General features: G+C 39.6%; 2 protein-coding genes and 1 pseudogene across 4 annotated transcripts; 1 reads left to right on the top strand and 2 right to left on the bottom strand.

The window, feature by feature from the left end:
* Positions 1-3,845: 3,845 nt before the first annotated feature.
* LOC129779563 (sodium-coupled monocarboxylate transporter 1-like) lies at positions 3,846-6,435 on the bottom strand. Of its 3 annotated transcripts, XM_055787118.1 has the most exons (8): positions 6,327-6,435; positions 6,001-6,251; positions 5,717-5,942; positions 5,605-5,656; positions 5,469-5,536; positions 5,017-5,171; positions 4,340-4,967; positions 3,846-4,279 (listed from the first exon to the last, which is right to left on the bottom strand). In XM_055787118.1, the coding sequence occupies exons 2-8, from the start codon at positions 6,162-6,164 to the stop codon at positions 3,866-3,868; spliced, it is 1,707 nt and encodes a 568-aa protein (XP_055643093.1). In that variant the 5' UTR covers positions 6,165-6,251; positions 6,327-6,435; the 3' UTR covers positions 3,846-3,865. The 3 variants fall into 3 exon arrangements, with proteins under 3 accessions (XP_055643093.1, XP_055643092.1, XP_055643091.1); XM_055787117.1 differs by lacking the exon at positions 6,327-6,435 and having other exon boundaries at positions 4,340-4,961; positions 6,001-6,313; XM_055787116.1 differs by lacking the exon at positions 6,327-6,435 and having other exon boundaries at positions 6,001-6,313.
* Positions 6,436-11,447: 5,012 nt separating this feature from the next.
* Positions 11,448-27,751, bottom strand: LOC129773909 (putative nuclease HARBI1; annotated as a pseudogene).
* A 12,463-nt stretch (positions 27,752-40,214) lies between these two features.
* On the top strand, positions 40,215-42,068 carry LOC129774658 (probable cytochrome P450 28a5). The gene is made up of 3 exons (XM_055778475.1): positions 40,215-40,448; positions 40,520-40,766; positions 40,828-42,068. Exons 1-3 carry the CDS (start codon positions 40,264-40,266, stop codon positions 41,893-41,895), a joined length of 1,500 nt encoding a protein of 499 aa, XP_055634450.1. The 5' UTR covers positions 40,215-40,263; the 3' UTR covers positions 41,896-42,068.
* Positions 42,069-72,089: the final 30,021 nt, after the last annotated feature.

Genomic DNA, 72,089 nt, shown 5'->3' on the forward strand with positions numbered 1-72,089 from the left:
TCCACCAAGCAAGAAATTCGCCATATTTTACGTTTTTACTACCTGCGAGGTAAAACTGCAACGAAGGCGGCCGAAAAAAATTCGTGTAGTTTATGGACCCGATACTACAACGATTCGCGCAGCACAGCGTTGGTTTGATCAATTTCTTTCTGGTGTAGTGGCTGTCGAAGATACACCCCGTACTGGTAGGCCAATCGTCGTGGAAACCGATAAAACCGTTGAAATCATCCAAGTAGACCGGCATGTGAGCACTCGCTCGATTGGCCAGGAACTGGGTATAGACTATAAAACCGTTTGGAATCATTTGCAGATGATTGGATTCCAAAAAAGCTGGATGCACGGGTGCCACACGAGTTGACGCAAAAAAATCTTTTAGACCGAATCAACGCCTGCGATGCACTGCTGAAACGGAACGAACTCGACCCATTTTTGAAAAAGATGGTGACTGGTGATGAAAAGTGGATCACGTACGACAACCTAAATTGAAAAAAGTCGTGGTCGAAGCGCGGTGAGCCGGCCCAAACCATCGCCAAGCCCGGATTGACGGCCAGGAAGGTTTTGCTGTGTGTTTGGTGGGATTGGAAGGGAATCATCCACTATGAGCTGCTCAACTATTGCCAGACCCTCAACTCGGTTCTCTACTGTGAGCAGCTTGACCGTTTGAAGCAGGCGATTGACCAGAAGCGGACAGAAATGATCAATAGGAATGGTGTTGTTTTCCACCAGGACAACGCTGTCCTATTGCATCCACCGTATAGTCCGGAACTGGCTCCAAGTGATTATCATCTCTTCCGGTCCATGCAAAACGCTCTTGGTGATACTAAATTGGCCTCAAAAGACCCTACCCGCTGTGGTAGGGATATATAACTTAAGTTTTACATGAACTTGAAAGGGTTTTTAAAAAACTAACTAATACTAAAGATGGAAGGAGAACGGATTAAATCAACTGCACTGATTGGAGGTCTAAACTATAATGTTAATCTTTATTATTTCCGAAGCCTAACTGCCCTGCCAAAACTGATTACTTAGCACCAGACAACGATGGCACGTTGGCGGTGTGAAATACCGCGGCTGCATTCTTGCTGGTTCCAGTAAATCTCGCTGGCAGTACACGCGTGTCCGATATCGCTGACCACGCTGTTCCGCTGTTAGACTCCCTGGGTGATGTTGGAGTGGTTCCGATAGCGGTTGGGTCCGCTAGGGTGGTTCCGTGTTTAACTTATATACATGAAATATCGGTAGGTTTAGTGTTTAGAACTCTCAAACTATATATTTTTATTCATCGCTCGTATTACACTTAAATTTTTTTCTAACAATTGTTGACCGAGGTTATTTTTGGAATTCTGAGAAGGTTGCCGAGAAACTTCTTTCTATTCCTCGAATAGACGATATATTTTTTAACGGAGAAATTTCTGACTTGGGGTTTATCCATTTCATTCTTTGCATAATAACCATGAATAACAGCTATCACAACCATCCTCCTTAGAGGCTTTGGACCCTCTTCTCATGTTCTTTTCCGAACATGCTACTATAAAGATCCGACATTCACAGGTGGAGTTGTGAAAGAAGCGTTCATGTTTTGAAGCCAACAACGAATCCAGCCATTTTTTGATACCTTGTTCTGAATTGAAGGGTATTCCACTCAATGTGTTCTACATCCGTTGAAACAAATGGTAGTTGGAAGGGGCAAGGTCTGGTCTATAAAGCTGGGGAACCAAAATTTCTCACCCACTATTTTCCAGATAGTTTTTAACATGAACAGCAACATGAGGCCGAGCGTTGTCATTGTGGTGGCCTAATTGATACTTTGTAGACGCACTATCAGCATAAAGCGCAATCCGATATCCGAGAACGGACGATTGCAGCTTATGCTGACAGCAGCGAAAAGTGTCACGTAGGCACCCGCCGCGTGCATAGTCAGTAAGTGAGATATGAAAAATATAAGATATGAATAAAGAGTTCTAATTCGACCACCGACGCGAACGCATCTCACTTCCATGTGATATCACAGTTCCCCCAGGCACATCTCTTCATGATGGAATATTATAGACTCGTGTCTGGTTGCATAATCTGGTCAAGGGATATCGACCACTTTGAGAATACCTGCTTTAAACGGATCCGGCACTTTTTGACTTTAGCACCAAAATCACAACTTTTAAATCTTGTAAACCGCTTCCTACAAAATCTATCCGAGTCACCTTATATGATTTTTTCTTCCAATGGAAACAGAAATTCAAAATTTCCCGCAAAAAAATATCTGTCACAGTCGACTTTTAAAAGCACCCCCAATTTTATTGAGTGAATGAAACCGTGAAAAAACCAAACAATCAAACATTCTTGGAGGTAACAGGTTTGTTCTCTTCAACGAAAGTATATTTAGATAAAGAAGCAACTTCACGAAAGAGAATATGATTTTTGAAAATAAAATATGTAAAATACCAGATGTTCAGTAATTACAACTGGCACGAATCTTTGTTCAACCTTTTTATCTCATTAATTATAATTCATTCAATCATTATCCTCTCATCAAACCAAATGTTTTCATCTATCTGAAGAGGAAGGTATTTACTAATGCTTATTCGAAACAGTTTTAAGAAATTTCACCTTCTATATACCACCTGAATCAGCTAGACTTATTTAACAGTAATTCAAGCAACATTGTCTGAAAAAGGCCAGGTTATGTTTTAAAGGACATTAACGATCTGTGGTGGAAAGTAACCATAGTTTTAGATCCTGGTTTCGAAATCAATCACGTAGTACAACAAGACGTTCTTCTTTTGAATGAAAACAGTAAGGTAATCGGTCAAAAATACTGACAATCCACTCGATAGAAAGTCCAAGAGAAAGGAATAGTGCGTTACCATGCTGAAGCAATTCTGCATAATGTTCAAACACTTCAATGATTCTGCATTGACACACACTTTGCAGACAAACTCTTCCCCTGCGAACACTCTGAACAAAGTTAAAATCCAAATTACAATCAGTTCATTCGAAAGAAAAATAAGAACAGTAATGATAAAGAAAAAATATATATTTTTTATATTCAAAATACGGTACAGATTGGTAAAAAGACGGGACAACCAAAAATGGTCGAAAAACGGTACTGCCCCGTTAAAAACGGTACGTTTGGTCAGCCTGCTTAGAGGACACTAAAGCTGATATATGTCCGGATCTTCCTCTTGTGCCAAGAACGGATGACAATAAGCTGAGATGACAAAAGATTCCTAAGTGGAATCGCGGCCTCACATTCAATGTATGGTCCTCTAATATTTCAACCCGGAAATTCGACTGAATGAAGAAATTTCGACTCTCTCTGGAGTACATGTGATGACAACTTACACTATGGTTCTATGAACTAAAATTCGTTCAAAAATAAATTGTAACGAAATTTCACTGCGACTGGAACTTTGCTGTGCGAATACATACAGTGAAAGCTCTCTATAGCGACATCGCAAGGGACCGTCGTTATAGAGAATTGTCGCTATAGAGAGTTCAAATGTTGCTATAAGGAGAGAAACGCCCGAGCTCACGCAAAACAATAATATTTAATTAGAAACAAAAACAATTGATGTCTAGCCATCTTGAAACAAAAAACATTAAATAATGAATATAAAACTCAGCTCTTTCGTTCGATACACATTTTTTTCTAGATAGAAAAAAAAGTAAATTGTTAATTGATTGTTTTGTTAATCAACCAGCATAGATAATCTGGAAAGCATCTGCTTGCTGGGTGGACTTATAGTTTCATGGTTGAATGCTCCGTCAGGCTCTGATTTAATAAATGATTGATTTTATTTATCCCATCGCCTGATAAAATATACCAATTGAAGTGTGAGGAGGGGACGTTTATTTAAATCATTTATTTTTACAGCTTTGTATCAGGGTTCGTATTTAAATCAAATGAATGAACAACGGGCGTCCTACTGAGTATTTCCTTAGGAAATATGTATTCTCTCAAGAATGGAGCTATAAGCGATGGATCCATAGTCGATAAATCATTTGTGCCAAGATAGAATGAGTACAAAAATCCAGATAACGAAGTAACTGTTGCACCAATTACAGTGTAATAAAGAAAAGATATACGGTGTATTGATTTATCCACTTCAGGGAAATGTTCAGCGCTGATAGCTATTGTGACATTGTCGAACTCATATGTACATCCTGCAACTGAAACTGGTTTGGTGGTATGAACAAATTCCTTGAATGCTATTGAGATTTGTGCCCGTATAACAATATAGAGCATTGCAAGTAACCCGGTGACGGCTCCAGATAAAGCGCACTGTTCAACACAAACCGATTATTAGCTATTCGAATCATTACATAATCCATTAGTACTTACTCTTCCGTTTATCCTTGGTAATAACATACCCATCAAGAACACTCCCAACAATGGACCCAACGAAATAGGAACCAAACTCATCGAAAGCTGGAGAACGGTTCCAAGTTTCTCCACAACCATCACCAGAACGACGGCAACAATACCGAAGAATAGCACTGTTCCTCTCATCAAGTACCGTGTTTGTGTTTCGGTCAGTTGACGGAAGAAGGGTTTGAAAAAATCCTCCAGAATAATTGCGGCTAGCGAATTTAGTCCGGTGGATAGAGAGCTAAGAGAAGCGCTAAAAATTCCCGAAATGAAGAGACCGGCTAATCCTGGATACTCTCCAAACACCTTCATCACCAGGATTGGCAGCAATTGATCCTTGGCTTGCGCCAGTTTTGTTGTCAATGGGTCACAGTCATGGAAGGTCGCGTAAATCAAAAGCCCATTGTAGAAGCAGATCGACATAAGACATATTATACAAATCGTGAAGATCAGCAGTGCCTGTTGAGCGTCGCGGAAATTTGGCAGTGAAAGATATCGCTGAACCATCATTTGGTGAATCGCATTTTTTGCTATCCAAAAAAATCCACCACCTATGAAAATTGCCCAGATACTGGTGCGTTCCGTGGGATCTATGCTGAAACTATGGTAAAATTAGCCGTGGATAATATTTGTCGTATCGTATGTGTTACTTTGGGGGCTCTATTCTACCACTTGCGATGTTTCGTTCAATCAGAACTGCTAGCCCTCCAATATCGGCAGTACCTTTTACAACAATTATGACAAGAGAAGCGACCATCACAACGGTTTGTAGAACATCGGTCCATACCACTGCTTTGATGCCTCCCTGGAACAAGCGAAAACTGATTAGTAAGCCTGTGTATACAATGCACAATTTGTTGCATATAGTTAAAAGTGATTTTTTAAGAGGTTCTTTTTTTATTTTATGCAAATTTTAGCCGCGACTTATAAAATTTACAGAAGGTTAAATTTCGCTTCACTTTTCCGCATATTTCGGCAGGTTTTTCATCAGTGAATGATCAGACGATATAGGCGACCAATTTACTAATCCGAAACGAGAGACACATGTCACGGGAATAGAAGCTTGAAAAACAAACCTCTAAAAAAATCACTTTGTACTTACCACACCAGTATAAAATATGCAAACTATACAGACAACTATGGTGGTAGAATGGACACTGATCCCTGAAACTGAATGAACGACATATCAATAAAAGTTATATTATATTTATGTTACTATTCGGTTATTGTAAATTTACCTTGATTAAATGCTAACGCTGGAACATAAACCACAATAGGCAGATGTAGAAGCTGAATTAAAGCAAGGCCTTATACTTTCAATTTATATTCTATTTTTTTGTCAGTACTTACAGTCGCAAAGGTGAACAATATCGAACCTAGAAGCCGGACTCTTTTATCGAACCTCATTTCGAGATATTCATAAACGGATGTTATTTGCAATCCATGGAATATTGGTAGGAATATGAAGTTCATACTGACAGCCATAGCAATTATCCCCGTGAAAATGTAGGCAAAGTGAATCCCATACAAATACGTCTCGGTCGCAGCTCCCATCAGAGCAATTCCCGATACCCAGCTGAAATAGGAACGCAAAAATAATTGTCTCTTTGCAACTAAGAATCTAGGCATCGAACCTCGCAACTAGTGACATTGCAACTGGAAGAGTTTGCATCCTCCGGCCTCCAACCAGATAATCCAAGGCCTCGGAACCCCGCCGACTTTGGGTCTTGCGCCGTCTTCGCTTCTCATGGTCCTGCCAACCGAAGTAGGCACCAATAATTACACATGCCAGCAGCATTGCAGAGAATATAATATAATCTACAGTTCCGAAACGTTGTAAAGACTTTCCCACATCTTGAACAGTTAGTCCCGACGGAGCTCTAGTCTGCATTTTGAATTGTGTATCAATTGCTCTGAATAATATTACGCGCCCACCCAAGCGCATATGGTAATGACTTACAACTGAGAGTACTCCCCACCAGTTAACTCATAACTGTTCTGTTTCATGATGAATCAAGATTTATGATGGATTAAGCGATACTCGCAGTTGAAAACGTATATAATTTGTATTAGCGACAGTAGTGTAAATAGCTACATGACGAAATTAACAACACTGATGAAATCAGTATGAACGGAAAAGATGCATGGTGTCAGGTAGCTGACCCGGAATCTTTCAGAAGGGGATAAAAAAACTTTTCACACATATGATCGAATCTCAACTTTGACAGATGTATTGAGCTATTCTTGTTTTGGATTCTGTTAGTTTTAACCTTTCTCTAAGAATGAAGGTACGCTACATAGAACGAATATGGTGCTTCCATTTGAAAGATAAGAAAACTTGGACCTGATCAGAGTTGTAAAAAATAACACGTTGAGCGTCATGCTGATTTATAAGGAGGTCCCATCAGGCCACGCGCGCCTCCTAGAAGCACTGGTATTGTGTTTCTTATCGCTGTGAAAGATAGTTTACGTTTAGAAAGTTATCCCTATAGGCATTCATTACATAGTTTGTTTTGCTTTCTTTACCGTTTGACCCGCCAGGTATGGCACACACTTTCAGGCAACGGTGGTCGATGCGGCCTGACAGGAAAATCAACTGTCAGCCACCGATGACTGACCAGCACTAAATGAGGGATTGGGTAACATTTTAGAAGCAAAAAGCTTAAAGCTCCCATATGCATTTTTATCCATTTTCTCTCAAAAATGTATTTGTACCTAGTTGTTTCTGTCCATCAAACTAAACCTCTTCAAGAACTCTGCAATTCGAGATTGAATCTTATTCAAAAAATCGTTTCGCCTAAAACGTTTGCATTTAAAAAATGGGCAAAATTTGCCGATTTTTCATGGGTTTACCTTCACACGCACTGACGAAACTACCCATGCAACATCAATCATAGTAACCCATGAGTCAGCAAAGAAAATTTGACAGTTCTATCAGTCGAACTCTAACCGTAATGGCGAAAACAGTGAAACTACTCCGTTCAGAAACTACTCCGTTCCGGACGGCCGACTACGCTGAGCAACAAGAAGCTCCAAAGGATGCTGAAGTGGAAGATCGAGGGAGAAGAGGCTACATCGCTGCGTGCGCTTGGCCGGAAGGTCGGTGCAACCGGCCAAACAGTGAAAACGTATCTGGCGAACATGGACATACATGTCAGGAAGCGGAAGTTCTATCCACTGGTCTCGGAGCTACAGGCAATGACGCAGCGGCAGCGGCTGAATAAGATGGTCAAGTCGATTTTCCCGGCGAATCGTGACGTGGCGGTGGTGATAGACGAGACCTATCTCACCATGGATGGGAACGACTGGTAGGGCACTTCGTATTTTACTTTCCCCACGAAGGAAGTGAGCTCCGAAGTGAAGTTTATTTCACACACCAAGTTTCCCAAGAAGGTGCTGTTGAGACTGACAATCAGCGAGAAGGTCAAAGCCGCTCTTCTTCAGCTCCGGACTGGCCGTGAACGGGGAAATTTATAATACGAAGTACCTGCCGGCGGTTGCGTTGTTCATCAAGAAATACTACAAGGGCGAAGACACGGTGCTCTGGCCGGATCTGCCGTCGGCCCACTACTCGAAGCGATCGTTAGAGGAGATGAAGCGGCTGAATATCGATGTGGTACCCAAGTTGTCGAACCCGCTCAACGTCTCCCAACTGCGTTCCATTGAGAATTTCTGGGCAAACCTGTAGCGTAAGATCTACTCCAAGAATTTTGTCGCGTAAAAGGAGGGGGATTTGATAAATTAAACGAAAAAAGAACTCGAGAACATGTCTACACGCATGTTTTCGTCCGACATGGCGAAAGTTCCGGTTAACTGCCGGAAGGCCGCTCGTAAGGGCGTATTTTTTTGCAAGTAAGCTAATGGGGCTGATTCTGATGCGCGAATGAGAAGTGACAGCTCGGAAAAATTGTCTCTTTCAATTTCCGAAGGCGACTGTGGTGATATTTTTACCTTCAATGAACTTTCATGAACACTCACTCAATTCTCGTGGGCGATTGCAGAGAAAAAATTAGCCATTTTGTGACATTTCAAGTCGTATCCTCATTTGTTTTCGACTAGTGTGAACAATGGAAGCAAAAAAGTGAGTGCAATTTTTTTGACGTAGGACTACGTCTTTCATTTCTATACCGGGGTGTAAAATCAAAGTTTCGAAAACGAAAGCGTTACACCGGAGACCGAGATTTTGAGCGTTAATAGCTCCTAAACAACCGAACGAAATGGTATAATACACACTTCATTCGACAGATAAAATGTCTACGCGTTATATACTTGTTACTTTTTGATCCAAAAACTTGTTTCAATAGTCTTAAAATTGCTTTCAAAACAGGCTATTGAAATCACCAATCGGTATATAAGCGAGCGCCGCTCGGAAATCCACTCAGTTCTAATTGAACAGCGATTGGAGCATGTTGTCGCTGTTGTGGCGAAGCTCTTCATTTATCATGAAAGCGCGGATGAACGGTGTCACCAAGAGCCTGTTTGTGCACCTTAGGCCAGAAGGGAATCCATCAGGAGGAGAGTGATGCCACAAACGGTTCCCCGGGAAGACATCGCTACACACACACATACACGCGCGGAATTATTTCCGTTTGGATGCCATTCAGCATCAAGAAAGTTCCGGAAAGATCTAATCATTTCTGGAAAATAATCTGCCAGTTCCTCTGGGAATTTAAAAATACATTCATGTGAAAGAGTTTATTTGAATGTTTTCTATTCATGTAACACTGTGACCAAATATTTTTCAATCAAGTACTATTAACAGGTGGTTATCGAGTTAGTATTAACCACTGGTGGGCTTCCAGCATCGAGGAAAATGTGGAAATATCTAATCGTTACTGAAAATAATCTGCCAGTTCCTCTGGGAATTTAAAATTACATTCATGTGAAAGAGTTTATTTTAATGTTTTCTATCCATGTAACACTGTGACCAAATACATTTGGTTTTGTGATTTTTCAATCAATCGCAATTAACAGGATAGCTTCTGAAGATTATTCTTCCCCATCAGTAGGTTCCGTATCCAATATTGTATGCGCCCGCAATCGATTCTTGCTCTGTCGCCGAAATTTCCGAGCTCAGAGAGTTCATTCCCCTCTAGTTTGCCTTCCAAATTGCCATCGTAAACCACACCTTCTCTCGATTCAATCACACACAAAAAGCATACTTAAGCGATATTCTGGTGGTGAGACACATTCATTTTTCGTGAGGACATCGACAAGACAACATCGTTGCCTAACGTGCTGGAGGAGGTGGACGGCGAAGGATCGACACATACACGCGGAGAATTCTTTCCGTTTGGATGCCATTCAGCATCGAGAAAGTTCCGGAAAGATCTAATCATTGCTGGAAAATAATCTGCCAGTTCCTCTGGGAATTTAAAAATACATTCAGGTGAAAGAGTTTATTTGAATGTTTTCTACCCATGTAACACTGTGACCAAATATTTTTCAATCAAGTACTATTAACAGGTGGTTATCGAGTTAGTATTAACCACTGGTGGGCTTCCAGTATCGAGGAAAATGTGGAAATATCTAATCGTTGCTGGAAAATAATCTGCCAGTTCCTCTTGGAATTGAAAATTACATTCAAGCGAAAGAGTTTATTTTAATGTTTTCTATCCATAAAATATCCATATAATACATTTGGTTTTGTGATTTGTCAATCAAGTACAGTTAGCAGGTTAGCTTCTGAAGATTATTCTTCAGAACAAGGTTTTTCGTATCCTATATTGGATGCATAAAACCTTGTGCCTCCAACGTAACGCTCTCGTTTTCGAAGTCTCCCAAATATTCATTTATTCATTCATTCAGAATGGATTTAGATTCAACTTCAAACAAATGATCTCTAAATCAACGATAGTCCTACGTCACCCTTGCGGTTATACCATAGATATAACCCACTTCCTGTTTTTCAATTTCATTTATGATAGGATTTTATATATTTCAGGTTACGTATGACAAATCGGAAGCAGTTTGAAGAGTTGCTAAGGAGGATGGAGGAAAATCCTATTGTGGCCAAGGGCCTCAAATTTTCCGAGACATTAAAAATGTCGAAGTCCACTTTTGCAGCCGTTTGGACAGATACAACAACTGCCCTAAATAGTTTAGGACCGCCAATTAGAAATACATCAGAATGGCAGAAGGTATGAGAATTAAGTTACTTGAAAATTAATAAGTATAGTTTTATACAGTCGTTTATTGATTCCAAACTTGTAAGATTATTCGCGAAATAAATTCCAAAGTTTACATCTCAAATAGAACGCAAGTGTTCAAATATCGAATCTATCGTTAACCAAATCAGTATAGTTGACGTACAATATAAACGTTTTAGGTATTTCATTTCTTTTTGTTGATTCTGAATTACAATACAAGAGTGCAATAATTCATTAGGATCATTTTTCCCATTCGTCATCTACCGTTGAACATGCTGCTGGTTTACTTTAACAATTTATGTTCGCTGTTTTTCTTTTGACTTCAGGGTTTCTCATTCTTTGAATATGTGAAAACCGCAACAAAAATTTCAATTTCTTCTGCTGTTTGTAGCCACGAAACGGTCAATGGAGTTCCTTCAGTGGACTCTGAATCGATTGCAAAAAAATCGTTCAATTGCTTCTGCGTTTAAGTGCGTCGTGCATTTGAAGTTTTCCTTTTCACTGAACATGTTTGGTGTTACCAGCGTATAAAGTTTTTTTTTCTTTTTATTCATTCACACAGGTTTGGGCTGATTTGAAATTAAAAACTAAAAAGAAGATGACATAACAAAAACGAATCCAGAGCTACAGGAGGAGGACCAAATAAAATGCATGCCTTTACGCCATGCGAGGAAGCTGTGGTTAATTTGCTTTGCCTGGATAAAGCAATCAATCACAATGGTAACATACGAAAACACTATTTGAAATATGATTAAACATTTTGATCCGCCCACAGGAACAGTTTTTGGTTTCCCGATGACACCCCCTCCGCGAATAAACAATGAAGAAAATTTATATTATAATAATATTTACGATTTTTTCTTATTATACAATTGATAATTTCTTCTCTTATTCCAGTAACATCAGTGTTATCGTTTACGTTATTGCGATTCTTATTCCTCTATATAATAAATTTCTTCCATGTCATAAGCTACTTTGTATTTTATGCGTAAATTGTGCACAGCACAACACACGTTGCTAATTTTTGTTGCTTTGTCTGGTGTAGAGTGCAATTGTCTTGCACCTGATATGCTATGGAAAACATTTTTGAGGACTCCTATCGACCTTTCCACGGTAATTCTGGTCTTTGATAATAACTCGTTGAATTTTGTCTTATTTGGGGACGTAGAATTGGAGGTGGTTCGGAACGGAGTGATCAAATATGGCTTCAAAGGATAGCCGGCATTACCTGTGATATTAAAAATAGAAATATTATTGAAATTCAAGAATGCTTGGAACAAAATATCGTACCTAAAAGCTAAGTATTTTTTCCCTTGTTGATAATTTGTTAAAAGGTGATTGTCCAATGCACTTGCGTTCCATATGAAACTATCGTGGCTAGATCCTGGATAGTTTGCATCAACGTACCTTATTATTAGTTGATGGTCTCAAACCTGAAAAATAGAAATATTTATTTTTGCTGTTTTGCTTATAATTACTATACTTACTGTTTATTGTTTATTGTCTATTCATCAACAGGCTGTGAAGGCCCCAATGATGTTACTTATATCTAAACATGAATGTTACACTACATAAGGTCGTCACATAGTAAAACTAACATCGAAACTAAAAATCTATGGTAAATTAAACTAGTTCAGAAAAAAAAGAGCTAAACCTCCGGCGAAGAAGCGTTCGGGATAAATGGAAGTCGTACAACAAGGTCACTCTGTTGAATAATCTTTGCAAACCACTAAATCCACCAAACATGCTGTAATTCGTACGTTGTACGGGCAATCTTAACATCGCATTATTCCGGAGAGCTCGAGGTCGGACGTTGATATTGATGTTTTCCAAGAGAACGGGACAGTCGATGCGTCCTTGCAAAACATCAGCTATGAACAGAGCTCTGGCTGTATCTCTACGGACCGTTAAAAGTTCCAGGTTAATCAACTGACAACGACTCTCGTAACTCGGTAATCGGAAGGGGTCCGTCCACGGCAATCTGCGGAGTGCATATCTCACGAACCTTCGTTGAACAGACTCAATTCTTTCGACGCCATTGTTGTAGTGAAGAGTTTGGACTGCAGAACCATACTCTAAAACAGAGCGAGATAGAGAGCAGTAGAGAGATTTGAGGCAGTAGATGTCAGTGAAATTTTTGGCAATTCTGGAGATGAATCCAAGAGTTCTGGTCGTTTTATTGACAATGAACGAGATGTGCGGTTTGAACGAAAGTTGCGTGTCCAATATTACTCCTAGGTCTTTGACTTCACTAACGCGCTCGATTTCTGAGTCACGCAAGACATACGTATACAATATGTTCTTTCTCGTGCGCGATAACGAGATGACGGAGCATTTAGCGGGGTTTACATCCATGCGGTTGAGCATACACCAATCGGCGAAAGCATCCAACTGTCTCTGAAGGAAGTGACAATCTTCAACTGAGCAGACCCGAAGGTAAATTTTCAGATCATCTGCGTATGACAGTCGTGGTCCTTCAATCACCAAATTTACGTCGTTAAAATAGATAAAAAAAATCAGTGGACCCAGATGGCTACCTTGTGGTATGCCAGAAGTAGCAGCAAATAGAGAGGATTGACAGTCGCCAATAACGACGGCTAGTCGGCGGCCAGTGAGGTATGATTGGAACCATTGCAGAAGGTTGCCGTTAATCCCAAGCCTGTCGAGTTTGGCAACAGCTATATGGTGGTTCAATTTATCAAAGGCCGCAGTCAAATCTGTATAAATGGCGTCCGTTTGAGCGTATTGTAACATAGAATTGGTAATGTAGGAGGTGAGACACAGTAAATTTGTGGTGGTGGAGCGACCCGTCGTGAATCCGTGCTGGTCAGTGCTAATGTACGGCTTGCTGAGAGCGTTTAGCGGTTCCATGATAACGAGCTCAAACAATTCAGCCAAAGCGCAAAGCGAAGTAATGCCACGATAATCATTGACGTCCCGTCTATTTCCTTTCTTATGGACTGGGAACATATGCGATAGTTTCCAACAGGTCGGAAAAACGCCAGTAGACACGGGAAGCTGGAATATTTGGAGCAGCGGAGTCAACAAGTCATTCATATGCGTTTTGAGAAAAGCTGATGGGATTCCGTCAGGTCCCGGTTTGAACGACGCTTTGAGTTTCGAGAACGACCTAGAAATCATCTCCAAACTGATAAGATGACTTCATCTGTTGCTTTAGAGGTTTCCAAGACAGAGAAAACCGACTGACAATGTGTCTCAAAGAGCTCGCGTTCTCGTATTCGGTCGGGAGGAATGTACAACGCACCTAGAAATAAAGTACGGTCGCCAAGTGTGATCGCCGTCCACACCTCCAAGCAAATCCATTTTTGATTATCTACAGCTCTCGCTTCGAGTCTGGAGTTCACGGCCACCAGAACACCTCCGCCTCTAGCCTTACGGTTATTATCAGCATTCCTATCACATCGAAAAACTTCATAATCTTCACCGAACATCTGATGCGAGAGCGTACGTGAGTCTAACCAAGTCTCCGTGAGAACAACGATATCGTAGCATTGATTCGATACAGCTAGCCGAAAATCATCGACATTTCTGTTGATGCCGCCAACATTCTGGTAATATACGACGATTTTCTGATAGCGATTGAACGAGAGAACGTTGGATTGCGAGGTAATAGACACAGATGGTGAGGTGATAAATTCGTCATCAAAGCCCGAGCCGTCGTAAAAGTTGGAGTGGCAGAGATACAGCTAGAACTCAAAGCGATATCAGACGACGGAGAGACTGAAATGTAACGATACTTGCCTTCTAAAGCAAGTTGGAAGGCCCCCGGGCTGCAACTGCCGACAGGACCGAGACGGCTATTTATAATGTACGCAGGCTGGAAATTGCACGACTGAGGCAGAGGAGCCGGGGGCTTCCAAAGTGCTTTCCACGATGCGTCCCGGTTCAGATGTACGTCGTTGCGTTTGTCCCAGTTTCCCTTGTCCGTTTATTGGCCCCCAAGCGGGTTTCTTTCTCCTGTAACCCTGATGACATTCCGCTGGTTTTTTGAATTCTGATCAAACTCGCGGAAGTAGACATTCTCCGGTCATGTTCCCCTTGATAAAGCCACATCCTTGAGCGTGTTATTCATTCCAACTTTTTTTTTTTATTCATTCGTTTATTTTTACAGGCTCAGTTACTTAAGTTTAAAGGAGCCGAATTCTTAAATATATTTTTAAAACTATATATATATATAAACAATTTTCTTACATCTATGGTTAGTAAGGTGGAAAACCGATTACTCGCGGTGTACTCGAGTTTAGAAGGGTGACATATTTTTAGGAGAAGTATGGGATATAAGGAAATTGTAGCAATGTTGATGAACACTCAATTCTTAAATCTATTCGTATATCTATAGTTTATTTACATGTCAACTTATTCTACTATTTATAGCAAGGGGACGAATTACCCGCAAAGGAAGGAAAGGAGGGTATAAGGATGTAGGGACAATCACACACGAAGATCTATAGCTTTAAAGAAAACATATATATGGGACATGTAATCAAGGTCTAACCGAGCCAACACATCTCTCACCGGCACATTGGGCTGTCTTCCTCGGGCCCGAAGGGAGTTTTCTAAATTCGATCTGGCGACCAGATACACCTCGCACGACCAAACAACGTGCTCGATGTCGTGATAACCTTGGCCACAAACGCAGAGATTGCTGCTGGCAAGATTGAAACGGAAGAGTAGTGCATCTAACGAACAGTGATTGGACATGAGTCGGGAGAAGGTGCGAATAAAGTCCCGACTCAAATCCAGACTTTTGAACCACGGTTTGAGGCTAACCTTTGGGATAATCGAGTGAAACCACCGGCCCAATTCATCTTCATTCCACTTGCGTTGCCAGTTAGCGATGGTATTTTTGCGAACTAAAGAATAAAATTCATTGAAGGCGATTTGACGCTGATATATATCGCCTTCAATTGCACCTACCTTTGCCAATGAGTCAGCCCTCTCATTACCCGGAATTGAGCAATGTGAAGGGACCCAGACAAAGGTAATGACATAACAGCGTCTGGATAAAGCACTCAAAATTTCTCGTATTCTCTCAAGGAAGTACAATGTAATAGTGTTCAACAGGTCGTGAGGCGACGCTGTCCAGCGCCCAGTATATCGCTGCCAATTCAGCAATATATACCGAGCAAGGATTCTGAAGACTGTGTGAGGTGCTAAAAAATACGTTGAACACTCCAAATCCTGTGGACTCATTCATAGAGGACCCATCAGTAAAGTATATATTATCACAATTGATACGCCCATACTTTGCATTGAAGATTGTAGGAACGAACCCCAATCTAAGATAATCTGGATTTTCATGGATTTTCTCCTTCATGAACAGATCGAAATGTACAGAGGAATTGATGTAGTCAGGAAAACAAACACGGTTGGGAATATACGAAGAAGGAACAACCTGCATAGAGGTGAATTCATGATATGAACTCATGAATCTAGAATGAAAATTTAGCTCGATCAATTGCTCAAAATTTCCGATCACCAATGGATTCATAACTTTACACCGGATGAGGAACCGAAGAGATAATAAATTGAAGCGATCTTTTAGTGGGAGTAGGCCTGCCAAAACCTCGAGACTCATGGTATGCGTTGAGGGCATACATCCCAACGCAATACGGAGACAAAGATACTGAATTCGCTCGAGTTTAATGAGGTGTGTTTTGGCAGCTGATTGAAAACAGAAACTGCCATACTCCATCACTGAGAAAATAGTTATTCGATACAACATAATAAGATCTTCGGGATGGGCTCCCCACCAGGTGCCGGTAATTGTACGGAGAAAGTTTATTCTATGTTGACATTTTTTACTCAGATACCTAATATGGGCCCCCCAAGTACATTTGGAGTCGAACCAGACCCCAAGATACTTGAATGACATAGCATGAGTGATCGGTTTACCCAAAAGTTGAAGCTTTGGTTTTGCTGGTCTATGCTTCCTAGAAAAAACCACCATCTCTGTTTTCTCCGTGGAGAATTCGATCCCTAGCCCAATGGCCCAGGTTGAAAAATTGTTCAAAGTATCTTGTAAGGGTCCTTGCAGGTCGGATTCGTTTGATCCTACGACAGACACCACTCCATCATCTGCAAGTTGTCTTAGGCTGCAATTTTGTGTAAGGAAATTGTCGATGTCGCTTACATAGAAGTTGTACAAAAGGGGGCTTAAACATGAGCCCTGGGGGAGGCCCATGTAAGAGACCCGACTTACTGCCGAATCTCCGTGAGAAAAGTTCGAATGTTTCTCACAAAGCAAGTTATATAACATATTATTCAATAGAGGCGGCAGACCCCGAGAGTGTAATTTGTCTGACAAAACCTCTATTGAAACAGAATCAAAGGCCCCCTTTATGTCCAAGAATACTGAAGCCATTTGTTTTTTTTCGGCGTAAGCCATTTGAATTTCTGAAGAAAGCAACGCAAGACAATCATTCGTCCCCTTGCCCCTGCGGAACCCATATTGTGTATCTGAGAGTAGGCCATTCGTTTCAACCCATCGATCAAGGCGAAACAAGATCATTTTCTCCAACAATTTCCGTATACAAGACAGCATTGCTATTGGGCGGTACGAATTGAAGTCGGACGCGGGTTTTCCGGGTTTTTGAATAGCTATAACTCGTACTTGTCTCCAATCATCTGGAACAATATTATGCTCCAGAAACCGATTGAATAAGTTCAACAAGCGATGTTTCGCCACATCAGGGAGATTTTTCAGCAAGTTGAACTTAATTCTATCCGATCCCGGAGCAGAATTGTTACATGAAAGGAGAGCAAGAGAGAATTCTACCATCGAAAACTCGGAATCAAGATCGCACCTATCTTGTGGTATATCTCGAACAATTTTTTGCACAGGAGCGGAATCAGGACAAACCTTCCGTGCAAAATTCAAAATCCATCGATGTGAATATTCTTCGCTTTCATTCGTTGAAGAGCGATTTCTCATGTTTCGAGCCACTTTCCATAATTTTTTCATTGACGTTTCTCGTGACAAACCTCCCACGAAATTTCGCCAATAAGCACGTTTTTTTCCCTTTGATCAAGTTTTTAAATTGATTTTCAAGGTCCAAATACGTCTGAAAATTTTCAGGGGTTCCACGTTTCCGAAAAGCTTTAAATGCATTCGATTTTTCTACATAAAGCTTGGAACATATGCTATCCCACCATGGATTGGGAGGCCTTCGACGAATAGTGGAACCTGGGATGGGTTTCGTTTGAGCGCGAACCGCGCTGTTATAGATCAAACGAGAAAGGAAGTTATACTCCTCCAATGGAGGTAAACCATCTCTGGAATTGATGGCTAGAGCAATCGCGTCCGAATATTTTTTCCAGTCAATGTGTCTTGTGAGGTCATATGCCATGTTTATAGATTCAGAAGAATTCGACCCAATGATGATGGAAATTTTGATTGGCAAGTGATCACTACCGTTGGGGTCCTGGATTACATTCCACTTGCAATCTAACGATAGTGAATTCGAGCAAAGCGAGAGGTCAAGAGCACTTGGGTTAGCAGGAGGTTTAGGAACACGTGTTGTTTCCCCAGTATTCAAAACGGTCATATTGAAGCTGTTACAAAGGTCATAGATCAACGATGAACGATTGTCGTCGTACTGTTCCCCCCAGGCAGTTCCGTGGGAGTTGAAGTCTCCCAAGATCAATCGTGGCTCAGGAAGGAGTGAGCACATGTCATCAAGTTGTTTGCGGCTAACCGCAGCTCTCGGAGGCCAATACAAGCTGACAATACAGAGGTCTTTGCCTCTGATGTTTGCATGACAAGCAACAGCTTCGATCCCTCCAATAGGTGGAAGGTCAATTCGAAAAAATGAGTGGCACTTATTGATCCCCAATAGTACCCCTCCGTATCTGTCATCGCGGTCCAAGCGTATAATATTAAAATCGTGGAAAGAGATATCATCTCGCGAAGAAAGCCAAGTTTCGGACAGAGCAAAAACATCACAATTGAAGTTATGAATTAAAAATTTGAATGTATCCAATTTAGGGATAAGACTACGACAATTCCACTGAAAAACAGTGATATCTCCGACCTCTCTATCTAAATTAGACATCAAGAGAGATAATCATTGCAAGGATGGGCCATGTTTGCATCAATTGTTGCAAAATTGTCTTTAATACTGGAAGCATTGAAATGACAATGGTTCTGATGGAGTCGGAAACGTTAAAACACTTGAAGATTTGATCCAAAAGGTCAGACAACTTTATAAATCCCGATTGAGAAGTTGAGCTGGACGGAAAAACAGGGACAGTTGGGGTTTTTGATGTCCCCTCGAGTGCTGGGTCGTTCGAAGGTGAACTATTCCCACGGAAGCCAGGAAGAACCTGATTTTGCTTGTCCGCTGCACTCGATTTTTTAGGCAAGCTAACTGGGGGTATCACCGGGGGGACTTGTTCTTGAACTTTGGGAGTGGTCACATTTTTGCGCCGGGGATTCCCTTTGAAAATAAACGGTGTGCCCCCGCTAGCTGTGTCCGCTTCCATTTCATCAACTGGCAACGTGGAAAAGCTATTGTGTGTTGAGATTGGTTGTTGTTGTTGTTGGGCCAGTGGAGAAGCGCCCTTTAAAATTTCCGCAAAAGTGCGCTTCGAGCGTTCCTTTAAAGAGCGCTTCTGTTTCTCCCAGCGACTCTTCAAAGTTTCACAAGCTGAGAGCGCGTGTGGGGATCCTCCGCAATATGGACACTTATGCTCAGTCGCACTGCAGGATTTCCCCTCATGTTACTCTCCGCAAGTGGCACAGCGCTCCTTGTTGGCACAATAATCTGAAGTGTGACCAACTGACTTGCATTTGTTGCAAGTCATGGGCTTTGGCACGAAGAGTCGCACAGGTAGTCTCAATTTGTCCACCATAACGTAGTCAGGGAGGGCGGCACCAGCAAAGGTGACTCGAAACGAGTCTGACGGCGTGAATTTAGTTTGGTCCCCATCATGGGAGAGTTTCCCGAGTTGGCGACAGTCCAAGATCTTTACTTCCATTGAGGGAAGCTTCTTGAACTTGCCTTTTCCTTCTTTTTTTATTTGTTCGCTCGTCAGACCCGTTTCAGTTATCACCCCCTCAATTTCTACGTTATGGGAGGGTATAAATGTTCTATATTCGAGAGTGAAGTGTTGGTCAGCAACAATCTCGTTTGCGTGTTTCCGTTCATTCACGACAACCCGCAATTTATTCGGTCTAACCCTGCGAATTTCAGATACAGAAGTGTATCTGGCCAGATCTTTCATGATCTGAATCACGTTAAGGCTTTTTCCTTTTGGTTTTGGTCGGAGGAAAACAACCCACGGGCCAGTTCCAGGTGCATCTTCTGGATAAACTCTGACACGTGGAGCGGAAACAACAGAGGGAGAAGACGAGGACGAGGACGAGGACGAGGATTGGGTTGGATCGGAAACATCAGAAGGGGGAAGCGAAATCGATGATGGGAGAGGGGGAGTGGAAGTAACAGTCGGTTCAGAAGGGAGGCTTTCTATTTTCTTAGAGGGGGGCTTGGAAGGATGAGCAGATTCGTCCCCAGAAGAATTATCTTTTTTTTGAGGGACTCGTTTATGTTTTTTCCCAGATCTTAAATGGGATTCATTATCGGAGATCTCCATCTCTGGAGATCCTCCACTATCCTCCATTTTACAAAAATTTCTATCTTATTTCTAATATATTATTGATTTTAACAATAATCTCGAAAAAAAAACAAAACAAAAATAAATTATGATAATAATATTAAACAATGAACAAATGAGTTGAATAATAATATTAATATTAAATATGTGTACCTTAAAATAAAAGTTGTTCCGATACTGCGCTCTACTGCCCTAACCAGGGAGAGACAGAGGCTACGCGCTATGGATCAACACAATAGCGCAAGAATAGCTCACACGGTCACGTGATGATAATTCCCGTTAACGACAGCTACACGATGGCGATCCCGTTATGCCGATGTTCAACAGCCGCCAAGGGCTGCAAGCTGCAAGAGCGCTGCTTCCTTTGTTCCACTTCACAAAAGGTCAATTCGAAAGCGGACAGCAATGACCTTCACTCGTACACTATACCAATCGCACAATAGTAAAAGTGGCAACGCACAATAACGACACTGAACTTTACTCGTCAAGAGTTGGATAGCGAATGTTTAAGACATTTGACATTCCAACTTTGAATGTAACAAAACTCAAAGTTGATGGATCTTTATCCTTAGGAACCAATCTTTGGTTCCACGTCGACAGTTAGCTCCATGCAGTTCTTTACCAAGGTAGAGATATCGATATCGGATGTGCTGGGATCAAAAGCAGACAAGTATAGCCAGAACAACTCCTCCGGGGGTGAAACTGTTTTTACTGTTCCGGATGCTGCTTTAGTGCCACGTCTAACAAGCGATTTTTCCTCGTCTTGGCGATCTTCGCGTACACGTTTCGGAGTGTTTCGAATAGGGTTTGAACATATACGAACGAGACCAGACCACGGTGTGCCCATCAATAGAGTGATCGGCTTGACATCAACCTTGGATGCAAGATTACGGACAGTATCTTTCAACTCGGCAATATCGTCTTTGAGAGACTTGATAGAAGCCGCATCTGGCAAATTATCTTCAGTGCAACGCGACGAGATATTCCGAAAATGATCGTTAGTGAACATTTTAGCGCAACCATCGCACATCCAAAAAACATTTTTATCGTGTGCCTTCTGAATGTCGCGGAAAGAATGATCCATTTTAACACAAATCATGTGAAACGAATATCCACGGCAGATTATTTTGTCAGGATCAGCGATCACTTTGTTGCATTTTTTGCATGCCATTATGGTTGAGTTCCGTTTATTTGGGAAGTAAGGTCTGCTTGTCTGTGACGTGAACAGGAGAAATTCGCCTAACAGTATGCTACCAGGAATGCTTAAGCGAGCTTTCGCGGTTCGTTTTGTGGATATTGGTAATGTTTATCTTCGCTTGCGTCACTAGTCTCCAACAATCAAAACAGGAATTTCACAATTAGGGGCTGTCCACATACCACGTGGACAACTTTAGGGGAATAGGGGTTACGAAAATGTCCACGCTTGTCCATGGTGAGGGGGTAGGGGGTTTTGATAATGTCCACGTGGACACATAAAGTATATTGAAAGGGGTGTAAGTGACATCATCGATTTCTTTACTCTTTTGGTCATAACTAAGCTGCAAACACATTCCCAGCTATATTTGACAATGTGTCAGAGCCTCGTCTATCGGATTCTAAAGCAAACTCAAATTGGAACGTTTTTGCAGTTGAGTTATTTACTAAAGAGAAAGTTGTTGAAGAGAAATCGATCAAATCACTTACACCCCTTTCATTCTGAGTCCCTTATTTAAAGTCAAAATTTAATAAGATCTGTTCTATATTTACAAGATATTTTTAAATATACGCCCACCCTGAATACTCTGTATTCAACAATAGAAAGACAGTGTTGCCTGAGAGTGCTGCCCGGTCAGACATCCATATTTTTTCATATGGCTGGACTTCCTCCCGGAGATAAAAGAAACGCGCATGAACTGGCATCGATCAATTTATTCCAATCTGTAATAGAGGATCATGTATTCCGTCAGGATAAAGACACAAAAATGTTGGAATTTTTGTAGTATGAAAAATCACGACTTATGTGCAGGTTTCGATTCAGCTTCTACTCTTGACCACAAAACGGCTTCGTATTTATTTTCCGAAAGCTACCAAGGTTTTCCGAAAATTGAAAGGAACAACAAATTCTTCTATGAGTGGCCGCGGGCCGTATCTGTGGAGATCTGTTTCTTTCAATGATGTTTTTCTTTATTTATATCTGGTAATTTTTGTAATACGCCTCTAGTGGGTTGCAAGTTTGCAACATTTGCACAACCCGTTTGGATTTGACTCGATCAGAAGAATGAACGCAATATTGTGCTAATTTCAAATCCGACCGGATTCCGGAATAAAGGTTTATTTTATCGAAAAACATTTGAAAGAACGCATCTCAATCTACGATTCGTTTCATAAACGCAACGAAAATGCATGACTTGACTTAGATGGCACCCAGTGGAACTTTAGTCTTCTCAACGTAGGTATAACTTGCGTCATTTTTATTAGTAGATAGTATTTAGTTGAAATTTCTATACCGTAGAACACGCCTTGAATGTATTCAGGAGTGTAAAGCCCTAGAATACGCGTGACCTCAGTACAAGTCAAACTCGAACCCCCAGCAAGATAAAGTGTGACGCTAACCACTCGGCCACGGGACATAGTTGTAGCAAATTGTGAAGAGCAAATCATTCACAATAATGTTGAGTTAAAAAAGACGGGTGGGTAATGTCGGGGACATAACCGGAGTGACGTAGGACTATACAAAGGGGACAGCTTTTGTTAAATATATATTTTAAATATATTGTTTTATTTTCTTCTCCTACGTGAATACCTACCTATCTACCTGAAAAATGGATTAGTTTACTGTTTACTCTTTATGAATATGTTGATGGTTCTGAAAAGAACCTTTGGTGTTGTGTTTTTGTTATCACTCGATATTCCTATCTTGTTCGGTTAAACCTTCCTGTTTAGCTATTGCGTTTGCCACTCGCCACAGCTTTCACAGTTGGAAAATTTCTTCCCATCCAGCTTGTGACATACTGTTCAGTAAATTACATTTAATGCGACGTGCCGGAGAAACACTTTGCCACTCACTGAAACTAATTGTTGCCTTGATGAGCGCCGAACCGAAGCTGCTCTGTTCTTTATGCGGGTTTTCTGATTGTCGTGAGCAGCTTTGCAAGCCAACTCGAGCACTCCGACGGCCGAAACTCTATAATCGCTGTTATGTATACTGGTGCTCCGGCACCAATCCGTTCGGCCTAGTTACCCTTGCGGAGCAATCAGTGAATGCGACCAACAGGGAACTGGAGACCTGCACGGTTCGAGTGAGACTTTGCCTTTCCCTTAACTTGTCCTCCTTTGTTACGTCCACGATGCCGATGCCGTACAACCACACGGGTTTACGGTTTGAAAGAAAATAAGATATTTTTTTGGGGTCCGCGTGTTTTATACTCTAGCGGTACACACTCACAGGATAGAGACAAATCGGCAGACTCAGCCAGAGGGGCGAGTCCAACGAGACGAACGAATGAGCGTTAAAAGGAAGCGATGGCAAAAAAATACATTCATTACGATTTGTTCGCTCGTTGGATTCACATGCAAGCTAAAAAGGGTCCTTTTCAGGATCACAAAATTATCTTCAATCTAAAGAGTTTATTGTTTTGTTATCACTCGATATCCCCATCTTGTTCGGCTAAACCTTTCTGTTTAGCGATTGCGTTTGCCACTCGCCACAGCTTTCACAGTTGGAAAATTTCTTCCCATCCAGCTTTGTGACATGTTGTACAGTAAATTACATTCAATGCGACGTGCCGAAGCGCCACTCAGTGTCGCATTGGAGGCGATTTTAACCTGTAATTGAACATTTGCGATGACAGTGGTACAGTGTCGACTTTCAATGTGGGGTCATAATTTGGATCTCTATGTTTACAAAAATGTCCAACTAAATAAGTCGCATTACATGTCCGTCCAATTAGCTAAATGTCGAACTAATTGTAAATTACTTTACTTTCCATCTGGAAACAATTTAAGAATTGGTGAAAATGGAATAATCAGGAAAGTCCCCAACTATCAATAAGCTCAGAACAACTGCCAAATTCACATACTCATCAGATCATGGCAAACAAATTATGAAAAAATCAATTTGTGTTTTATTATTATTTTGGATAATGTTTTAGAAAGGATTGAACTGTATTTCCTAAACTCTTTTTAGGAATGTTTAATGGCCCTGAAAAGCGCCTTGTTTTATGGAATGGTTCCAATTTAGAAAACTTAGTACTCGTGGTTTTGAAAAAAAAAAACATTTCGAACGCCCTCGATGCCGCCTTGTTCTGGATTTGCCACCAAAGCAGTTTGTATAAAGAACAAACTTTTTTCATCTGCTACCTAATGCCGTTTTGCGATTGCGTTTGCCACTCGCCACTCGCTGCAACTGCCTGTTGTCTTGATGTCCACCGAAACGAATGTGTTCTGTTCCGAATGCGGGTTTTCTTATCGTCGCGAGCAGCTTTGCCAGCTAACTCGATCACTTCGGCGGCCGAAACTATATAACGCCGGCTAGGTGGACTGGTGCACTGGTACTAACGCGCTCGGCCTAGCTACCCTTGCGGGGAACTCCAGATCAACACGGTTCGAGCGGGATTTTGCCTTTCCCTTCACTTTTCCTCCTTTACCATGTCCAGACATGGCTGCTTGGGTTGGTTTGTTGATGTGTTGTGATGCGAACCGATGTGGTGTACGGTTTGAATGAGAATGATCGTAACGGCAGCGGAGCGGGGATTTTTAAGCTGATTGGTTGGCTCGAGAATTACGCATGTGTGAGACTGCGACCAATGTTTCGTTCATTTTATTCTTTTTCCTTTCCAATCGTGCTTCATTCTATTTCGCTGTTGCTTTGGTTGCCCGTTTTGGTCGGTACGATTTGAGGAGCACAAAATGGACCAATCAAAAATGGGCACATAATGCATTTTGACAATGCTTCACAATTATTCAATTATTTATCTCAAGAAAAATGAAATGTTATCCATTATGATAGATGCGTAGATATATTTCCTATCAATTGATGCAAAAACCTTTGCGATCTATTGAGAAATGCTCGAGTTATAAGCGTTCCAAATCTTGCATTTTTTCCTACTTGTTCAGTGCCTAGATTTCCATTTCACCCCCTATATCTTCCGGTTAGACGTAGTCCTACGTCAAAAGACATTAACTTGTTCCCCTTGTTAAAACCCCGAAGCAGGTTCTCTGGTGCTCCCTTGGCCGAGTGGTTAGCGTCATAACTATCATGTCGGGTGTTCGGGTTCGATTCCCGTTCTGGTCGGGGGAATTTTTCGTCAAAGAAATTTCCTCCGACTTGCACTGTGATCACGCGTATTCTAGAGCTTGCCACTCAGAATGCATTCAAGGCGTGTTATTTGGCATAGAAATCTCAACTAAGTACTAATAAAAATGACGCAAGTAATACTACGTTGAGACGGCGAAGTTCCTCTAGGAACGTTAGTGCCATTGAAGAAGAAGAAGAAGGTTCTCTGGATCTGGTAGGACTGGAAGGAAATCTGCATTATGAGCTTCTACCAAGCAACTAGTCTCGTTGAATTCCAATAAATACTGCTCGTAGCTGAACGTATTAAAATCAACGATCTAGAACACTTCAATGGCGCTTCTAAGACTCTATCCACCTTACTCACTACTTACTCACTCATTATCAACTGTTAATGTTTCTGTAAGACGAGAAAATATTTCGCAATCCGCGATCATTAATGTATGTGAATGGGTTCTGAGACATATTACGTTCATTCTAGAATTAAAAAAATTGAATGGAAATTTTAACTTGGTGTTATTTGATTACTTGGTTGATTACACGTAATCCTGACCCCGACTTAACTACTATAATATTACCGCTAAAATTGGTCATTATAATATAAAATCATTATTAGACATAACCATCCTTAAACATTTTTCACCACTCGAAAATTAATATAATTTTAAATTACATAGAATAGATATTTGATACGGAGAAGTAAATTTTAATTAATAATTTTTATTTTCAAAGTGTGTTCAATCCACCAATCCATTGTCATTATCCCTTCCCAATAACGAAGCACAAAGTTTAATGCAGTCAATACAAATAACGTTTCTTCGGTTGAGTGACAATTCGGGTGTGTTGAACGATCCAAAACTAGCAATACAGGGTAACTTCGATAAAACGTACATTTCACTTTCAAAATTGTACGTTGTATCGAAGCATAATAAACAACTCACAAACGTAGTCTATAATACATTATTGTGTAGCTGTTTTAGTAAAGTTAATGAATAAATTCAATTAGAAGCTGTAGCCAGCCTTTCTCATGGTGTTTCCCTTCGTACTGTTGATTATTTTTTTAGAATCCGGAATCACAAAACCAGCTGTATTTCGGGATTGATTAAATGTACAAAACATGTTTTAGCATCACAATACAGATAATTTATTGTTCTTTACATAAAAAATCCTTTGGAAATGGTAAAATGTACGTTATATCGAGTGACGTTATATCGAAGTTCCCCTGTACATTACAACATTTAGACGATTTGAACAGCGCGTTGATATCAAAATCGGTGAATTTAAAACAAATTGTTACTATTGACAAGGCTATCATATCTATTAACAAAACATGTGATAGAAAATTGAAACAAACTTGAAATTAGATTTAAGCGAAAAATGTAGAATTCTCTTGAATTTCTCCCAAAAACTGGAGAAATGTCCACGTGGACAACAGGGGGAGGGGTATAAGGAATGTCCACGCTTGTCCACGGAGGGGGAGGGGGGGTGTCTAAAATCATGCTTTTTCTGTCCACGTGGTATATGGACAGCCCCTTATCACTGAATGCAAGCACAGTACTTCACAAACGGAGCGAAACAAGTCCTCTTAGTAAACGATAACACGATAGCACACAAACAGAAAGTCGTTGTAAGATGATGAAAACGTAAACAAAATAAGCACTTAATACCGTACACAACGTATACATACAACCAGTGTTGGTTATCTTACTATCAATACATTAAGGCTGTGATATCCCTTTCTATTATAATACAGGTGTTGAATATTAGAATTTGGAGGAAAAATTCTGATATGCGTTCCATCCACGCAACCTATGACACCTGGAAAACCGGACTTCTGGAAAAATCCTAATTTTATAGCGTTTTTCTCTGCTTCGTTTGCAGGAAACTTAATTGCCATCGCACACATGATTCAGGAGAATATCAATCACTTGAGTTAAGGCCTTCGACATGGTGGATTGTGCAATACCAACGAATAGATCGTTTCCAGCACCTTTCTGATAACTTCCTTCAGCTAGGAATTTAATTGTCGCAGCAAGCTTAATGACCGGAAGAACAGATGTTGATCTTATAGTCGACTTATGATTACCCTACACAACGTTCAGAAGGTGACGAAACAGATCCTTCGATACTCGAAAATATTTAACAAATCTGCAATGAATGTATTTTGTATCATTAACTCTATTTTTGATAATAGCATTTAACGTACATAGGATTAGGCATTTCCAAAGGATTCGAACGATCTCTAATCATTCGCCGTTCCAAACGAGCAAATGCTACTCCAGCTTCAAAGATGTAGTTATCATCTATCCAGAAGGCGAAACTGCTCATTGTCTATGGATAAAATTTAGCTTTTGGAAATTGTTTAAACGCGATAACAGATATATGTTACCTGGATGGAGGCGATCTGGCGTAGTGGTAACATCCATGTCTCTCACGCTAACGGTCACGAGTTCAATTCTCACTCCCGACATTCTTCCAAAAATGGAAGTAAAAAAGTGACGAACCAGCCGAATGAGTGAAGAGACTTCAAAATTAATATTCACTGTAATGTTATAAAGAATAGTCCACCTCCCACCAAACTTTTAGCGTAGTTATTACGAAATCAGCACCGGACACTAGTCAAAACACGAATGCGGAATCAAAACGCGGATACAAAATCAAAACAATTGAAGTAACATCTAATCATATTAATGTAATATAAAAAAAAATATTTTCTTTGTACCGCGCAACACTGAAAAAAAATCTGAAAAAATTACACATATCTAGAAAATCCGTAGGAACACATTTAAATATGAATTAGAGTCTAAATAAATCTCTAGATTAAAAAAAAAAGTTTCTATATTTTTTTAGTACTTCAATTTTTGATAAAATTTTTTTCAAATTTTCATCTCGAAGGTTTTGAGGATGGCATGAAATAAACAAAAAAGTACGTTTTTCACCATAGACCCTATGTTAAACCACATAGGGGTTCAAAAAAAACCGCCAAAAATTCTTATTTGGTATCCTATATAATATTTGCCATACAGTTGGTGATTTTTTGGGGACACTTTTTACTCCCTTACCCGGACAGGCCCTTTAACAAACTCACTTATCTGTCTTAATTTTTTTATCACCATCCGAAAAAAAGTCCGTTTTTTTAATACTAACGTGAAACCCGATCCATAGCTGCAGTTCTCCAACTCTCAGCCGCACCGATTCTAGCCAAATCCTGTTCCAACTGGTCCAACCACATCACTCGTTGGGCTGCTTTTTTTCCCACCGGATTCGGGTTCAAAGTAAACATTCGGATTCGAAGCGAACACCATCTTTGCAGGGCTGCTGTCTGACAATTTTTTCACTGAACTTGTTCGGACGAAATCAACGTCCTAAGTCGGAAAGTGACATTGAGGCGAACTGGACCCACTCAAATCGTCTAGTAACGATATACAGTTGAACTTTGTCGTCGTCCGGGCTCCTGTTGAAGTGCTGGCATCCGCCCGAGCTGGTGTACTCCCTGAATGAACCCGGAAACTTGATAAAAGGTAGTAGGATATTTCGGGTAAACCCACATCCTTGTAACGAGATCGCAACAGACCCAGTGAAGCAGAATCCACGTAACCGGAAGTCAACCGCACCGGATATTCCAGTAAGAAGCAGACCCAGATCCAGATCGACGTCCAGGACCGGTACTGCAGCAGTGACCAGAGGAGTCAACGGCGGGCCCAGACACACCACATTAACATCCGTGAGTAATTGTTATGAAATCTAGGGAAATAGGGATGCTAGGATTCAGTAGATAAACGCCATCGAGAAAACAAATTACACGTGTGTTTCCCCCTTTCGAGTCTATCTTGCTGGCTGTGATTAAGCCCACCCTGAGAGGACTAAGGGAGTCCATGTGGGCAGCTAGGGCGTAATAGGCCTTTGTTACATACTTCTGGCAAACTTTTCGTAGACTTTGGATTTGGGTAGTAGTGGTCGTGATGTAAAGTGAGCGCATGACGTTTTGAAATATATTTACACTGAGTTCATTGAATTTCTATATGTACATGTTACGAGGGTCGTTCAAAAAATAAGTTTCAGTGCCTCAAAAATCGCAGAAAAATAATGTTAGAACAAAAAACAAGGTGATTTGGCGCGAGCAGAATGGGGCAGCGCATTATCGTGGTTGAGTAACACTCTTTTTGTCAATAAACCTTTTGTTCTTAATCGGACCAAAACTTCACAATAGTACGGTGATGAAACAGGCGTTCGACGGTCAACGATTCGATAACACTGAAGAAATTCTTGACGCAGTTACATCGTACTTCAAAAAGTTGGACGCTACGCACTTCGCGCTCGGAATAGAAAAAATCGTTCCACGCTATGGAAAATGCCTCGAATACAACGTAGATTACGAAAATCACCTTATTTTTTTGTCCTAACTTTATTTTTCCGCGATTTCTGAGGCACTGAAACTTAGTTTTTGAACGACCCTCGTATTTATTTTCTATATATGCATGTTATTTACAGGTCTGATTATTCTGTTGCTCCTGGCTATGATGCTTGTGTTATTGTTGTTGGATGAAAACTTGGTGCTCACCAACAGGCAGCTGCGCGGAAATTAGAGCGCCAATTCAACTCTTTGAACCAAATCTTCTTTGAGGCTTACATAACCGCGTGCAAGGCGACATAAGGACAAACCCACAAAATCCCTGGACGCACATGATGATATGGACATCGACTAATGAGCTTCTTAGAACGTTTTCTACAAAGACAGTATATCGACATAATTAATTGACTCAGCAAACTTATCCTCGTCCTAATTACTAACTCTTTGTCTGAACGATACTTGTGTTGCCTGCATTCTTATGCAATAAACAGGAAGCAGGGATGTTTCAAAGCCTTCCATAAAACAGGTAACGTCCAAAATATACAAAACTACAGAGAGATATCGATATTAAGCTACACTCCGAAAGTGTTCGCAAGTATGCTACTGGACCCCATATACCGTTCTGAATCATATTTCGGACACTTTGTTCAAATATCTTGAAATACTTGATGCACTGATGATATAACTATAAAGTTAATATCACAAATGTTTCTTTAGAGTAATCCCTTGGTTTCACTATCACTTCATTTGAGAATTACTTTTGAATTATTATATAGTAGAAAAAAATCCATCCAAAATCCAAAATCCACGCATTATCGTTTGTGTTTGACGTTTGCTTAGCGTGAGCACGTAGAATATACCCCTTCATCAATATTTAAATTTCTCTCATCAGTTCTCATCATCGTACTGTGATTGCTTGGTAAGTGTTTCGCAGTTGATTATAAAATATAAGTGTAATGTAATTTTCGTTCAAAAAAATTACAAAATAAAGTGTCCGAAATTTGAATTCAAACTGTCCAAAATTTGATTTTTTTATAATTGGTGTCCGAAGTTTGATTCTTAATCGCTTGATTTGAAAAGCATTTTATTGAATGTTTTTTTTATGTTTTCAATGAAATAGGTACCAAAGTAGAAAGCTTAAAAGCATATCGAACTAATTTAGTAAAAATATCAACCAAATAATACCTGTGCATAAAGTTGAGATCTGTTTTCTCCGTCATATGCCTCAAGCGTCCGAAATATGATTCAGAACGGTACTCATTCGTGTGTCACATTATCGCAAACGAACGAACAGAGCTTATCAAAAACACTTCAAACTACTTCAACAAACCTCTTGAGCTACGTGTCCCTATTGATTGATAAAATTTAGAAATGGCAGCGAGCTGACGTTTACGTTGACTTTCCGAAATAATTCGACCATGACGAACGAATCTCGCTGTGAAAACACTAGTGTGATACGAGTTTCCACTCTGGTTAACCAATTGGATTCATTCGTAAGGTTAATGATGGTTTGTCCAGTCGGAAATATGATATTGGTTTGTCCACTTTTTCAATGATCTAGTTCATCGCACCTGTGTCAAATCAGGTATTCAGGTGTTTTCAAACATATAAATAAAATTGTCTTTTTTATGACTTACAATAGTTTTATAGGAGATTTTTACGGATTCACATGTTTTAAAGGTTTTTGAAGTACACCTTCCATTGGTGTCAAAGCGCCCTTCATTTGAGCTAACTACTACGTTCAGGAATAAAAACGGGGCACATACACCCAAAAAAAAACAAAAAGACATAATATTTTTGAGGAATTTTATTGAGTGAATGAAACTAATCAATCAAACATTCTTATACACTGCGTTTCATAACTATAGAACCACTCGTTTCTTCCGAGTTTGCAGAGATATGTAAGAAGTCGGTTGAATTGAAGTATATAGTGTAGGATATAACAACTATCTTCATTTATAAGACTGGCCAATTGAACTTTATTGTTGTGTCCAGGCGCGAAACATTTAGAAAACTAAAATTCCAGTGTTTCATAACTATAGAACCAGATAAAAAAATTGCACTCCTTTTCAAAATTAACGTCAATTTCACATAAATTACAATAAGTTTCTAGTTCGTATGTCATCTTTAGTTCTCAATTAGTTCAAATAATCCATTCGGGTTGTTTCCGGCCAAGCTACACCATGTTTTAGTGTGTATCTCGTTCTACGCAGAGGATAATGCTCGTTTAAGCTCTCCAAATCACTCCTACTGTTTGTAATCTGCATCTACTATTCGTACGATCACTCCTCATAAGTTCTTGATAGGGTTATGATCTGGTAAACAAGCTGACCAGTCCAGAATCTGCCTTGCGTGAGTCCATGCCATGACTTTCCGGATTTTATAAATTTATGCCAAATCACCCAATTATCACGATGTTTTTGATGCTAAAACAGAATAAAATGATCTCAAGTACTTCATGATGAAAAATTACATGACATGTGCCGTAAGTCCTTCCGGTATGAAGAACTTCTACTCAAATTGAATTTCTTTTCATCAGAGAAGTACTCCTGAAATAGTGAAACCAATGAGATCAGCTCCCACATTAGTTTTTGAACCCGTAGCTTTGGAGATGGGATTTTCATGGTTTGGGGAGAATTTTCTCAAAAAGGCTTGGTTTAGATATCCTACCATCAACACGAATGAACAGTTAGGAGTGCAACGAAGTACTTCAGAATCATTTACTTCTGTTTTTGCATCAAAAACACCGTGATAATTGGGTAATTTGGCACTAATTCATCAAATCCGGAAAGTCAAGGCATGGTTTAATGAATAGGAGCTTGAGGTGTTGGACTGGTCAGCTTGTTTACCAGATAAAAACCGTATCAAGAACTTAAGAGGACTGATCGTACGAATAGTAGATGCAGCTTATAAGCAGTATAAGAGATTTGAAGAGCTTAAACGAGCAGTGTGCTCTGCGTAGAACGAGATACACACTAAAACAAGGTGGGGCTTGGTCGGAAACAACCCGAATGGATTATTTGAACTAATTGAGAGCTAAAGATGATCTACGAAATAGAAACATATTATAATTTATGTGAAATTGACGTTAATTTTGTAAAGGAGTGAAATTTTTTCCATCTGGTTCTATAGTTATGAAACACTGGAATTCTAGTTTTCTGAATGTTTCGCGCCTGGATACAAAAATAAGGTTCTAATGACCAGTCTTATAACTGAAGATACAGGGTGGGCCATTTAAAGTGGAAGGATTTGTTTTTGCAATAGCAAAGTAAAGAAGTGGAATTTTAATTTTTTTTTTTTGAAATTCATTATTTTGGTCCAAGGAGATTTGTTCTAACTACTTTTTGATTATGATATCTCGTAAATGACCGCCTCTGGCCTTGACCGCAAAATGTGCCCTTTTTTCGGCATTTTCCATCACTTTACCCAATGTTTCGGCCGATATGGCAGCAATTTCTTGTCGGATATTGTTTTTCAGCGCAGCCAGGGTCCTTGGTTTACCAGTGTATACCTTGGATTTTAAATATCCCCATAAAAAAAAGTCAGGAGGCGTCAAATCAGGTGATCTCGGTGGCCAGTCATAATCGCCGTTTTTCGATATTAATCTTCCGGGGAACATTTCGCGCAATAATTTGGTCGTGGCAGCCGCTCTATGGCATGTAGCGCCGTCCTGTTGGAACCAGTAATTGTCCAATTCATTTTCACGAACAAATGGCAATAAAAAGATGCCTAACTCTTGCGAACGATGGCGACCTGATGTCGATGGAGTCTCTGCAACACTGGCTCGAACGGCATCAATATTCTCGTCGAAACGTCTTGGTCGTTGTCTGGACAGATGACTGGCATTACCAACACTACCAGACGATATAAATTTGGCATATAATCGACGTATAGTGTTGTCTCCAGGCGATGTTTTAACTTTATTTTTATTTTTCCACGCACGTTTAGTTAACACAATTGAGAAGTTATTTTAAATGTACAGCTGAACAATTTCAGCGCGTTGTTTAGGTGTGTATTGTTCCATGGTTAAAATTGTACTGAAATGACGCTTCCTACGCGGTATGACATTTGTTAATCTGACATCTCTGTCAAAAGTTATGGGGTTGCCAGATGCTTCCACTTTAAATGGCCCACCCTGTAGTTATTCTATCCTACACTATATACTTCCATTCAACCAACTTCTTACATAACTCTGGAAACTCAGGAGAAAGGAGTGGTTCTATAGTTATGAAACGCAGTGTATGTACCTGCTTTGCTCTCTACAACGGAGAAATATTTAGATGCTCTATCATGACATTCTTCACATTACTTATCAAAGTTCTGTTAGACAATTAACATAGCGTTCATGTCGTGGCTTTTCTGTTGTCAAAATATTGGCCATCGTAAAAAAATCCTTTTTACTAATGCGATAGTACCAGTTAAACACAAAATATAATCAGTAAACTTTACGAATTCCAAACATTTTAGGATATTTTTTTTCATTTCTGAAAATATTCGCATACAACGATTTGCAACTACGGATTATTTGTTCTTCCTGTTTATCATAATGATTTTAATTCCTGTATCTATACGAACAGGAAGTGTTTTACTTTGAATCTCTGACAATTCAGAAACTGAGCTTTCCATTTATCCACATACTTCAACGCAGTATTATGAAACATTGCCGCAGTTTTAAGAAATTTAGCCATTTTTCATCCGAATCAACTTGCCCTTCTTCTCTCAGTAAATGTGCCAAATTAGAAAACATGTCACGTTTTTACGAGATTGTTTTAACTATAAAAATTAACTATATTGTTGACTATATTGAATATGTTATACCTAACGATTTCCCAATCCATAAATGGTTTAAATTAACAAAAAAATGAATCATACTGATTTTCCCATACATTTGTTATGTGCATACCTGTGCTTACCTACCTGAAATCTATATACCGAGGAACGAGTGGAGTCAGGAGCAATAATTTTTATATAGGGGAATGCGGTTAAAATGAACAGGGTTGGTAAAATGAACAAGTGCTCAAACTTCGATAATTTAACTAAAAACCAATTGATACTTCTTGATTATCCTATTCTTAGAACATTTGAAGCTATTGAAGACACCCTGTTATGGATGAAACCGTCAAATGTAAAAAATTATGAATAAAACAGAAATTAGCCATTCGGATGTAATTTTGCGCGCGTCATATTTTAGGAATTTCCCGTGAAATTTAAATTATCCGAATTTTATCTCCGACAAATCATCAGTTTTGAGATGACTGTTCACATATTAAATGAGAGTAAACAAATATTTTGTTTGATTTCAGCGATTAATTCGTATTTGAATTTACTTTGCCCAAACAGGGCAAAATGAGCCACAAACGACTTACAATATTATGTTTTCTAAAGCTGAGATACCTTTCCACATGTTGCTCTTCAAGGGGTTCTTTTGTTTATTATATGTAAGATTATCTTCATGAGAAAAAATCCATTTGCATTAACTAGTTGCGTGAAAATGTGCACCCGTGGCCGAGTGGTTAGCGTCCCACACTATCATGCCGGGTGTTCGGGTTCGATTCCCGTTCTGGTTGGGGGATTTTTCGTCAAAGAAAATTCTTCCGGCTTGCACTGTGGTCACGCGTATTCTAGAGCTTGCCACTCCAGAGTATATTCAAGGCGTGTTATTCGGCATAGAAATCTCAACCAAGTATTAATGAACGACGCTAGTTAATGAATACGTTGAGACGGCAAAAGTTCCACAGGGAACGTTAACGCCATTCAAGAAGAAGAAGTTGCGTGAAAACCTCCTAAATCGGTCAAACCAACACCATTTACCCCCTATCTGTCTGGTTGTAGTTCACACCTACGGTCTGGCTTTCCATCACCACTACGCAATGGTCCAAGAAGCGCATTTGTGGGGAAATTTGCATCTAGCGCTTGACAATTATTCTCTAGACAAAAACTGTCTTCGACAAAGTTGTTACAAATGATCAAGTGCTTATTTTTATGTTGTCTTAAATAGGGTGACAAAAATTTTAGATGAAATAAAAATCTAATTTTCTCAATATTTATAGACAGAGGTGAACATAGTTCGACAATGTTGTAGCTCCAATTATTTTAAGCAACTTTTTTTTCATAATTTTTTTTCTGTCTCTTAAAATAACCGATATAGCGCTTTTTTTCTAAGTTGTTTTCTAAGTTACTTTAGGGTCACACTGAAAAAAAAGGTTTCTTCGCTCTAACTTTTGTATTTCAAATTCCTCATGCGAATTGTCTTCAGAAGACTGTTTGAATTTACTAAAACAAACATTTTACGATGCAGAACTCATCAATATACCATACTCAAAGTTATTGATATTTCTTCCCACAAAATATGTTCTCTTCATTTGTTTTTCGTTCTTTCTGGGGCCAATAAAAAAAAGTTGTTGGCGGCATTTGAAAGGACATATTTGACTCTACATAATGTGAGATCGCAAAATTTTAGTCTTTATAAACTCTAAAAGTCGTTCGAAATTTTTTTTGATGTTTTGATGGAATTTGAAATTTAAAAGTTAGAGCAAAAAAACGTTCTTTATCATGGTCGCCCTATTGTAATTTAGATAGAAAGCGCTAAAAATAACTTTGTGGAAGATCTTTGTTCTCTAGACAAAAACTGTCTTTGACAAAGTTATTACATATGATGGAGCGGTCATTTCAATGTTGTGAAAAATAGGGTGACAAAAATTTTACCATTTAGTAGCCTCAGTTATTTCAATCAACTAGAACTAAGAGAACTAAGGTTTTTTTCTATCTTTTAATACACTGTATTTCACAACTATAGAACCACTCCACTTTTATGAGTTTCCAGAGATATGTAAAAAGCCGATGAATTGATGTATATAATGTAGAACACAATAACTATCGCGAAACATTCAAAAAACTAAGACTAACGACATGCTTCTTTCGCTTCTTGCCTGTGATTTTGATGCAGTGGTCCTCACATAACGTGGCTTCATTCTGAAATTTCAAGTGCTGAATTATCAAGTAACTACGTGGTGTATCGCTGTGATCGTAATTCACTCACAAGCCACTTGTCCCGTGGCGGTGGTGTACTGATTGCAGTGAAATTAGAGCTCAATTGTAGTTCGGTGCGACTAGTAGACTGTGAGAATTTGAAGCAAACAGCCGTACGCATCAATCTACCACAGTTTTCACTATACATCTGTGGCATCTACATCCGCCCGAACAGTCATGTGGATATCTACGCCCGTCATGTCGAATCCATTCATTAAATTCAAAAAATGGCCAGCCCTAATGATGTGATCGTATGTCTCGGTGACTACAATCTCCCGAATCTAGTGTGGACCTTCGACGATGATCACAATTCATTTTTACCTCTTAACGCATCCACGGATCAGGAACTAGCATTAATAGAACCAACACTGTCGTTTGGGTTGCATCAGATTAACGACCTACTGAACGTGAACGGTAAGCTTCTTGATTTGACATTCGTTAACGACCCTGACCGCGTAAGTCTCGTCGATTACCCATTGGCGCTCCTAAAAGTTGACAATCACCACAAGCCGTTGGCTTTAATTGTTAACTTTCGTTCGCAAATGGAAGACAACTCTTATTCTCGCTCTGAGCTCGATTTTTCCCGCTGCGACTACCATACTTTAAATAACAAAATTGCTTTTCTGGACTGGGACCACATACTTGACCATGCATCAGTTGACAACGTTGTATCTATACTCTATGAACATTTGAACGTTATCATTAGAGAAACAGTTCCGTTGAAAGCCCGACGTTCTAGCAATTTCAATCAACCCTGGTGGACTCCACAGCTTCGGAATCTCCGCAATCGGTCATCTTTCTGGAATTTTGTACGGAACCGGAAAAACTTGACACGGATACCAGACAAACTCATCTATCTATCCAGTAATTCCGATTCGCCACTATCTTCTGCCAATCTCTTTGCCGGTTTTTTCTAAACCATGTATGGGAGCAATTCACCACAACCAACCCGACAGTACATTGACAGTCTGCCAGCTTACAATCTCCTTTTCCCAATCCTTACGTTTGATGAAGATGATGTTCATAAAGTACTCAGTTCAGTAGATGTAATGGAAGGGCCTGGTCCGGATCTTATTCATCCGATCTTTATCAAAAACTCTGCAGCGATGCTCATGTACCCCATGACCTTGCTATTCTGAAAATGGATCGTCTTGGCTTACCATCCTGGATCATAAATTTGTTAACATCGTACTTATCATCCCGCAAAGCATTTGTTAAAACCCATGGTGCTAAATCCCGTGGATTTACGATTCCCTCTGGCGTACCACAAGGAAGCATTCTTGGCCCGCTGATTTTTGTGTTATTTGTGAACGATCTGTGCGATAGTTTATGTTCAGAGAAAATATTGCATGCGGATGATTTGAAAATTTTTCGAGTAATAAAATCTAATCTCGACTGTTGCATTTGTTGTTTGCACTATCTGCTGACATCGAACGATTAACGGTCTGGTACCAGGAAATTGAATGCATACAAACGCTGAAAAATGCAAGGCCATAACATTTACGCACTCTCGCTCCATAATTGTACACGGTTACATGTTGCTTCTCTCACCATTGGAAAGAGTCAATCGAATCAAGGATCTAGGAGTTCTCCTTGACAACAAGCTGCGCTTCCATGAACACGTCTCGCTCAAAATTTCGAGAGCGAACGCAATGGTTGGATTTCTGAGACGCAACAACGTTGTACTGTGCATTCGTCCGCAGCATCTTGGAATACGCAATACAAGTCTGGGCCCCATATCACGCTATACATATTCAGCGCATCGAACGTGTTCAGAAACGCTTCGTAAGGTATGCTCTACGGCGTCTGCTTTGGAATTCTCCCACCAACCTACTGTAGAGCTTATCGCAGCCCGCACCATCGTACCACGTATGGACAAAATATTCCGTTAGACGCTTGCTGCCGCGTCTTCAACGATACATCTGAAATGTTTATTAATATTAGTATATTAGTATATAAGAATAGAACTAAGTCCCTTTAAACAGTCCGTACAACCATTAGGTCGAAGACGTTTAATTAAATAAATAAAACACCAGTGTTTCATAACTATAGAACCAGATGGAAAAACTCTCACTCCTTTACAAAATTAACGCCAATTCCACATGAATTAAAATAATTTTCTAGTTCGTAGGTCATCTTTAGTTCTCAATCAGTTCAAATAACCCATTCGGAATGATTTCGACCAAGGTGCCCCATGTTGTAATGTGTATCTCGTTCTACACAGAGGATACTGCTTGTAAGTTGCATCTACTATTCGTACGATCATTCCTCATAAGTTCTTGACAGGGGTTTGATCTGGTAAACAAGCTGACCAGCCCGGAATCCGAAGCCCCCATTCATTAAACCATGCTGACCTTCCGGATTTTATGGATTGATGCCAAATTATCCAATTATCACATTGTTTTTAATGCAAAAACAGCAATCAATGATTCTAAAGTACTTGATTGCTCTTTTAACTGTGCATACGTGTTGATGAAAAGCTATCTGGACCAGGTTTTTTTAAAGATATTTTCCTCAAACCACCGAACTGCCGTCTGCAAAGTTGAGAGTTGAACAATTTAATGACACGTTTCGTAAATCCTTCCAGTATGATGAAATTCTATTCAAGTTGAATTTCTTTTTATCAGAGAAGTTCACCTGAAATAGTGAAACCCATGGGATAAGTTGTTATTTGTTTTTGGACCCGCAGCTTCGGAGATGGAACTTTCATGGTTTGAGGAGAATTTTCTCAAAAAGGCCTGTTTTAGATAGCTTACCATCAACGCGAATGAACAGTCAGAAGTGCAACGAAGTACTTCAGAATCATTTACTGCTGTTTCTGCATCAAAAACAATGTGATAATTTGGGTAATGTATGTGTATAATCGATTTAGCATTTTTTTCTTAGTTGCGTTAGGGTGACCATGGAAAATACGTTTTCCATCAAATGTAACAACTTTGTAGAAGACAAATTTTGTCTAGAGAATAAATGTAAAGATAAAAATCTAGATGCAAATTTCCACTTAAATGCCCTTTCTGGACCATTGTGCACTGCCGTGCCACAGGATATATATATATATATATATATATATATATATATATATATATATATATATATATATATATATATATATATATATATATATATATATATATCACGCTGTTCGTATCGCTCACCTGAACAATTTGTTTTCTTCCGGCAGACCGCGCTATTGCAGTTGAGTGTTTGCTCAAATCTCGATAAAAATATAGATAAAACTGAAAGTATTGATAGTTTTGTATTGTATTGATAGCATTTTCGTTGTAGATTTAAAGTTCAATATAAAAAAAACGTTAGAAAACCCCTAACGTATACGAAATTTCATTCATCAGCATACAATACACGCACACATATTCCGTGAGACCGTGAATCTACAGTATATTATCGTTTTGAATGACATAATAGTCCGCTATCCACCGGCGCAGAAGCAGCAACAGTTACAATGTTGGTGTTCATCAGTCTGGTTGTGTGTGCCATTAGTGCGTTATATTTTTATTTGGTTTGGAATTTTGATTACTGGAAGAAGCGTGATGTGCCCGGTCCGAAACCGCTTCCATTCCTCGGGAATTTTCCCGCCTTCATACTACGCAACCGATCAGCAATAGAACAGATTGATGATACATACAGGTGTGTATAGCGTATGTGTATATAACAGAATCGCTTAAAGTGGCCAGCAAATATTCTTCAATTGATCACAGAGAATACAAACCAAAGGTCAACTTTGTCGGTGTGTTCAGCAATCGCTCTCCACGAATTCTCATCACGTCATCAGAGCTTGCTAAAGATATTCTAATGAAAAACTTCAAAAGCTTTCATGATAATGAGTTCGGTGAAATAACGAACAAGGAAACGGACCCCCTGTTAGGACGAAATCCCTTTCATCTGAACGGAGATGAATGGAAAACGAAAAGGGCTGAAATCACCCCAGCGTTCACCACATCGCGAGTTAGTTGTCGTTAATTTTGAACTTCCCTGAATTTGTCGACATTATTTTTCTCCGTCTCAGATGAAGGCTCTTTTCTCAATCATCGAAAGTGTTTGCTCCCGACTGACCTCATACATCAAGCAAAACGAGAAGGCACCACTGGAGGCGAAGGAACTGGCGGCGAAATTCACAACGGATGTTGTTTCAAGCTGTATTTTCGACGCAGACGCCCAGTCTTTCACAAGCGAGAAGCCGGAAATACGCGAGATGGGACGGAAGCTGTTGGATTCTTCACTCTCGTCGCTCACCGTTATGATCTTGGTTTCGGCTTTTCCCAAATTGGCAAAACTGCTTCAAATTGGATTGATTCCAAAATCGATAGAACGTTTTTTCACAGATTTAATGTCGGAGGCAATTCGTTATCGTGAAACGAACTCGATAAAGCGAGTCGATTATCTGGAGCATCTTATCAGCTTGAAAAACAAAAAGGAGATTTCGGCACTGGACATGGCCGCTCATGGAGTAACGTTTTTTATTGATGGATTTGAAACATCCAGCGTTGCTATCTCGTTCGCTTTATACGAAATAGCTAGAAATGCTAAAGTTCAGGTAACGCTTAGGAAGGAGCTGTTAAACGCTACCGATGACAATGGTAATATTTCCTACGAATCCCTGTTGGAGTTACCATATTTGGAGCAAGTAATCAACGAAACCCTTCGGCTCTGGCCACCGGGTGGATTGATTTCGAAGAAATGTACCGAACCAATCGACTTGGAAATGACGCCGACGAGGAAAGTTCGCATAGAACCCGAAGTGTGCGCTATGATTAACATCTGGTCCATACACCGCGATCCGGAAAACTATGAAAATCCTTTGGATTTCAACCCGGACCGATTCAGCCCGGAGCAAGGTGGAACTAACACTTACCGTGAGAAAGGTTGCTTTATGCCGTTCGGGGATGGTCCAAGGCAGTGCCTTGGTATGAGATTTGCCAGAATGCAGGTCAAACGATGCATTTACGAAGTGATCAAAAACTTTGAATTGACGGTTGATAGCAAAACCAAACAGCCATTGCAACTGGACCCGAAACAATTTCTAACATCGGCGCTGGGTGGAATTTGGTTGAACTTTGAAACGATTGCAAAATGAACAGTTCAATGATGAATAATTCAGTTTTTCAAAGCACCTATATCCTATGTAATGACGCGAGGTCTGGAAAGCCTCACATCATCGATATATTTTTGCTACTATTGATGTTCATTATAACAGACTATAAACATATGTATATTTTTGATATAATATATTCAACAGCGGGATGGTAATGAACACTTTTTCTCTTCCAAAATCCCAATCTTTGCCACATACATTTCTTAAAGAATCCTCAGAGCGAATCTAATGCGACCGTGTCATTCAATTGATTTATCGTAGGGTCATACAATCCTCTCTTATTCAAAACACTGGTTTACAAGTGAACCTGCAAATCAGAGCTAAATAATGTGTACATTAATAACATATAATAACATATTCTTGTATTTAGTAACAGACCATATCACTCATCATTCGGACTCATTGTTGCAACTATAGATCACTAGTAAATGTTTGTGGTTTTAATGAAATTTAAAAAAATGATCGAAAAGTTAAACGTTTTTTTGGATTGTAACACGCGAAACGTAGGAGTTGATCGCTTGTAAGCAAAATACACTGAAATTGCTTTCTGCGCGGCTTTTTTACGCGGTTTATTTTTACACGGATTACGGAATTTACGCAGTTTTTACACGGATTTCCGAAATTACCCGTTTTTTTTCACGCAGATTTTGAAATTTACGCGGCACGTACTGACCGCGTAAAAAGTGAATCCAGTGTAAACTGATTTAATGTGCTAATTGATGTGACTTTTCACGAATAAGTTTGTACTGTATCACTGATTAGTAGCTGAGAAATAAAAGAAGGAACAGATATCATGAATGCAAAAAATTTAGGTAATCAAGTGTTAGAATATGGGTTGCATTTCAAACTAATAATTTTGTTAGATTTTTACATGGATTTTGAAATTTACGCGGTTTATTTTCACGTGGATTTGGAATTTACGCGGTTTATTTTCACGTGGATTTGGAATTTACGCGGTTTTTATCCGGATTCCGGAATTTACGTAGTTTTTTTTTACGTGGCACATATCCCTTGCGTAAAAAGCAACTCCAGTGTAATTTTTGTTTTCTCTTTCGCATTTTTTTTTTCGTCCAGCAACAGAAATCTGAACAAACATGCAGAAAGAAAAAAGAGCGAAATTTGAGTGCTCTTTCCTTCACAAACTATTCATTGTCCGTCTTACCCCACCAGTACGATTTATTCACATTTCTCCACCCACAATTGATTTCACTTTTTCGGTATATTCTTATCATTGCTTTGCTGTTAATTTATCTACCGAAAAATAACTACCAGTAAATCAAATTTGGAAATTAAGTTAAGTCGAATGATTAATATTGAAATTGCAAAAATTACTTTTCCCGCTTTTAACAAGTAAAGGGTGCCCCATATCAAATTGCATCACGGAAAAAACGATGTAGAAAATTACCCATTGGGTATTTTTTCTTCATCATTTGGGTATAAGTAGTTTAGACTGTGTAACTCACGAAGACTTCCACTCGTCTCCGATGCGGACGTCTTCTTAAGCCAGCCAAGCTAACTCTCACTCAATTATTCTCAGGGTCGACTAAAACGCGCTAGTGGAAACTCACCTGTCCCTTCTCTATGCTGGAGCTAATCAAGCTGAAATCAATTTCTTTGGTGCACACAAGAAAATATCGCAAGCAAAATGTATAGAAACGAATCAAATAACACTTTATTCCAGAATCCGATGACAATTTATTTATTGAAAAGATCTAAACGGACTCACTCGCTCTGCTCATATCTGCTTCCGTCGTTGTTGTGATACCGTCACCACGTAGTTATTACCGACGGCTGTGCCGGCTTTCAGAGATCTGCTGCGCTGCGTTTTCCGGTTCCCAACCGGCAAGATGGACGTCTTCGGCTGCTACGTCTTATAATTCCGACTCTGGTCGGAAGATTAGATGATGGTGGTTGGTCGTATGTTGGTGAACGACCTTCGGCGACCTGGATAGCGGTATGTGCATTCCGAGAGGAATTATCTCGGCTTTGTTCACTCGCGACACCTTGCATTCACGGTCGGAAAATAACTTAAATGTGTCGACTAACTAACTCTTCGACCGGATGCGACCTCTTCACCTATTAGCTGGCCTCGACGTTAGCTATGAGGAGGACCAGGGCTATATGAAAATAGCCTTACTAGCAAGGCTCACTATCTTCGCGCACTGTTAATGTTTTATTGAACAAAACCACTGTTTGCTAAAGCAATTAAATTGCTGTTAACACTAGATTCACTAAGAAATTGGACTTGCCGAAATTAACACCACTTTTTGCTTCGCTAATCCAGGAATAAGAGAGCGTCGAGTGGGCTAGAGGGCCTTATATAGCATTCCGGATCCCGTCCTTACAAAGGATCGTACGATGCGTGGCGTCATCACGCATCAATTGTGGATTGCGCGCTTTGTGCTCAGTTGGATGCTGTGCTGGTATTGGTATCGGCTCCACTGATGAGTTTAGCAGAGATGTGAGCAGTGAAATCCGCCTGTTATCCCTGCGCTAACTAGGTTCGAATTTTCAAATAACTCTACACTGTGCTACCTCCTGATTGGCTAACCGAAATGAGTTCCGTCTCACTTAACGACACATCATTCTTTTTGCCGTGCTGCATGTTCCCCGGTTTTTTGGAATACGTTGCGTGACGACGAAACTCATAGTAGGTTGCCAGAAATTTGAATTCAATTTTAATTTGATTTGCGAAATTCGTTTCTGTTTCTTTTTTATTTAATTTGTTTTATATAATTCAATTACTTCTTGTGCGGTTATTTATATTTACAAACAATATTTTGTTTTTCATTGATGTCAAAACTATCACCAAGCGAGTGATCTCAGCTTGTAAGCTTTGAAAAAGGTTACAATGGTCCCCTCCTTCGTGTAAAAATTACACAGTATGGGTAATTTTTCTTTAAGATTTTTATGAAGAGGATTGAGAAATGATCCCAAGATAAGAAGTATACTTTAGGATGGTGGGTCCGGATCTCAATATTTAAGAACCATTGTTTTCATGCTTTGATGGTACTCTCATTGTTTTTGAATCAGAGTAGCTAACGATACGATATTATTATCAATTTGACATCTCCATACATTGAGAAAATTGCTTTCTCAAAATGTTTTACGGTGTCGTTTCATCCAATACTCCCTCGACTTGCGAGGAACGACTTTGGGGTGTATCTATCACTCCAGAATATTAAATTTGTCTTTCCTAACCGCGAATCTATATTCATTCATTCTTTCATTCAGTCGGGTACCCTTCACTCATCCTATCCCATTCATACATGCTCCTATTCACACCTAAACCTATCTTACTACTATCTGTACAAGCTATCTTTATAATTAATTGTATACTCTAAGTGTGCGATTGCTCAGGGAAAATATTGCTTTAGACACAATTATCTAAAGGCGACAATTTCAAACATATTCATTTCATGTTACAAAAATGGTCTGTTTGGGGCCCGATTAGAAAGAATGCACGGAAATTCGGGGTCATATACACTCATCGTCGTCAGACTCCGTATCAATTTAGAAGGATATACCTTGTACTGACCGTCAGCGGCTGTTAGCCTTTGGTCTCCAGCGAATTCCGAAATAATTCTTCTAATGCAGAATGAAAAAATTGAATCATGGTTCGGATGACCTAAACGGCCGGGAATTATTTACGATTATTCAATGAATGCGAAAATTTTTCACCCATGAAAACGAAGATTCAGTGTTTGCTATGAATCCTCTGCATTGATAGGAGGAATTATTTAGTTCGGTACGTTAATTAATTCAATTATTTTGTTTTTCTTATATTATCAATGAAATTAACCCGGTTTTAGATGAGAGGCATGCCAAATACCCAGGGATTTCCCCGTCGGGTCCTCAATTTCGTATGATGAAGAACCAAGTTTAGATTTTATTCGAGCTGGCAAATACATTGCCCCATACTTGGCATTGTAATTTTGAACGGCGCTCGATAGTTTCATATTCTTGTAATAAACTTTCTGACCTAGTTCAAAACACTTTGCAAAATGACGATGTCTGAGATTATATCGTTGTTTACCGGACTCGTGACCTTCTTTGAGATTCTTTTCAACTACCTCGTAGATTTTTCTGAACAGTAATTTCTGATTATCCGAACGTTGCTCTATAGTCTCATACTGTCCTGTGGGTGGATCCTTATGATCAGACCCTCTTACAAAGATCTCGTGACCATGAGTAATAAAGTAGGGAGTCATTTTAGTCACAGAATGAACCGAAGAATTTAAAATGGTTTCGATTTCCGACAGCTTGGAATCCCATAGTCTCTGATCTTCTTTAACATAGGTCCTAATAGCCGCGTTAACTGTGCGATTAACCCTTTCCACTGGATTCGCTTGGGAATGGTACTTGGCGTTCAGCCAGTGCCGAATCTTGAATCGTTCTAACAGAGACTTGAACTCTTTTGAAAGAAAACACGTTGCGTTATCTGTTATGATAACCTCCGGGGTAGAATTTCGAAAGAACCATTGATCGCGAACTATACTACATAGAGCTTTACTGTCAATTCTGCGGACTGGGGTAAGCATAATCCATTTACTGAATAGGTCCAGAACAACTAAAATATACTAGTAACCCTTCATACTTCGAGGCAAGGGACCAACGAAATCCATGGCGATTATCTGCCAAGGATGTTTTGTTATTCTTTGATTCCCCATTAGTGGAATAACGGGTACAGAAGCACTTTTCACTTCTTTACACGTGCAACAATTTCTTATGTACTCGCGTACTTCAACGGCTAACCTTGGCCAAAAGTAACGCTGTTAAATTCGGTCGATCGTCTTGTCGACTCCAAGGTGCATTGATTCATCGTGATTTTCACGTATAATAGCCTCCCTATCCTCAGGTGGAACAACTAATTTCCATTCGTATCTATGGTCGTAGGGAAGATTAGGAGTGGAAACAAATTTCAGAAGATTCCCATCTTCTAATCTAAAATCGACAAAATTGTCAGGGTTGTCTTTAATCTTTTTGATGGTGTCTTCGTACCAAGATGAAGATAATCTGGTGGAGACAACAGCAATACTTCGGGAAAGAGCGTCTGGGACAATGTTGTCCTTTCCTTTCCTGTGTACGATATTCATATCGTATTGTTGTAAGGTTAAACACCATCGACTACAACGTGATGCCGTTTTCCACTTTGTTGTCATTATGTGGGATAATGCTGACGAGTCAGTGATCAAAGTGAAGTGAGCTCCCTCAATATACCCTCGGAACGCTTCGATATCCAACAACGCCGCTAATGTTTCCTTCTCACACGCATGATAATTACGTTGAGGGGTGGTAAGTTTGTGGGAGAAATAAGAAATCACCCTCTCTGAGCCATCTTGCTCTTGAGTGAGTATACCGGCCACCGCTACATCGCTGGCGTCGGTCTGTATGCAGAATTCTCTAGAAAAATCGGGGCTCATAAGAATGGGAGCTGTAATGAGCTTTTCCTTTATTGTACAAAACGCTTCTTCTGCTCGTTCGTTCCATCCGAGAACCTTACTTTTCGTTTTCAGTAAGTCGGTGAGTGGAGTCGTAACACCACTAAAATCCTGAATGAATCTGCGGTAGTAATTACACATACCTAAGAATCTGCGTAATTTGGTAATTGTTGTTGGGCGCTCATATTCGACTACGGCTTTAACCTTATCGGGATTGGGACGTAAACCATGAGTGGACAACAAATAACCTAAAAAAGGCAATTCGTTGAAACCGAATTTAGATTTTTCTAAATTTATCGCTAAGTTGGCAGCCTTTAGTCGACATGCTACTTCATTGAGCAACATTGCGTGCTCTCCGAAAGTCTCACTTACGATGACTATGTCATCTAAATAAACAAAAACTCGCGGCTCCAGTTCACCGTGCCCTAACACTTGGTCCATAAGCCGGGATAAGGTCGCCGGGCTATTGACCAAACCAAAGGGAAGTCTGGTGAACTGAAACATTCCTTTTCCTTGGACGCTGAAGGCGGTATATCGACGCGAAGAAACTTCAAGAGGAATTTGTAAGAATGCTTCAGACAAGTCTATGGTGCTAAGGTACATAGCTTGAGGCAATTGACCTAAAATTCTTCCAGGGTGAGGTAGTGGGTACGCGTCTCGCACCGTGCGTTCATTTATCTTACGCGCATCAAGACATAAGCGGACTTTTTCTGTAGGTTTAATGACCGGAACGACGTTGAGAGACCAATCCGAGTGACACCTTTCGATGATTCCTATTCTGAGCATCCTTTCGAGCTCTTCTGCAACCTTCTGCTGGATTTTTGGTGAGACAGTGTAAGGGTACTGACGAACAGCAGGCTTACTTCTCCATTCATCTTGAATTTCTATTCGATGGGTAATAAGGTGGGTTAAGGGTATTTCATCCGGGATGGCAACTTTGAAACGATTTTTAATCTCTTCCAGTTGGTTTAATTCTGTTTCGGACATATTTGACCGCGATTCTACAGGGGTTGGGTTCATTTCATCTATTAAAGTACATTGTACAATGGAAGGAGAAATACCGAAGCGCTTCCAGAAGTCCATCCCAAGAATACAATCAAGCAATAAATTTTCAATGACTAGTGTTGAAATTATTCGAACTTGTTTGTCAAAAGTAAAAGGTATGTACAATTTTCCCAGTACTTTTAATTGTGTTCCACTAGCCGAACGAATTTCGATAGGAGTTTTAACAATTTGTAACCTGGCATTATTTAATTTTTGATGAATTCGGTCACTGATGAGGGTCATATTACTACCTGAATCTAGTAAACCGTTAGTGCTGTAGCCATATAACTTTACTTTGGCATACGGTCTATTATCATTTGGAACAGAATTTGAAATAAACATGTACATTAGGAGCATCTCCAGAATACATTTCATCAGATGTCGGCTCCCAAAATTCGAAGGGAGTTATTGATTCCTCAAATGAATTTACGCAGATGACGTTGACGACCGGCGACTTTCGACCGTCTGAAACCCGTTTTTTAAACAAAACGGGCAATTTTGGGTGTCGAACCCTTTAAATCCGCACATTCTACAGAAGAGACCTTTGCTCAATCTACATTGATCAATAGTGTGGTTAGTAAATCCGCAATAAATGCATTGGTTCATTTCTGGAGGTTTATGAGCAGCAATCAAGCTGGATATCGATCGAATATTATTGGAATTTCCTTCCAAAGGGTTTTCGTCTCCTACTGGAACTTTTGAATCAGTATTATTTTTAAACGAACCCTTAGGTTTCGTGTTTGAATTATATTGATCCTTATTTTGTTTGACATTGTTCTTGTTATGATTAGGGGTATTGTTGCTGACATGAGATTTTTGTTTTCCAACATCTAAGCGTGTGTTATTATTTAGTCGTGGGTTATTTTGATTTTTATTCTCTTGCTTTTCAGGTCTCGTATCGTTTAAAACATTGGTTGATTTTTCGGAACCAAATATTTTGTTATAAAGCGAAAAATTTGAAGCGTCAATTTGACGACCTGCGTCAACTAATTGTTGTAGATTTTCGGTTGGTTTCCATAGTAAATACTTTTTGTAATCGCCTCGCATATTACGTTTCAACACATCCAATTGCTCAAAATCATTCATCTGTGTGGTCATCGATCTAAAAAGTTTTTCCATGTCATAGTAATACTCTTGGAAATACTCGTTTCGTTGTTGCCTTCTTTGATATATTTTCGAACGCACCAGAGAGTCTAACTCTGGGTGAACGAACGATTTCCTCAATTCTTCAACCATGTGGTTCCAGTCTCTTAAAAGACCTTTAGAACTCATGGACATGAACCAATTCAAAGCAGGACCCGTGAATAAGTGGAAGGCTGAGTCAAACAACTCTTGCTCTGAGATTCTCTCAGCGAGCGACAGTTGCTGGACCAAGACTAAAAACTCATTCAGATTACTGCCATGATCTGTTCCCGCGTATTTTTCAATTTTCCATTTCGAGACTGGTAACGATTTGTGACTATACGGAGCATGAGGTGTAATAGTTGGTAGACGAGGAACAGCTGAAGAAATCGAAGGAACTGATGAGATGAACGTTGTTGGAACAAATGGGCTTGGGTTCGGTCTCGGTGGGATGGAAAATGCTTGCGAAACCACCGGAATATGCATTGAGTGTGGAACCTGCGGTGGATGATATGGTATCGGTTGATAGTATGGATTGTAATATCCTGCAAAACTTGTTCCATACGTATTAGGATATCCTCTAGTTTGAGGTGAATTTGTTGAACAGAAAACGTTAGAGTTTTGGATGTCATTGCTATAGACCGATGTCCCAGGTAGATAATTTTCGAAATAATTAGACGTTGTGAATGCGATCGGAATTCTTGGAAAAGAAGCGGCTACAGATGTATGTGTGCTAATATGATCAACCGAGCTCACTACCGGTGGATGGCGAAAGCTAACCGATGTGGTAACTCTCGGTACATTCAAAACATTCACCACGGCGGATGGTGGATTCAACATTGGAGTATTAGAAATTGTTGTCACGTTAACCGATTGTGTGGTTGATATGGTGGGTATCGATTGTAAAGTATCCTTTAACTGAGTATTGTTTTTGTACGTTCGCAACAAATAAAGCTCATGTTCGAACGCTAACATGGCATCTCGCACATCCTTCTTAAAATCACCTGATCTATTCGAAGGATCCATGCAACCTAACCTCCGCAAACACTGTAATAAATCTTCGTCTTCTGGGTCTAACAATGCGTTAGCATTCTCATTTCCATCTGATGGATAATGTGTAGGTATCTCAGAAGGGTTCGTATTCGGAACTGAATATGATGTAGTAGCTGGAATTGTTAATAAATCTGATGCAAGAATGTCGCTTCCCGCACTCATCGTTCTTTGACGATCACGCTTATTGTAAAAAAAATGATTCAACATATCGTAGACTTTTTCGAGCATTTCTTTCAATCTATTCTGAGTAGTTTCGTCAACGCGTGAAAATAATCTACTTATTCGTACTCCTAAATGTAGTAACGTTGACTGACAACGTGGGGGAGCTGTTTGCGCACCAGTCAAACTGCTCACTAACTGGTTAAATGTATCTACACAATTCGAATAATCAGTTTCTGGATCAAGTTTATACATAACCTGCCACACCGTATTCGATTGCTTCTCATGTTTTATAGCTTCTCTCAGATAACCACGTTTCCTAACCATTTGGGAGCCATCTTCGCAACTTATTCCTCTGATCTGTAGCTCATAGTCTAGCTCGTCTTCGTTGAGAAAATCAACCCGAAGATCGCGCAAATGTGCTTGTAAATCGTCGAGACTACTGATCTTGTTGCTCTCCATCTCTAATACTCAGTGAAAGGAGGCAAAACGGAATAGACAAATTTACTCGAGCTGAGCACGCTAATCTGGAATTTCTAGAGACACACCAAAGTAAAACCGATTTGTATCTCGCTACGCGACTGTGATTGACTTCAATCAAATGCTACACAATATATAGAAATGAACAAAAAGTGGCGTCGTATCGAACCACGTGATTTCAATTGTTTTAGAGTAACCTGAGTTTGCATGAAAACAATAGATATTATTTTGGCTGCTTTTTGTAACACTTTTTTTGCCAGTTTGCAAATGATCAAACGGACATCTCCAACACTTGGTGCACTGTAAAATTGGAATCAAATCTAAATCCAATCACGAAACCTGTATGGAATTCGTGAGTCTCCCCTAGCGCGGTAAAAATTGTGGGAGAAGCCACACAATATTGTACATTTTTTTATTTTATTTTTTTATTTCACGAGGATCGCCAATTGTAACTCACGAAGACTTCCACTCGTCTCCGATGCGGACGTCTTCTTAAGCCAGCCAAGCTAACTCTCACTCAATTATTCTCAGGGTCGACTAAAACGCGCTAGTGGAAACTCACCTGTCCCTTCTCTATGCTGGAGCTAATCAAGCTGAAATCAATTTCTTTGGTGCACACAAGAAAATATCGCAAGCAAAATGTATAGAAACGAATCAAATAACACTTTATTCCAGAATCCGATGACAATTTATTTATTGAAAAGATCTAAACGGACTCACTCGCTCTGCTCATATCTGCTTCCGTCGTTGTTGTGATACCGTCACCACGTAGTTATTACCGACGGCTGTGCCGGCTTTCAGAGATCTGCTGCGCTGCGTTTTCCGGTTCCCAACCGGCAAGATGGACGTCTTCGGCTGCTACGTCTTATAATTCCGACTCTGGTCGGAAGATTAGATGATGGTGGTTGGTCGTATGTTGGTGAACGACCTTCGGCGACCTGGATAGCGGTATGTGCATTCCGAGAGGAATTATCTAGGCTTTGTTCACTCGCGACACCTTGCATTCACGGTCGGAAAATAACTTAAATGTGTCGACTAACTAACTCTTCGACCGGATGCGACCTCTTCATCTATTAGCTGGCCTCGACGTTAGCTATGAGGAGGACCAGGGCTATATGAAAATAGCCTTACTAGCAAGGCTTACTATCTTCGCGCACTGTTAATGTTTTATTGAACAAAACCACTGTTTGCTAAAGCAATTAAATTGCTGTTAACACTAGATTCACTAAGAAATTGGACTTGCCGAAATTAACACCACTTTTTGCTTCGCTAATCCAGGAATAAGAGAGCGTCGAGTGGGCTAGAGGGCCTTATATAGCATTCCGGATCCCGTCCTTACAAAGGATCGTACGATGCGTGGCGTCATCACGCATCAATTGTGGATTGCGCGCTTTGTGCTCAGTTGGATGCTGTGCTGGTATTGGTATCGGCTCCACTGATGAGTTTAGCAGAGATGTGAGCAGTGAAATCCGCCTGTTATCCCTGCGCTAACTAGGTTCGAATTTTCAAATAACTCTACACTGTGCTACCTCCTGATTGGCTAACCGAAATGAGTTCCGTCTCACTTAACGACACATCATTCTTTTTGCCGTGCTGCATGTTCCCCGGTTTTTTGGAATACGTTGCGTGACGACGAAACTCATAGTAGGTTGCCAGAAATTTGAATTCAATTTTAATTTGATTTGCGAAATTCGTTTCTGTTTCTTTTTTATTTAATTTGTTTTATATAATTCAATTACTTCTTGTGCGGTTATTTATATTTACAAACAATATTTTGTTTTTCATTGATGTCAAAACTATCACCAAGCGAGTGATCTCAGCTTGTAAGCTTTGAAAAAGGTTACAACTGTATTGTATTTTAATCGCTGTCATTCTTTCGAAAATTGGAAAAATGGCGTCATTAAATGTTACTACGAAACTATGAGCTTTTTATCATCCCATTTGTTTATTTATTTAGACTCATTAGCATTTTAGCTGTAAAAGAGCCGGATTTTATTCGTGTAGGGGAGGACGGGGGAAGACGGCCACCCGGGGTAAGATGGCCACTCTATAGATTATTGAAACAATCAAGTATTGGACAATTATGAGACATTAGTTTAGTGTATTGTATTGCACTCAATCATGTATACCCATTTTTGCGTCATGATGAACAATAAAAATAAACTTTTCAGATGGCGACGAGCACCGATTTGTTATTTTGCTTGCAAGAAATTTAGTGTTTTAGTGGTGAATATGGACATTTACTGTGAAACCAATGTTACAATAATAAACACACGGGCCGTGTGAGTGTGTTTGTATAGAAAACGATATGTTTTTAAAGCATTTCATAGAATTATTGAGACATTTTTGTTTGACTCTTAGCGGGGGCAAGGTGGCCACTATTGTAAGAGATGAGATTTGCCATAAACACACCTTTGAACGCGTCTAATTGACGAATTGAGTGGTGGTTGAATAACTCAAGGCGCATTCATGAAAAATTTGATTTTTTTTTCAGATACCAAATATAATAAATTTTAATTATGATAATTCGCAAGAGTGACACATTAAGCACGCTATCGTTACATATAACCTATAAACAACACCTCCCACTCTTGTTACGCTTGATCTAAAATCTTGATCTTGTGCGCAATACAACGTCCTTAATATGTAGCACATTTTTGCCGGAAACAATCATACTCAAATACTCTAAAGTCACTTCATGTGGCCATCTCACCCTTAGTAGTGGCCAACTTGACCCATCATGATTTTAGCAGCACCTTTTTCATACCTTTTTCAATTTATCATATAACATTACGAAATTAAAGAGAAAAACTTTTAGAAGTCAACGTGATTGCGGTAAACATCCTAAAGATCGATGCTGACATAATGAAATGCCTCAATTTTGTATGCATTGTGTTTAATTGTACTCTATGCCTAGGGTGGCCGTCTTACCCCGTCCTCCCCTATACCAGTGCTCAGATAATGTGAAAGCCACAACCAAAACAAGAGAGCAACCCTTACTGACAAATTACGGGAAGCTCTATAGAATTACTATGGAACTCGCTTTCGCGGATTATCGGGGTTCGACTATATTTGCACAACATCAGTGTCGGTCTCCGCTCCTAAAGATATTTATTGTATGAAAAAATAGTCAGAAATGTAACCGTTGGTTCCAAGCATTAATTTGGGCTCTACCCAAATAATAGATCCCAACATAATGTTTCAATAAAAATCGCCATGAATACCCACCGCCTGTTGCTTGTGAACAGTTGGCCCAATAGGTGTGAGCCCTGGGTAAAGATGCCCACCGTGAAATACGCTTCATGGGATCATCTATCATTCAACAGAGCTGCCAACTAGGCAAAACATAAATGAACTCACACAAAAGAAAAAAGAAAAGAAAAGCTCGGTAAAGAGTAGTGCCGGCTAACGACTTTCCACCATCAAGGAAGTAGGAAGTGCGCGCCGGAACAAGTAAATTTTAATAGTGCCAGAGTGCATCGAGAGCCAATAGAGAATATAGAAAAAGATTGTTATAAGAAATAAAAGGTTAGTGGGAAATTGAAAAGGAATGAATTATTAGTAATTTAATATTTAATTTATAGAAATTATAAGAGAAAAGATAAGAGCTAAAAAGAAGAAGAGAACCGGAAGAGAGAAAAAAAGGTAAAGTAGTGTATTGGCGAGAATCAAGACTAAGAAATAATGCGCTGGACAGGTCCTTTCAGCGGGCCTTTTTTTTTATATTTCATCTTTTTCTCTGCCGAGACGTGTGGTACCCGCCATTGAGATAAGGGACGTTCGACTACAATTTTCGCCATTGATAGTCGACGTCGAGTAAGGATACCGGAACCAGAAGAGCCCTATTCACGCTTGGAGGTTACAGCGGGGATTTTATCCGGTTAAACGACGGAGAAAGAAGAGAAAAAAATACACGAAAAGTACTGCAAGTATGAAAGCATAAAATTTTGTGACGTCACAATTAGGACAGAAGAAAAAGGTAGAGAAAATAGGATAGGGTCAGAAGAAAATTAAAGAGTAGATTTAAAAGGAAGGAATTAAAAAAGAAAATTGTAAGAAAATTACATTTATCTCCTCTATTGCAGTTTTGGAAATTCCCGTTTTTTCGGACTCAAAGGAGTCGCCAGCCCTCGCCCTCGATTGGTCGGCGGAGTTGGCTAGCATTGCTCAACCTTTGAGAGATAGTTGATTGTGGGAGTAGTTGGTGGCTTCAAAGGAATGCGTAGGTCTTGTGGAGCAGGATAAAACCGACACTGCTCCTTTTTGCTGGAGGAACAGCTGTTTGCGAGTGACCGGAAGCAGGTTAAACGACCCTGAGAAAGGAAATCCCTAATTAGAGAGTTTCAGAAATTCCACTAAAAAAGAAGCCATATACAGGTAAACTTCGATATAACGTACATTTCACTTTCAAAATTGTACGTTGTATCGAATTGTACGTTATATCGAAGCATAATAAACAAACGTAGTATATAATACTTTATTGTGTTGCTTTTTTAGTAAAGTTAATGAATAACTTCAATCAGAAGATGAAGCCAGCCTTCCTCATGATGTTTTCCTTCGTACTGTTGATACATTCATTGGCACCCAGAATTCGAATTGTATTCATAGTCTCGGGACCAAAGACGCAATATTTTTTTTTCTGAAACGCTAAGGATTTTTCACGTAACATATGTCGAAACCAAATAGGCGTTTTTTTCGTTTTTGAGTTATGATTTTTCAAAGTTAACCGATGGTTCGAAAAACCATTTACTAAATTCAGATGATCGATATATCAAGTTAAACCCAACTAGCTAGCCTTCTTTGGAAAAAATTACACATTTGCCAATTAATTGAATTCTAGTCGCATACATCTAGTCTTGTTGCAAAGAAATATTGAACGAAGACTGAAAACATGTTAACTTTGAAAAATCATAAATTAAAAACGAAAAATAACACATCTCTAATTTTTGGATATGCTATGTAAAAAAACCTCAGCTTTCAAGAAAAAATATAAAAAAATATAGCATCCTTAGTCCCGAAACCATGTAAACTATAAAAAAAATAATACAATAAATAATTACAAAATCAAAATCCATTTTTTTCGCATGTCTAATATTTTTCAAAAAAGACTATCTAATTTTATTATATTTTTATGATTTTATATTATTTGTCGACCATCTAAATCGATCCAGTAGATCAAAAGTTGTGAATTTTGTGTTGAAGAAAGAGGAAAAATTTGATTTTTCGAACCAACGGTTAATTCTGAAAAATCTTAACTCAAAAACGAAAAAACGCCTCTCTTGTTTCGACACATGTTGTGTGAAAAATTCTCAGCTTTTCAGAAAAAAATATAAAAAAATATAGCACCATTGGTCCCGAGACAATGAAAACAATAAAAAACGAATACAATCAATAATAACGAGAACAGAATTCAAATTCTATGCAAATGTAGCTTTTTTTCAAAAAAGACCAGGTGATTGATATGTCGATCGTCTGAATCGGTCCTGTAGTTCAAAAGTTATGATTTTTTTTTAAAATCATTTTTGGAACAAAGAGGAAAAAGTTGATTTTTCGGACAACCCTAAAACGGAAATGGTTTCCCCTTATGAAAAATTAAAAAAATACGGCTCAACGGCAATTCTATTTCATTAGAATATGTCTCTACAACAAAACCATTGTACTGTATTCTATCAGTCAAATAATTCCATTTGATACCGATATTAAGTGGATTGCAGAAAATACATAGTTTGTTCTCCAAGTCAAATTCGTTCGTTTGATACACATATTTCAATCAACCTTTTTTTGAGATGATATGAATTCAGCTATTTTGTAGCGGCGGCAAGTTGGATTTTTCAAGATAAGCAGTTTTAAAATGACAGCAAAGATAAAGGTATAAATTCGGTTAGTTCCTATTGGTCAAATTTCTATTAATATGGGACAACCCTACAGACATACAAACATACATACAAAAGTTCAAGCTAAATAAAATCATTTAGTAAAGTAATTTGCTATTTTGTGATTGCAGCCATTTTGTATTTGGTTTTTGCATGATCTACTGTGACCCCTAGAACCCATAGAAAGAAAATATGTAGTCCGCCATTTTGTAGTGGCAGCCATCTTGAATTTGCATTTTTCATAAATAACCGGATTCTACTGGTAAAGCCCTTTCATTTGATACCCATATTAACGGGGTTTTGACAAATATGTAGTCCGCCATTTGGTAGTGGCAGCCATCTTGGATTTGCATTTTTCATAAATCACCGTATTCTACTAATCAAGCCCTTTCATTTGATACCCATATTAATGAAGTTTTGAGAAAACATACAGTCCATAATCTTGGGTTTGTATTTTTCATAAATAACTGTGTTCTACTAGTGAAGCCCTTTCATTTGATATCCTTATTAACAGGGTTTTGACATAATATGTGGTCCGCCATTTGATAGTGGGAGCCATCTTGGATTTGCATTTTTCATAAATAACCGTATTCTAGTAGTCAAGCCCTTTCATTTGATACCCATATTAATGGAGTTTTGACAAAATATGTGGTCCGCCATTTTGTAATGGCAGCCATCTTGAATTTGCATTTCTCATAAATAACCGTATTCTACTGGTCAAGCCCTTTCATTTGATACCCATATTAACAGGGTTTTGACAAATATGTAGTCAGCCATTTTGTAGTGGCAGCCATTGTGGATTTGCATTTTTCATAAATAACTGTGTTCTACTAGTCAAGCCCTTTAATTTGATACCCATATTGATGGGGTTTTGGAAAACCCATATTGATGAGGTTTTGAGAAAATATGTGATCCGCTATTTTGTAGCGGCCGCCATCTTGGATTTTCAAGATCATGAAATACACAGTTTTATAATGACTACAGAGATAAAGGTGTGTTCCAAATTTCAGATCAATCGGTCAACAGAAAGTGGGTCAAATGTCTATTAATGTGGGTCAGCACTACAGACAAACATGTTACAAACATACAAACAGATTACAGGGCAAGCTAAATAAACCCGTTTAATAAAAATAAAACGTTAATTTTGAAAAATGAACACCCTAATGAAAAAAGTAAAAAATACGAATCTAATATTTTGCGACAAGAAACAAAACTACCACTTTTCACGAAAACTACATCGATTCGGCATGGCTATATATCGACATCGAAAAAATGTTTTTTTGCCGTTCTAGCGAATCATTGTAGGCCGTAAATCGAAAACGTGCCATAATTGAAGAGGGCCGTTATAGCGAAATGCAGTATAAAGAGCAACCGTATAACGAGGTATTGGTGTATATATAAGTTAAAGAAGAAAGTAGTCAATTTCCCAAAACATCTGCACCGGTGACAACCGAAGAATTCTCGCGTAACTTTTGAAAAGGTCCTATGTAACAAATGTAAACAAATCGAGTTAATGGATGCACGCTATTAGTTTTCAATCATTGAATGCATTACAAAAACAATTGTTCACGTATCTATCTTCTTCATCTTTTTATCGCTGATACAAAAAATATCCAATGTACAGAATCGGATTTGAAGCGCCCGGCTGTTACTTCGGACGCCTCTTTCCTCCGACGCCCGAAACGTCCGAAGTAACAATGCAGTCAAAACAATACGAAGTCGTACTTCGGTCGTTTTGAGTTTTTGTTTCTTACAGCTGTTGTTACCGATTTCAATGCAATTCGACGAGTGATAACAATAATAATTCGCCTTTAGAATGAAATGCTGTTATTTGGATTGTTGCTTAGAAGTTAGTTGAAATTTTTGGTCGTGCAACGTAATATGTCCAATGTGCAAATGCGGGCAGACAAAACGTCTAATGTAACATTTTTCGCTCCTAGTCTTCAACTTTAATCTCAAATCACGGAACAACAGTTACGATTGGTTTTTCAGAGTTATTCTTGACTGCTAGTGGTGAAAGTAGCGATAAAGATCGGAAGCTTTTAAGACAATTCGCGGAATAATGTTTGGGTCTTCAACTTCGTTTTTCTCGAGTTGACGAAAATGTTACATTGGACCTTTTCAAAAGTTATGCGAGAATTCATCAACACAATTAATAACATGTAAACATAGGCGCCTTACGACCACACCACGGTTGGCAATGAGACCGACAGAGAACAACGCAACTGGACATTGGAGTTGCCGACGACGCATCACCATCATCGAATAGAATTGCTTCGGAAGTCGCCCACAACAAAAAATGACTTGACTAGAAAATGAATTGACTAGCATTGACTAGCGAGGATGACTGGTGAACTAGTCCAGTCAATGGTTATTTTAGCTGACTCGACTAATGAATACAAATCTGCCTCTTCGTTCAACTGATTTCAATCCACATTTCTACTCCCCATGGAACGAAATTTATACTCGCGTACGCAACCTTATTTCTACGTCCATATAAACGATGCAAAAACGAAGTTACTCCATCAATGGACGAAGTTACTCCATCATTATTTACCCATCGTGAACTCAAACTAACGAACTTAGACGTTTATCAAGTATGCTATAAAGATCCTGGCATTAGTAAATAGCGTGCAAAATAGCGCGCACACACACTGCACGCTATTTTAAACGTGTGAGTAATTTTCGTGTACGATACAAACGAATCTAGCTCACCTGTAGCGAATGTCAAACCACGTTGAACTCAAACATCGATGCATGCACACGTACATGGGAGAGAGAAAAAGAGGAGCGAATTCGTTTTTGGGGGAAGTCACTTCATAATGCAATGAGGCCAATTTGACTGGGAAGAATTAAATGACATAATCGAGCCGGTAGAGGGAGATAGCGACTAAACGCCCGACTGATTGTTTAGTCGTTTTGGCGGAGAAACTGCGTAAAGAAGCCAAAAGTTACTAAAAAAAAGCTATTTACTAACTGACTACGGGTATAGTCAGTCAGATAGTCAACTGACTATCCTCAGTTGACTATGACTATGCAGAGCCCAGCGCATCACCGATCAATTACAACATGGACTTCGCACCCGACGACTAAGTAGCAGCGCAGCGTGGCCTGGTTCTAGAATTGTACAGTTAGACTTTTAGGCATATTTAGGAAATCATCTTGGAAATAAATCAGTCTTAGTTTGAATCGTTGAGAGAACAGTCGCGTTTCTCTTTTTAAAAAGTCCGAAATCCAACGCGATAACTTTATTTATATATAGGGGAAGATGGTACTGATCCGACCCTCCGAATTGCACCGGTCATTCACAACATAAATTCCTGTTTATTTTTTGTTTTTTTTTTTTTGTTTAATTACCACTACGCTAACTCCATTTTCGGTCTTCTGGGGCTATTTTCAATCAACTGGAAATCATCGTTTCTTTTCCAAAATGGCATTGGAATACGATATTCGACTTCCACTGTTTAAGGGGTAGTACACTATGGAAACTTGAAAAAAAAATAAAAAAAATATTTGCGGCTTAAAATGTTCTCTGGAATGTCTGGAACAGTCCATCCGATTTTGATGAGATAGTTTAAAAATAGTAGGATTTTTTTTATATTCTGAATAATAAAATTTTGGTGAATGTTTTTGTCTCGATTTTTGAGGCATATACGCAATTTTTTTTACAAAAAATGTTGCCATTTCTTCAAAAATCAATATTTTGAAAAAATCCTACGTATGTTGACAGGAAATATATCCAAGATTACGTAAAAAAATCATTGGTTGAAATTGGTCTACTAGAAAAACTTGTAGAACTCCCACCAGTTTACAAGGTTTGGGCTGCAAGGGTTCAACAAAACGGTTTCGGCTACACCCATACCTCGCTTTACGGCCTAGATACGTTCCACGGAATTTGGCCGCCAAGCGAAAAGCCGTATATTGAATCAATTATGGAATATGTGAATGTATACTAGGGTGGCAATGGATGTATGGAAAAAAATTCATCATCGAATTTCAAAAACCGACCATGTATATTTTGTTCATTGTCCCAAAAAAGTGACCTGTGCAAAGCTTCAGCTCAATCGGACATGATTTAGGGGTGCCTCAAAGCGCTCAAAGTTTTGATTTTTTCACCCTCGAAAATCTTCCAAGGTGGAGTAAAGGAAATTTGGAAAATGGTTTTTTTTCGAGGCCAAATGACTAAAAAATGCATGAAACGTCGAGATCTGATGTCATCTCGAAAAAAAAATTTTTGGCCGAAAATCGACCTATTGGGATTTAGGCACCCCTAAACCATGTCCGATTGAGCTGAAATCAAATCTGAACAGGTAATTTTTTTGGGCCAATAAAAAAATGGGCTTAGTCGGTTCTTTAAATTCGATAATTATTTTTTTTTTCCATACCCTCATTGCCTTTCAGGCTAAATCCCAAAAGGTCGATTTTCAGCCAAAAATTTTTTTTTTGGGATGACACCAGATCTCGACGTTTCATGCATTTCTAAGTCATGTCCGATTGAGCTGAAACTTTGCACAGGTCATTTTTTGGGGCCAAAAAACAAAATGTACTTGGCCGGTTTTTAAAATTTGACATGACCATTTTCGCTGCCACCCTAATGTAAACATACCTATTTTTTTGTTGCTTAAGTTATTGTCTCGTAAATATTATTTAACTTCTGTACAAAGGTGATTTTTGAACCAATCCTCAATTTTTTTTGCCGTTTAGCGAAACATTTAAGGCCGTAAATCGAAAACGAGCCTGAATGGAATAGGGCCGTTATAGCGAAATGCCGTATAACGAACGACCGTATAGTGAGGTATGGGTGTATTTAGGGGACAGTTCAATTGACACCAATATATTTTTTTTCGTTAAGTAATATATACTTAATAGAACTGTGATATCAGATTAATCATAGTAATTCATTTTCTCGTTGGAAAAAAATTGCGAAAACCACATACTTTTTATGATGTTCATAGTGTACTATCCCCTTAAGTCCTGTCGCCCAATAACTTATTGTAGGGGTTTTGACGTAGGACTACGTCTAACCGGAAGATATAGGGGGTGAAATGGAAATCTAGGCAAGATTTGGAACGCTTATAACTCGAGCATTTCTCAATAGATCGCAATGGTTTTTGCATCAATTGATAGGAAATATATCTACGCATCTATCATAACGAATAACATTTCATTTTTCATGAGATAAATAATTGAAATATTGTGAAATATCAAGCATTGTCAATATGCCCTATGTGCCCATTTTTGATTGGTCCATTTTGTGCTCCTCAAATCGTACCGACCAAAACGGGCAACCAGAGCAGCAGCGAAATAGAATGAAGCACGATTGGAAAGGAAAAAGAAAAAAATGTCGTCGCAGTCTCACACATGCGTAATTCTCGAGCCAGCCAGTCAGCTTAAAAATCCCCGCTCCGCTGCCGTAACGATCATTCTTTGTGTGGACACCGACTGGACAACATCGTTGCTGGACGAGCTGGACGGCGAGGGATCGAGTGCCTTTCTCAAGGCAAGAGGGCGGAGGTGGTAGCGCTAGAGTAGAGTAGAGTAGAGTTTTCAAAGGGCCTTTCTCAAGGCTAGAGACGAATGAACAGCAAAAGTTTAAAGTCTCTATAATACAATACCTTCCTTCCGTAACGATCATTCTCATTCAAACCGTACACCACATCGGTTCGCATCACAACACATCAACAAACCAACCCAAGCAGCCATGTCTGGACATGGTAAACGAGGAAAAGTGAAGGGAAAGGCAAAATCCCGCTCGAACCGTGTTGATCTGGAGTTCCCCGCAAGGGTAGCTAGGTCGAGCGCGTTAGTACCAGTGCACCAGTCCACCTAGCCGGCGTTATATAGTTTCGGCCGCCGAAGTGATCGAGTTAGCTGGCAAAGCTGCTCGCGACTTTCGCGAATAAGAAAACCCGCATTCGGAACAGAACACATTCGGTTCGATGCACATCAAGACAACAGGCAGTTGCAGCGAGTGGCGAGTGGCAAACGCAATCGCAAAACGGCATCAGGTAGCAAAAGAAAAAAGTTTGTTCTTTATACAAACTGCTTTGGTGGCAAATCCAGAACAAGGCGGCATCGAGGGCGTTCGAAATGGTTTTATTCAAAACCACGAGTACTAAGTTTTCTAAATTGGAACCATTCCATAAAACAAGGCGCTTTTCAGGGCCATTAAACCTTCCAAAAAAGAGTTTAGGAAATACAGTTCAATGCTTTCTAAAACATTATCCAAAATAATAATAAAACACAAATCGATTTTTTCATAATTTGTTTGCCAGAGTCTGATGAGTATGTGAATTTGTGGAGGCGATCTGGCGTAGTGGTAACATCCATGCCTCTCACGCTAAAGGTCACGAGTTCAATTCTCACTCCCGACATTCTTCCAAAAAATGGAAGTAAAAGTGACGAACCAGCCAAATGAGTTGAAAGTCACTATAATACAGATAATAAAAAAAAAAAAAAAAAAGTATGTGAATTTGGCAGTTGTTCTGAGCTTATTGATAGTTGGGGACTTTCCTGATTATTCAATTTTCACGAATTCTTAAATTGTTTCCAGATTGAAAGTACAGTAATTTACAATTAGTTCGACATTTAGCTAATTGGACGGACATGTAATGCGACTTATTTAGTTGGACATTTTTGTAAACATAGAGATCCAAATTATGACCCCACATTGAAAGTCGACACTGTACCACTGTCATCGCAAATGTTCAATTACAGGTTAAAATCGCCTCCAATGCGACACTGAGTGGCGCTTCGGCACGTCGCATTGAATGTAATTTACTGTACAACATGTCACAAAGCTGGATGGGAAGAAATTTTCCAACTGTGAAAGCTGTGGCGAGTGGCAACAAATCGCTAAACAGGAAGGTTTAGCCGAACAAGATGGGGATATCGAGTGATAACAAAACAATAAACTCTTTAGATTGAAGATAATGTTGTGATCCTGAGATGGACTCTTTTTAGCCTGCATGTGAATTCAACGAGCGAACAAATCGTAATGAATGTATTTTTCTTCTTCTTCTTTCTTTGTTTTTAAGAGGCTTTAAACTTTGCAGTTCATTCGCCTCTAGCCCAGTGAAGAGCCACAATAAAACCAGTCCAGAGGGGACTGGCGAAAGGGAAACCAAAAAATCACTCATCAGATCCGTCCGCTCGACTCTCGGTTAAAGAAGAAGGTAGGAAGGGATCCTATGCTTCATAAGATATTTAATATATGCTGTAAAGAAAAGTAAATATTTACTGATCCGAGGACCGAAGCAGTGACGAAGCACAAGTGACCCAGCGAAAGGAATGTTCCAAAAACAAAAAAAAACAAAAAGGCCCTTCTCAGGAGGATAGGAAGGAAAGGAGTGGGAAGAATTTGGGTGGGATTAGAGGAGTTGAAGGGGGTGGGAGTGGTATGGGAAGAAAAGAGGGGAGGAGTGGGGTGTGATGTGGGGTGAAATGAAATGAAATACAGTTTGAATAAAATATAGTGGTTTTGAATTTAATGGTATATAGTAGAGCTGAAAAGTGGAGAGGTTTATTTAATGAATTTATCCTCCTTGGTGAGTGTGGCTGTAGGAATAGGAAGTTGATTAAAGTATAATGTAATGGATAGAAGATAGATGTGAGTATGTAAGTATATATTGTATTATTTGCTATTTATAATTATTAAATGCGTGTATACACATGTATGATTTCCTTCCTTCCGACCCGTACATACATGTGTATACACACATAAACACGCATACATGACTGTGAAGTGGCGAACTTTAATAAGCAATTTCCAAGGTATTTAGTATTTCGATTTAGATTTTACCAAAGAAGTCGGTTTCTTTCAGAAACCGGAGACTCTGACCTAGGTTGTGTCGGACTCGAGCATCTTTGGTATGTTGACATTCAAGTAAAAGATGACTAACGGAAACGGGTGCTTCATTGCAAGCACATTGGGGTTTTTCGGCTCTGTCGAACAAGTGTGAGTGGGTGATGTTAGTGTGCCCAATTCGAAGACGGGTAAGGACTTGCCTTTCCCTACTATTGAGGCGGTCCTCCCAAGGGAGAGTGGAATTTTTAATTTGATGAAGATGAGTGGGACGGCTGTTTATCCAACCTATGTCGCAGCTTTCACGGACTTGCTGTTTTACCCAGTGGACAATGTCAGATGGAGGACAGGGCATGTCTGGGGGTTCTATTTTGCTGCCCTTGCCGGCCAGTATGTCGGCGGCTGTGTTTCCGCGAGATGTTTTTATCTGAAGCAGCCTCTTCTGTTTGTTTAATCCATGGGTGTTTGCTGTTTCCACTCAGAAGATCGTGGAGACAGCTAGCTGAGTCGGATAATATTGTGGTAGGAAGAAAATCATGGGTGCATTCTTGGGTAGCTATTAAAAGGGCGAAAGCTTCCGCACTGAAGATGGAGCATTGCGGTGGAAGAGAAAAGCTACCAGTGTATCTACTCTCAAAAATTCCACATCCAACTCCATCGGCACTGACTGAACCATCTGTGTATACCTGGTGATTGATTTGAAAATTGGACGCAACGAGGTTATTGAAGCAGGCTTTGACTTTTGGAGAAGGGTCTCCCGCCCGAACTGCCTTGAGAAGTTCAAGGTTAATGTTCGGCGGTTTGACGTTCCAATTTCTTACCGTCGCAGACGAACGTTCACATATATCGGGAAGATCTTTGTTCGTGAGATTTGTGAACCATGTTTTAGCCCTATGTATTAATGGGACATTGTGGTCGCTTTCGGGGAGTGACAAGTGACGGATGGCTTTATTAGTGATGGCTTTTGTTACCAGGTGGGTGAAGGGAAGTTGCCCACTTTCTGCCATTACAGCAAGAGTAGGACTGGAGGGAAAAGCGCCAATTGCGAGCCTAATTGCTTTATTGTAAATTGGTTGAATGGTGTTTAACACCCTGTCCCCTCCACGGCTGAAGGTGCCTATTCCGTAAAGGATTTGTGGGACTAACCAAACATTTACAACATTTAGCAACGTCTTTCTATGACCAGAGGCTGGGTTGCCTGCGATAGCCTTGATGATGTTCAGTTTCTTTCTGATGGCTGTTTTGGTCTTTTGAGAATGTGATAGGAAGTTGAGTTTCTTGTCGAAAGTAACCCCTAGTATTTTCAATGTCCTCATTGTAGGGATCGGGATTTTTTTGAGCTGAAGATAGGTTCTCCTTCTGAGAGCTTTTCCGATATGTATGTGTTTGGATTTCTCCGGGTAAATTTTGAAACCTGTTTCAGTTGACCACGTAGAGTGTTCGGATCGGAATCATTAGTGATGTAGATGCTAACGACGGTGATTGGAAAGGGGTGTTTAATGCGCACTACCACTGCCTGAAGGTCAGTGGTAATGGGAAGAAGATCATGTGGAGTGCCATCCTTGATTGCGATTGCAACTCCGTGTTTTGAGGGATTGGGACCCTCTTTGAAATATGTGATGTATTTTGAGATGAAGTGTTTATTGAAATTGTTTGGTGTCATAGTTTCTTGAAGGGCTATGACTGTGGAATTAGAGTTCGAAGTAAGCATTTTCAATTCTAGAATATTTTGCCGGATACTTCTGATGTTCCATTGTATCCCGAATTTCTGTGTTGGAGTGAATGTGTTGGTGTTTTTAACTCTAATTCCTAAGTCTTAATTGTGTGTATGTTTGAACTATTCAAAGAGAATTAGTTCGATGGTCCTTTACCCTTGGAAAGAGAAGCTTTCTTTGAGGTATTGGTTTTTATTTTGTTTGGTGTAGAAGTCTTTGGAGAGTTTGTTGTGTTTGTGTTGTTTTTTGTTGAATGTGCGTTGCTGTTGTTGTTATTGTTGTTTTTTGTTTGATGTGTGTTGTTGTTGTTGTTGTTGTTGTTGTTTTCTGTTGGGGTTGTATTGTTATTTGTTGTTAGTGTCTGTCTTTGTTCATTCTTAGTTCTTTTCTTGTCCTTGTTTGTTTGGGTCTCATCTTCAGATTTTTATCTGACTCTGAGGATGATCCTTTAGTTATTTTTCTTTTGTTTTTGTTTTTGTTTGGAACATCAGACGTATCCATAGAGATAACTGATTCGTTTTCAGATTCAGTTGTTGAACTACCAGTGGTTGAATCTGTCATGGTTGTATCGAATGTGGTGTCAATTGGGGGGGTGCTTTCGCGACTAGAAGTGGCCGAAGCGGCCGAGGCGCAGTTACATTTGCAGTTACATGTGGGTGCTGGCTTTTGCAAGTTGGTGAGTCTGTTTTGCAGAACACTTGCGAATGAAGAGCCATTGATTGAAGTTGAAACTGTTCCTTTGCCTCTTTGTATGAGATTCCATTATCGATTCATATTCTGGTAATTTTATTTTCATTTTGCCATACGGGACAATTCCTACTGGAAGAGGAGTGGTTCCCTTGGCAGTTGACACAAAAAGCTGAAGCATTGCATACGTTGTTTGCTTCTGTTTGTTGTACCGGGTGTTCTTGTTCGCAGTTTCTGCAAAGCGGATGTTCGCGCTTGCATCGTTTGTTCGTATGTCCAAATTTGTAACACTTGAAGCATTGCATGGGATTGGGATAAAAATTTCTAGTCCCGACTCGAATAAACCCAAAATAAATGAAATCGGGAACAACAGTTCCGCGAATGGTCAATATTAGAGTGGCCGTTGGCACAACAATGTTGTTGTCCTTTCTGGTGATGCGTTTTACGCCGATCACACCTTGAGCGGTGAGTTCTTTCACCAGTTCGGATTCAGGAAGGTCGATAACTTCGCGGCAAGTAACAACGCATTTGCGTTGGTTTAGTGTTGGATGGAAGATCACTTCTACAGGGGTATTGTCGATCAGTTTGGTAATAGAAAGTAACTTACCGACTGTATCCTCGTCCCTAGTTGTCAAGATGTACTGTAGTTTCTTTTGGTCATCTCGCTGCGGTTTTGCGCTGTTGAATTTTTTTACCGCTGCCTTGATTGTATTGCTAACGGTGAAGGGGTTTGTTGGAAGCACCTTGTCTCCTGTAGCTCTCAGAAGCAGTATCTGGAGATTACCATTCGAGGGGTCCGCCCATAGTGGAGCGGTGGCTTCGGTGGGCCTGCCCTCATAGAAATTTGTAGCCCGGCCCGGAGGCCCGGAGCTACTTGAAGCCATTTTTTTTTTTTTTTTATAGAGGTGAGGAACGCTCTACCAGCCTTATCTGGGAAGGGTTAACCAAGACGTCGAGTGGAGATCGCACCCACAAAAACCAAGCCCTCTACTCGTTGCCTTATTCCCCCTGGGACCACATCTAGGCGACTACTTCAGGGGGCGGCTGTGCTCATGCACTCTTCGAGTTTTCAACGCTGACTAGCGTTGTCCTTCCCTTTTTCTCAACATTTTTTCTCTCTATTCGCTTTTCATTCCACTGCGCTTATGTCCTCTTCGCAGGCATCCATTTACCCGTCGAGACGTGTACCGATTAGGCCATGCTTCTGCTTGACTATACCTAGGTTATAGTCAGCAGGTACGAATATCAAATCACTGAAATTCCTTATTGGGGGATTTTCACTAAGGGGTATTTTCCCAGAAAATTACACTTTGTTCTAATAAAGCACTTTGAAAAGCCACCAATAGGTGCGGAAAAATTGCAAATCACACTTAATGTAATAATTGCTTCAGTCACTTCACTGTTTGTATGCGTGTTTTTCTTTTTAGATTTTATTTAATAATAAAGATTCACTACTGGCACTACAATAAAACTGGAAAAACTGCCCGAAAGAAAAAAGGGGGCGTGGCGTCGGTGACGCCGAAAAAGCGCGCGCTTTTTCCGGCAAGCCGGTGAGCGCCCGCTCTCCACGGTCGAAGCGAGCTATTGCCTTTTCCCGCTCTCCTTCTGCTGTCACGTTTAAACTATTGACACAAATCTCCTTCTAAAATCGCCAGGGGGAACGTCCCAGTCCGCTGTCCAGAAACGCCAAAACTCCGAGCTGCTGAAAGAAAAAAGCGACCTTCTCGGTCGGAGGTTAAAATCAGTATGGTGTATTTTTTTTTCACTTAAAATCTTTTTATTTCTCAATTTGGTTTACATTATAATATAATACTACATTTCAAGTGATCAACCTAGGGTTCTACATCTTTAAATTGTAATGTCAAGTTCTGTAAGGATTTTCATCATACACATTATCCGTTTGTTTCTATTCCTATTGTAAAATCATGCCTAAACTTTTCTAGTTTTTTGTTACCTTTTTTTTAATACCTAAATCTAACTTATAAGATACCCTCCCCAAATTATTTACATTGTCCCAACTTAAACTACTTATCTAACTGGAAATAAATATATCTACCCTAATCCAAAGCCGTTACCTTGAAAGGTAACGACTAGAGAGTCAGGTAGCATAATCATATAGATTTTGTATTATTCCGTGTATTGAGAGAGCGCAACTCTGTTCAAATTTCATACAATTGTTATTGATAATTTCATCCAAGGTTTTAATCCCGGCCAGCTGATGTATCTCCGAATTTCGCGTTCTGGGTGGAGAGTTTAGAATCATACGAAGAATTTTGTTTTGTATGCGTTGAAGTTTTAATTTGTGTGTTGGAGCACAGCACTCCCAAACGGGCATCGCATATGCGATAACTGGAAATAACTGGATAATCGAGAGTATCTATTGATCAGGGGATACAATGACCTGATTAAAATGTTGCATCTTGTGTCTGTTTTGTCAATGTGTGCTCTGAAGGTAAGCTTTCGATCGAAAGTTAGACCCAGATACACTACTTCTGAAGACCATTCAATACTATTGCCATTAAGACTGACTGTCATATTTTGAGGAGGAACAAGCTTTGGAGTGTTCTTGTGGGGAAACAATATGACTTGTGTCTTTGCTGCATTTATGCACATTTTCCAATTATTGAAATATCCAGACAAAGAGTCTAACCCTTTTTGAAGTTTAGATCTTAGTCCTGTGATACTTCTGCCCTTGTAAATGATGGCAGTGTCATCTGCAAATAGTGACAGTTTCCCATCAGATGGGAGTGCGGGAATATCTGAAGTGTAGATATTGAAAAGAATTGGTCCCAAGATAGATCCTTGAGGAACACCTGCATTCACGATGAATTTCTCTGATGAAATATTGTTTATAGAAACATTGAACGCTCTATCAGAAAGATAATTTTTGATAATTTTTATCAAGTATGTAGGAAAACCAAAGTTCTGAAGCTTGTAAATGAGACCATTATGCCAAACATTATCAAATGCTTTATCAACATCAAGAAGTGCCATGGCAGATGATTTTGAAACTGACTTGTTTCGTCTGATTATATTGTATACTCTACGATGCTGGTGAATTGTAGAGTGACCTTTTCGGAATCCAAACTGCTCATCCAAAAATATATTGTGCTCATCTGCAAAAGCAAGAATGCGCGTTAATATAATTTTTTCGAATACTTTCGAAAATGCTGGGAGAAGGCTAATTGGTCGATAGCTCTTTGAAGAAGAAGGATCTTTTCCGGGTTTTTAGTATCGGGATCACTTTTGCCAACTTCCAACTCGAGGGGAAGTAGCCATGTAATAGACATCTGTTGAAGACAGAAGTCATAATTTCATATAAGTTGTTACTATGATGTTTCAACTCAATGTTAAATATACTGTCGAAGCCGGGGGCCTTCATATTCTTCAACGAGCGTATAACCGAGATAACCTCTGCAGTCGAGATGATTTCATTCTCTTGAGGTACATAATGGATATTGTCAATAGCCCTTACAGTATCATTCGCCGAAGCTTCAAATGGACTTGTAATGTTCTGGCCAAGATTGTGTGAACTAGCGAAATGGTTGCCAATTGTATTAGCCTTTTCGGCAGATGTAATCAATCGTTCTGAATTGTCAGGTTGAAGAAGAGGAGGAATAGGATTAGACTTGGTCTTGAGAATTTTAGCGAGCCTCCAAAATGGCTTGGAGTTATTCGGAAGTTTACTAATATCTTTTGCGAATTTTTTGTTACGGAGATCAATCATTCTGGCCTGGATAACCTTGGTTAACTGATTATACTGTCGTTTCCTCTCTCGAATACCAGTACGTTGGTACTGCCTTCGATAGAGGTTTCGAAGCCTAATCAAATATTTAGTAATGGAATCAATTTGAACAGAGTCACTCACCTGAATCGTTTCTGGGATGTGGTTTTGGCGAGCCTGAATAACTGCAGTTTGAATAGTGCTGACTGTTGCTTCGATATCTTCGGGAGATTCAAGAGCCTGATCGAGATCAATGTTGTTGTCAATAAGTTGCTGGAATTCCACCCAATTCGCACGATGATAGTCCCGTTTACATTCTGGCCTCCTGACTACGACATTCACTCCCAATTCAACCATCACTGGGAAGTGATCCGAACTCAACTCGTTAAGGGCAATAGGATCACCGATGTGGCGATCCATGTTGGTAATGAAGAAATCAATGATGGAATGTACTCCAGAACGAGAAATGCGAGTGGGGGTCGCTGGACTAAGAATCCTGTAGTGCCCACACTGTAGATCATCATTTAGTGTCACTCCATTTTGATTTCTCCTTTGGTTTCCCCAGGACTGATGTCGAGCATTAATGTCCCCGCCGATGACGTATTTCGACTGCCTTCGTGTTAGCTTGAAGATATCGTTTTTAAGAAGCAACGCCAAGCCATCTCTGATTGACGTCTGTTTGGGATAGTAGACCGCAATCACGATAATAGGCCCAATCGATGTTGTGATTTCCGCCCCAATAGCTTCGATGATGTTGAGTTTCAGGCACGGCAAAAGTCGATATCTGATGTTATTTCTGATGGCTAAGGCAACACCTCCTCCACCAGAACCAGCACGATCCATTCTCAATAGACGATAATTCGGGACTCGAATATTAATATTCGGTTTAAGATGCGTCTCAGTAACGATAGCTACGTCGATGCTGCTTGTCACCAGGAAGTCAGTGAACTCGATGATCTTACTCTTAAGAGAGCAGGCATTCCAATTAATTAGCCTTAGAGATGACCGATCCATAGTTATAACAAAAATGTAGCATGACTTGTACTTGTTCCTGTTGGTTGCGACAACTTCTAG

This window comes from Toxorhynchites rutilus, chromosome 3, assembly GCF_029784135.1.
Source record: "Toxorhynchites rutilus septentrionalis strain SRP chromosome 3, ASM2978413v1, whole genome shotgun sequence".
NCBI lineage: Eukaryota > Metazoa > Arthropoda > Insecta > Diptera > Culicidae > Toxorhynchites > Toxorhynchites rutilus.

What these genes read in the sequence shown, in the direction of transcription:
- LOC129779563 (XM_055787116.1), bottom strand. Translation starts at nt 6,311, where the DNA reads ATGCGCTTGGGTGGGCGCGTAATATTATTCAGAGCAATTGATACACAA. An exon ending in GCAATGTCACTAGTTGCGAG is followed by an intron (nt 5,943 to 6,000) that starts GTTCGATGCCTA and finishes TTCCTATTTCAG; the next exon opens with CTGGGTATCGGGAATTGCTC. An exon ending in TATTGTTCACCTTTGCGACT is followed by an intron (nt 5,657 to 5,716) that starts GTAAGTACTGAC and finishes GCTTTAATTCAG; the next exon opens with CTTCTACATCTGCCTATTGT.
- LOC129774658 (XM_055778475.1), top strand. Translation starts at nt 40,264, where the DNA reads ATGTTGGTGTTCATCAGTCTGGTTGTGTGTGCCATTAGTGCGTTATAT. An exon ending in CAGATTGATGATACATACAG is followed by an intron (nt 40,449 to 40,519) that starts GTGTGTATAGCG and finishes AATTGATCACAG; the next exon opens with AGAATACAAACCAAAGGTCA. An exon ending in CAGCGTTCACCACATCGCGA is followed by an intron (nt 40,767 to 40,827) that starts GTTAGTTGTCGT and finishes TCTCCGTCTCAG; the next exon opens with ATGAAGGCTCTTTTCTCAAT.